Source organism: Ranitomeya imitator, chromosome 7 (genome assembly GCF_032444005.1).
Source record: "Ranitomeya imitator isolate aRanImi1 chromosome 7, aRanImi1.pri, whole genome shotgun sequence".
Lineage (NCBI taxonomy): Eukaryota > Metazoa > Chordata > Amphibia > Anura > Dendrobatidae > Ranitomeya > Ranitomeya imitator.
This window is the reverse complement of record NC_091288.1, coordinates 77,843,832-77,915,920: the sequence shown is the minus strand read 5'-3', so window position 1 is coordinate 77,915,920 and position 72,089 is coordinate 77,843,832.

Genomic DNA, 72,089 nt, shown 5'->3' with positions numbered 1-72,089 from the left:
GCTGCAGTGTGCTGCCTTATTTATTTAACTATATACGAGTTGGCGACTCTAGGTTCAGCACCTGTTCACACTTAGTCTATGTTTGGATGTGCAGGTCAGGTTTTTGAAATGTATTCTCTAGCCTTCTGATCGTGCACTCCGCCTTCTAGCCACAGGTGTTTTAATTACAGCAGGTCCAATACCCCTCCATAGAGAGAGAGAATTTTAGTCTAGGAAGAGGTTTCACATGTACCCATTCAGATGGAGACGTTTATTCTCAGCGAGGTAGGGCAAGCGTAGGACCTGGTATAAGAGAGATGCCGTAAAGTGGCTACCAGGTACACATAAAATTGGCCATTTTCATGCGCTAAACGCTCTCATTTTTCATATTTCTAGTGCAGTAATGCAGTTCAAATTTCGTATTTCAAGTTTGTATGTTCTAGCGCTGCAGTGTGCTGCCTTATTTATTTAACTATATACGAGTTGGCGACTCTAGGTTCAGCACCTGTTGACACTTAGTCTATGTTTGGATGTGCAGGTCAGGTTTTTGAAATGTATTCTCTAGCCTTCTGATCGTGCACTCCGCCTTCTAGCCACAGGTGTTTTAATTACAGCAGGTCCAATACCCCTCCATAGAGAGAGAGAATTTTAGTCTAGGAAGAGGTTTCACATGTACCCATTCAGATGGAGACGTTTATTCTCAGCGAGGTAGGGCAAGCGTAGGACCTGGTATAAGAGAGATGCCGTAAAGTGGCTACCAGGTACACATAAAATTGGCCATTTTTATGCGCTAAACGCTCTCATTTTTCATATTTCTAGTGCAGTAATGCAGTTCAAATTTCGTATTTCAAGTTTGTATGTTCTAGCGCAGCAGTGTGCTGCCTTATTTATTTAACTTAAAAAAGAAAACATCATCAACATACAGTATGTGAGGATGGTGAATACATACCGTAAGGTAAGGGCAAGACACTCCTTTGCGGATATGCATTTTCGCATCCTGGTGTCCTGAAATGTTAGTCCTGGACGTACTGTCTCCAACAAGATGTCAAAGGTTGGTATTGTCATTCGACAGTAAAGATAAAATTTGTCAGGATGTGCCCGAAGAGCTCTATACGGCCCCTGAAAATGTCCTTTACTGACACGTTGTCTCAAAAGTGAATGCACCCACACTCTTCTCCTCATTGGTGGATCCACTATCACGGGTATGACTGGCCAAAGCAATGAGACAACACCCAGTTAAATAACACCCGCTGAGTTGTGGTGAAATGCAGCAACTCGGACATGGTGCCAACATAACAACAATACACAAACAGATGCACACCCACAAAATGGCCAGATGGGAGTGTGCCACCTGTTGCAGAGGCTTTAAATACGGTTGGTGATGATGATTTAAATAAAATTCAGGCCTGAAAACAGTTAAATGTCAATTTTGTAAGGTTGTGAGAAAATAACGCATTACGGATGTCATACGGATTACATACGCATTAGTACATGCGCAAAATACCCTGCCACACCCTGCCTATGGATGACATACAGATGACTATTTTGGAAACATTTCTGCGTATTACGCATGTAAAATATGGACCGTATTTCCCTACGCTGAGTGTGACACCGGCCTTAGAAGAAAACCAAATGTTCACAGTTAGGGCTCCTTCTGACTTGCGAGAAATGCGTCCAAGTCTCACAGGTTAAAACCCGACTCTGGTGTCAGCACTCCAGAGCGGAGCATGCAGCCGCACAGCAATACATGGAGCTGCGTGCTCCGCTCTAGAGTGCCGGCGCCAGAGCAGGATTTTAACCTGCGAGACTCGGACGTATTTCTCGCAAGTGAGAAGGAACCCTTAGGCTGCCGTCACACTAGCAGTATTTGGTCAGTATTTTACATCAGTATTTCTAAACCAAAACCAGGAGTGGAACAATTAGAGGAAAAGTATAATAGAAACATATGCACCACTCCTGCATTTATCACCCACTCCTGGTTTTGGCTTACAAATGCTGATGTAAAATACTGACCAAATACTGCTAGTGTGACAGCAGCCTTACAGTTATGTTCTTTACATGCACTGATGCAACCCCCCCCCCCGCTCCCCCCCCCCCCAGACACACACACACACACACACACACACACATAAACAGTGAAACTCCAGGTTGGTAGGTAGCAAAACACAGAAAATGCCAAAGGCGTGAATACTTTTGTAAACCACTGTACTATTACTACTTAATTATTTATCTACTTACTTCAGTTTTTCTCATTTTGTTTTTTATACTAGGCTTTGCTTTTTTAATTGGCCACAGAGTGAATGTGCTCCACACATTACACTTATTTCAACATGTGTGCTCACTGCTGACCCATTTCTTTTGTTTTACATTTATTGTACGACACATTCTTTATTCAAACATTTAGCATAAAATAAGCATTAACTAAAGGCCATAGTGGAAAAATCCAGAACTGATTATTATAGACTCAAAGAACATTAACATTAAATCCAGGCATCATTTTCAATATGAAAGTATTTGTTACCAGAACAAATATCTTCTAGTGTACTGTATGTCCTGCCTACAAATAGCTGACTACATACAGCTATAGCACTATAGCATCCAATCTGTCATTGCAATATTTTAAACAGAATTAAGTGGGGCATGTATTCTATTCCTATTTTCAATTCCTATGTATTTGCTTCTGGATTAGATCTGTGATCAAATTTAATAAGAGTACATGTGGTTTTATTACCAAGCTGTGCCACTAAGATCATTGATATTGGAAACAGATAATAAAGGGGCACCCAGACTAGCTTGTCTGCCCACGCAACAAATCCCTAGCAGTAAATGATACGTGCAAAACATTACCTTTCAAAAAAGGGAAACAAAGGCTCAGTAGGTTTATAGGACACAGGGATGACTGTAAGAGAAATGACAATCACGATTACACGGGTTATCGGCTCAGATCCTTTACATAGTAACAAAGATGCCTCAAACGCAGACTCCCTAGTGATAGCTCAGACAAGTTGCTGCTCTCCTGTTGTCTGTAGCCCAATTTTGAAGAGCAGGCTGTGTAACTAAGTCTCACCATAGCTGAGAAGGCAAATCTAGTCTGAATCTTCAGTAATATAGTTTACGCTATATGAAAGGTTTAATTCCTGAAAAAATGACTGAGACTATGGGCTGCAAAGACAATATTTGGAAACAACAAAGCAATTGCAGAAGAGCAATGCAAAAATGTCAGGCGCACTCACTAACTTTTTAAAATGCCCATCAGGTGGATTCCATTGAAACAATCAAGAAGTGTTGAATGGCAAGTAGAAAAATGTTTTCATATGCTGCACCCATTTAAATTGGACATGACCTCCAACCAATGTAAGCAGGTGACCGAAGGCAACTCATAGAAGGCATATCATAATATTTTTCCTAATGTTCAAAAGCCATTTTGCTATTCAGCTTAATGAGACCACCTTGACGATGGTTGATGGGCTCACACTATTTGGCCAAATTCTGTGCAAAGCGTCTCTCAAATATTTTTCCTAATGTGCAAAAGCCATTTTGCTATTCATATTTCATGTATTTCATATTAGACATGCTTTGGCACAATAGAGTGCAACCTTTTTTTATATATTGTATATGGAGGTAGCTGCTCCTGGTGTGCACCTATTCACACTAGTTTGGATGTGCCAGTCGTTTTTCTGTCATTTCTATGTTAGCTTACTGACTGAGCAGTCCTCCCTTCACCATGTGGTTTTTAATTACATTTATTCACACTTGGTTCCGGCCAACCCATATGTAGGCTTTGCTGAAAGAGGTGTCCACATTCACCCAAGCATACAGACATTAGCCTTCGGTAAGTGTTCACATTTGGACAGGGAGGTCAGGGACCCATCAGATTAATGAGACCACCTTGACGATGGTTGATGGGCTCACACTATTTGGCCAAATTCTGTGCAAAGCGTCTCTCAAATATTTTTCCTAATGTTCAAAAGCCATTTTGCTATTCATATTTCATGTATTTCATATTAGACATGCTTTGGCACGATAGAGTGCAACCTTTTTTTGTGTATAGTGTATAGAGCCAAAAAGAGCATTCCAAAATTAGATCATAGATTTGGTAGCATGATTATGTGGGGTGTTTTGCCCAGGATCTGGGCAAATGATTATCACTCTATAGGCTTGTGCAATTGGCCAAATTTTCAGTCCAAGTGCGATCGAATAAAAACATCAGACCACACTCGGGCCAATGTTTGTCTATGGGGAATGCAAATATCAGATTTTTTCCTTGGGCAGAGTATGTCTGAAGAATAAATTGCAACATGCTCAATTTGCATCCGATATTCAGATCAAACTAAGATTACTCTCTGATCAAACTCTGATCAGAGTTTGATCAGAGTGTAATTTGCATAATTGTCCCGATTCTCTTGGATGAGAGAATATACACTGGTGTGCACCTTGCCTAAAAATCATGAATTCAACATTGTTCTAGAAATTTCTCCAAAAATAAGAATTTTCATGATCAATGTCCTACAGCTTGAAAGTGATACAACAGTGATTACAATTACCCCTTGTTAGGATTGGCGGAACGCACCGAATATATTTATTAGAAGTTATAGGTGCGTTCGCAACCCGGGATCCACCGTGCAGGAAAAGAATCTGCTGCTAAGTAAGGCGGTGAAGTATATTGGTATAAAGGAACTCTTTTACTTCACAGAATCCGTTAGCAAAGAGAACGCTGTGCCCTGTTTAGCTCACAGGGGAACACAGATACTTAGTAGAGCCGACAGTGGTCATGCAGTCAAATGCAAACACGCAGCTCCTCTCTGGTGGAGTCGGAATTCTAATGGCTATTAGCCAGCCCTGTATGCACACACATGAAACTCCTTTCCGGAGGTGCCAGCATTCTAGGGGCTTATTTCAGCCGGGTCCCTGACTGCACACACATGACCACACTGGCACTGAGCACATATATAGTTTACACTAGCGCATGGCCGTGTGGACCTGCGAATGTTTTATAGTTGCAGCTCTACAGGACCTTCCTGGAGGACCAATGGGAGCTGCTACAGGGCCTGAGCGTGTGACCCTCGACCTCCAATGAGAGTTCCTCCCATGGGCATGCACAGTGTGTGCAAAGCAGGACTTAGTCCCAGAAAAGCCTGCTTGCTGCAGACCAGTAAAGGGTACTGTCACGATATGGTATGAAATATCATAAGTAGTTCTCTTGCTAGCCTGCGTGGGCTAAGCCCCCCTTCTTGGAGTAACAGTTTGTAGCTGCCAATTCCTGGCTTTCCTTCTCAGAGAGTGTGGGGGAGTTTTATTGCCGAATGGAATTTACGACTGGCATTTCCTGTGTAAGCTCTTGTTCAGCTCTACGTGAAGTAGAAACTTCAAGGATCCATGAAAGATTCTATGTTTAGTTTTTGTTAGATATTAGGCAAACGATTTAAGCTAGAAATACGAAAATATATATTCTTAGTCTCACCCGGTGTATCTACGCATCCCGCGAAACACGGGCTTCTAACTCCATCTGGTAAAGACGTAGGGATTTCTCTGTAAATATGTATCCCAGTTAGGACATATTTGATCTCATTAGAATGCTCACGTTAATCCGAGATGAATGATAGGTTGAGTCTGACTCTGTCATGTTTTGTAGCAAAGTTATAGCAAGTAGATAAATTTAAGATTGAAGTACTCAGAATGTAGAGAGAGGAGGGTCTGGATAAGCCAGCCTTTCTGTGATGTCACAGCCTTGAAAGTATAACTGGCTGCACACATCCCCAGCTGGGTCTGCTAGATTTTTTCCTGACTTGTCTTCTCCTGAAGCCAGCAGCATCCCATGGACTGGGATATATGGAAACTGCCCTAGCCTGGTTGCCTGCAATGCTTTTAACATGTGAGTGTTATCTTTTCTCTTTTATTCCCTTTATGTTATAATTACCCATGTACATATTTGCAATTGTCTCATTTATAACATCTTTATAAAATATTTTTGATAAAGCACTGCCTAATTTTTATGGGATATAATATTATATATTAGTCCGTTCTCCTGTTCTAAACCGTACCCTAAGTCTCTTGAAGGGAAAATACGCTACTGTTACTGTTGTGTTGGGTTAGCTTCGGACCCGTTTAATCGAAGCTGGTGGCAGTGATACCGATAGTGTGCAGACTTTTGGGTGATGCTGAAGCGGCTGCGGGGTTAATAATTATTGTTCTTGCCCGAGTGGGAGTAGTTATCGCGTCGCTGCAGCGTGCCCAATAGCCAGTACATAGCAGGCAGCCTTTCTGGCGACTAATTACCCAGGGTGCAGTACCTAATCTGACCTGAGAGTAAGGGGGCGCCAGAGAACTGCAAGTGTTAAGTGGAACTGTAAGTGGGATATACATAAATCCCTGCAGTTTGTGGTATATTGAAAGCAGTGGGATACCTAGAATAAGCCCCTGCTGTAAACTAAGAGGTCAATAGCCTTGTGTGTGTTTTTTCATCACATCGTGGAGTGGAGGGATAACTAAGATAAGCCCCCCTGCACATGTGATAGCCGTCTGTTGGCCTAAAGTCACCTCAATCCGTGACGTAGGGGTGATGGTCACGGTGTGAATCCTGACCCATTGGTGACAGCGGTCAGGGGAATCGTGACAAGTGGTGGCAAGGCGGTGGGATATCTTAGAGCATTAGTGATTTGGTTTGAGCAATCATTCCTCTCACTAAAAACTTGCAGAAAGTTCTTGCGAGGACTCTGCGCAAATAAGTTTGGATAACGAACTCAGTGCTTTTTAGTTGTGAGACAATTGCGTACTGGTAATTATCCCTTCCCTTTCTCTTCGTTTTTCTATCCTATCTTTTATTTGGCAACCATGGCTGCGAAAGGGGAAGCCTGGTACAACCAGCAGAAGAAGGACATTCTTGCTGGGATATGCACGTACCATGGCCTGAACCCCCAGGGTAAGACCAAGACTCAAATGGTCGCTGAACTGGTGCAATTTGAAGCCGACCAAGCCAGGTCACAGAGCCCAGAGGCCGCAGAAGCCAGCACCAGCAAACATGGTGCTGCAGCAGAGGTCCAACCACTGAATGCCGGCCCTGTTAGCAATCTGGGCGAATTGGACCCCCACCTGCAGGCGGCCTTGGAAGAACTCCCCACTGATGACCATGAGGGACGCCTACGGCTGATTCAGCAGTATTGGCAGGAGGCCCGAGCCGAACGAGAGGCCGAGAGAGCCGAGCGCCATGCCCAGCGAGAACATGAACTGGAGATGCTCCGGCAGGGGGGGATGCCCTCCACCGCCCAGAGACGTGAGCCCAGCAGCGCTCAGATACCGAAGCCCCGGCCCGATCACTTCCCTGTTATGGAGAAGGACGGAGACTTGGACACTTTTCTGCGGGCCTTTGAGAAAGCCTGCAGACAGTACCGGCTGCCTACAGATGAATGGGCACGATACCTGACACCAGGGCTGAGAGGTAAAGCTCTGGAGGCATTTGCTGCCCTCCCTCAAGAACAAGATGGTGACTATGAGGCCATCAAGCAGGCTCTGATAGCCAAGTACCAGCTTACACCCGAGGTGTACCGTAGAAAGTTACAGACCCTCCAACGTGGCCCACACGACAGTTACAGTGATGTGGTGCATGGACTGGGGACCCACTTTGACCAGTGGACCCAAGGACTGTCAGTGACCACCTTTGCACAGCTGCGAGGCCTGATGATCAAAGACCAGTTCTTTCATCTTTGCCCAGCTGAGGTGCGACAGTTCGTGATGGACAGAGAACCCAAAGACGTGACGAAAGCAGCGCAGATTGCCGATGCCTATGAGGCCAACCGTAGATCGGAAGTGCGGAAGCCAGTCACCATCAGCTGGAGAGGGGGTAAGCCTGCATCCAACGCCAGTACCCCTGCCAGCCAGCACACTAGAGTTCCTGTCCCCGTAGCCAACAGCACCCGACCTACCACCGAACCTCGCAAGTGTTACCACTGCCATCAGACTGGTCATATCAGTACCTACTGCACAGCCAAGCAGAAGAACACCCCAGCCAAGGCCCCAGGGCCTAATGCAGCAGTTCTTTTGGTGGGTGGTGTGGTTGGGAGGGTGTGTGACAATGTACAGCACGTCACTGTGGGAGGCCATGTTGCTACAGGCCTCAAGGACACCGGGGCTGAACGAACCCTCATCCGACCTGAACTGGCGGCCCCTGAAGAAATCATTCCGGGGAAAACCCTAACTGTCACTGAGATTGGGGGCATCAGCTGTCCCTTACCGATGGCCCGGGTTTTTATTGATTGGGGTGCTGGGAGCGGGGTGAAGGAAGTGGGGCTGTCTGATAATTTGCCCACTGATGTTTTGTTGGGGACTGATTTGGGGAGGTTGGTTGCCCACTACATCACTGATACCCCTCCCCAATCTACTAATAAGGGTAACGTTAACCCTGATGATGATGATGATGGGAGATCGCATGTGTTACCTGACCATGCTTTATCTTGTAATGATGCATCTATTAACCATTTTTTTCCTAGGATTGATGGTGAAAATGTTGTACCTGTGCCAGCTGAACCTGATAATGGTTTTTCTGTGAAGGTTAATGTGTCCATAGGTACAGGCGTGCCCAGCCACGTCGCTCTGCAGAGTGAGACGGCTGAGGAACCCCTAACAGGGGCAAGTGTCGGTGCTACAGGAAATGGGGAGATGCATGGGAACCGTGAGGAAGGTGATGCCATGAAAGTGACCAGTGCCACCGAGGAAGGTAACTGGCCCATAAGTAGCACTGCCCCTGGAGTGTTGGGGGTGGATGGGGAGGTAGAGCCCATAGCAGCGCCGGCTGATGGGTCTATAGAAACCCCCGGGGAGACAGCCTACGTAGCTGCTGTCACCCGCAGTCAGAGTGCCCGGAACGCAGATAACTGTCTGCCTTCCGGACCCTCCTCAGTCATTACTGTGACTGAACCAGAGGTGGACCCAGAGCAGGTCCAAGAGGGTTCCCGTGGGGAAGGGGCCCTGACGTCGCTTTTGGCTTCCCCTAGCCAGGAGTTTCAGGCCGCTCTGCACACAGATGCGAGCCTAGAGAGTTTGAGACAACTTGCCGGGACGCTCTTCTCCGAGACTGATAAGGAGAAGGTGTTCTGGGAACGAGGAAGGTTGTACCGGGAGACAGTACCCGGAGAATCACAAAAGGAGTGGTTGAGGGAAAGACAGCTGGTCGTCCCGCAGCAATTCCGGGGTGAGTTGTTGCGGATTGCCCATGAGATCCCTCTAGCTGGACACTTGGGGATCAGCAAAACTAAGGCCCGGCTGTCTCAACACTTCTATTGGCCTAAGATGGAGACAGATGTGTCAAACTACTGCCGCTCCTGTATCACTTGTCAAAGAGTGGGGAAGGCGGGGCCTGCTCTTAAGGCTCCCTTGATCCCTTTGCCAGTGATAGAGGAGCCTTTCCAGAGGATCGCGGTGGACATTGTGGGACCGCTGGCCGTCCCCAGCAGCTCTGGAAAGCAATACATCCTTACTGTGGTAGACTATGCTACCCGGTACCCAGAGGCAGTAGCTCTGTCGTCAACTAGGGCAGATAAGGTGGCGGATGCCCTGTTGGCCATCTTTTCACGTGTAGGGTTTCCCAGGGAAATGCTTACTGATCAAGGGACCCAATTTATGTCTCGCCTAATGGAGGCTCTCTGTAAGAGAATGCAGGTGAAGCACCTGGTATCGAGTGCGTATCACCCACAGACCAATGGCTTGTGTGAACGCTTCAATGGTACCCTCAAACAGATGCTACGCATGCTGGTTGAGACTCAAGGGCGCGACTGGGAGCGGTACCTCCCACACCTGCTGTTCGCTTACCGAGAGGTTCCGCAGGCCTCGACGGGGTTCTCCCCCTTTGAGCTCCTGTACGGCAGGCGAGTCCGGGGACCCCTGGGGTTGGTAAGAGAGTCCTGGGAAGAGGAGCCGAACCCTTCTGAAGTGTCCATAGTGGAGTATGTCATGCGCTTCCGTGACAAGATGCAGACCTTGACGCAGTTGGTGCATGACAACATGACGCAGGCTCAGACTGATCAGAAGCACTGGTACGACCAGAACGCCCGGGAGCGGACCTACCACGTGGGTCAAAAGGTGTGGGTGCTGGTCCCCGTACCAACGGATAAGCTTCAGGCCGCCTGGGAGGGCCCGTACGTCGTCCACCAACAGCTCAACCCGGTCACTTACGTGGTCACGCTTGACCACGCTCGGGGTAGGCGAAAGGCCTTTCACGTCAACATGATGAAGGCTCATCACGAACGTGAACCTTTCGTCCTACCGGTCTGCAGCTTGCCCGAAGACGGTGAGGAAGACGCCCTCCTGGACTTGCTGGCCCAAGCCAAGGCCAATGGGTCCATCGAGGATGTGGAGGTAAGCGCCTCATTAACTGAACCCCAGCGGGTGCAGTTGCAAACCACACTGAAACCTTTCCGGGTCGTGTTCTCCAACCGACCTGGGAGGACTGAGTTAGCAGTCCACGAGGTGGACACCGGGAATCACGCCCCACTACGGCGAACACCCTATCGAATCTCTGACCAGGTGCAGCAGATTATGCACCAAGAGATTGATGAGATGTTACAGCTGGGGGTGATTCGACGGTCAAAGAGTGCGTGGGCCTCACCTGTAGTTCTCGTGCCAAAGAAGGACCGGACCACCCGGTTCTGCGTGGACTACAGGGGACTCAACGCCATCACAGCCTCTGACGCGCACCCCATGCCGCGCATCGAGGAGCTGCTTGAGAAGTTAGCTGGTGCAAAATACCTGACAATAATGGATTTGAGTAGAGGATACTGGCAGATTCCCCTGAGCCCCGAGGCGCAGGAGAAGTCTGCCTTTATCACGCCCTTCGGACTGTACGAGTCCACGGTCATGCCCTTCAGCATGAAGAATGCCCCTGCCACTTTCCAGCGGATGGTCAACCTCCTTCTTCAGGGACTGGAAACGTACGCCGTGGCGTACTTGGATGACATTGCCATCTTCAGTCCCTCCTGGAAGGAGCACCTGCAGCATCTCGAGGAGGTGCTCAGGCGAATTCACCAAGCAGGACTGACTATCAAGCCGGGAAAGTGCCAGATGGGCATGAGGGAGGTTCACTACCTGGGGCACCGGGTAGGCGGGAACACCCTGAAGCCAGAGCCTGACAAAGTGGGAGTGATCGTGAACTGGCCCACTCCCGTGACCAAGAAACAGGTGATGCCCTTCTTGGGCACTGCAGGGTACTATAGGCGCTTCGTACAGCACTATAGTAGCCTGGCAAAACCTTTGACGGACCTCACCAGGAAGAAGCTACCCCACATCATCAACTGGACAGATGGCTGTGAGGGGGCCTTCCAGGCGTTGAAAACCGCACTGTGCAACGCCCCTGTGTTGAAAGCAGTTGACAGCAGTCGACCGTTCTTGGTGCAGACCGACGCCAGCGAGTTTGGCCTTGGTGCTGTGCTCAGCCAGGTTGACTCGGAGGACCAAGAGCACCCCGTGTTATACCTGAGCCGGAAACTTTTGCCGAGGGAAGTGGCCTACTCCACAATCGAGAAGGAGTGCCAGGCCATAGTCTGGGCCCTGCAGCGCTTGCAGCCCTACGTGTACGGTCACACTTTCACTGTGGTGACCGACCACAACCCTCTGCGCTGGCTAAATGCCATGTGTGGAACCAACGGCAGGTTGCTACGCTGGAGCCTTGCCCTTCAGCAGTTTGACTTCACCATTGAACACAAAACGGGCAGGGAGCATGGGAATGCAGATGGACTCTCCCGCCAGGGTGAACCTACTGAGGTGCCCATGGAGGCATTCCGTAAGGTCCTGCCTCCGTAGCGCACACCAAAAGGGGGAGGTGTCACGATATGGTATGAAATATCATAAGTAGTTCTCTTGCTAGCCTGCGTGTGCTAAGCCCCCCTTCTTGGAGTAACAGTTTGTAGCTGCCAATTCCTGGCTTTCCTTCTCAGAGAGTGTGGGGGAGTTTTATTGCCGAATGGAATTTACGACTGGCATTTCCTGTGTAAGCTCTTGTTCAGCTGTACGTGAAGTAGAAACTTCAAGGATCCATGAAAGATTCTTTGTTTAGTTTTTGTTAGATATTAGGCAAACGATTTAAGCTAGAAATACAAAAATATATATTCTTAGTCTCACCCGGTGTATCTACGCATCCCGCGAAACACGGGCTTCTAACTCCATCTGGTAAAGAAGTAGGGATTTCTCTGTAAATATGTATCCCAGTTAGGACATATTTGATCTCATTAGAATGCTCACGTTAATCCGAGATGAATGATAGGTTGAGTCTGACTCTGTCATGTTTTGTAGCAAAGTTATAGCAAGTAGATAAATTTAAGATTGAAGTACTCAGAATGTAGAGAGAGGAGGGTCCGGATAAGCCAGCCTTTCTGTGATGTCACAGCCTTGAAAGTATAACTGGCTGCACACATCCCCAGCTGGGTCTGCTAGATTTTTTCCTGACTTCTTGTCTTCTCCTGAAGCCAGCAGCATCCCATGGACTGGGATATATGGAAACTGCCCTAGCCTGGTTGCCTGCAATGCTTTTAACATGTGAGTGTTATCTTTTCTCTTTTATTCCCTTTATGTTATAATTACTCATGTACATATTTGCAATTGTCTCATTTATAACATCTTTATAAAATATTTTTGATAAAGCACTGCCTAATTTTTATGGGATATAATATTATATATTAGTCCGTTCTCCTGTTCTAAACCGTACCCTAAGTCTCTTGAAGGGAAAATACGCTACTGTTACTGTTGTGTTGGGTTAGCTTCGGACCCGTTTAATCGAAGCTGGTGGCAGTGATACCGATAGTGTGCAGACTTTTGGGTGATGCTGAAGCGGCTGCGGGGTTAATAATTATTGTTTCTGCCTGAGTGGGAGTAGTTATCGCGTCGCTGCAGCGTGCCCAATAGCCAGTACATAGCAGGCAGCCTTTCTAGCGACTAATTACCCAGGGTGCAGTACCTAATCTGACCTGAGAGTAAGGGGGCGCCAGAGAACTGCAAGTGTTAAGTGGAACTGTAAGTGGGATATACATAAATCCCTGCAGTTTGTGGTATATTGAAAGCAGTGGGATACCTAGAATAAGCCCCTGCTGTAAACTAAGAGGTCAATAGCCTTGTGTGTGTTTTTTCATCACATCGTGGAGTGGAGGGATAACTAAGATAAGCCCCCCTGCACATGTGATAGCCGTCTGTTGGCCTAAAGTCACCTCAATCCGTGACGTAGGGGTGACGGTCACGGTGTGAATCCTGACCCATTGGTGACAGCGGTCAGGGGAATCGTGACAGGTACAATAGCAGGGCCTGAAAAGGCAGCAGTAACCCTTTGCGCAATACCAGACTGAGTGAGACACTGGTACCGATGTCTCCGCTGAGCAGGCTCCACTGCGGCTGATGCAGAATGGGAGACTGCAGCGGACATGGTTCGAGATTCCCCCTGTGCAGCAACGGAAACTCGACTCCTAACATTACCCCCCTCCTAGGGCCCCCCTCCTTGAGCCTCGCAATGCTCAAAAGCTGGAATGAGCAGCGGAGCCCGAATGTGCTCCACAGGTTCCCAGGTTTTGTCCTCTGGACCGTGACCCTTCCAGTCCACCAGATAATATTTCTTGCCACGTTCCACCTTGCACCCCATGATAGCATTCACCTCAAAGTCATCCGTGGATGAACCCGATGTCCTGGCAGATGACTTGGAAAATCGGGACAAATGAATGGGCTTTAAGAGAGAAACATGAAAAGTGTCAGTGATACCAAGGCACGGAGGAATAGCCAAACGGTAGACCACACGGTTGACCTGTTCCAGAACCTTGAAAGGACCAATATAGCGAGGCGCAAACTTAGTGGACTCAACTCGCAGCCTGATGTTATGGGCGGAGAGCCACACTAAGTCACCAGGAGCAAAGGCCGAAGCGGGGCGCTGGTGTGCATCAGCAGAAACCCTCATTCTCTCCTTGGAGGCCCAGATGGCATCCTGTGTGCGGTCCCAAATGTCACGTGCCTCCACCGCCCAGTCTGCCACCCTAGAATCAAAGGATGACACGGGCATGGGCACAGGGACACACGGATGCCGGCCGTAATTAAGGAGAAAAGGAGTCTGCCCAGTGGAATCGGCTATGGTATTGTTCAAGGCAAATTCCGCCCAAGGTAACAAAGATACCCAGTCATCCTTCCTAGCAGAGACAAAATGTCGCAAGTAAGTCACCAGAGTCTGGTTGATCCTCTCTGCCAACCCATTCATCTCGGGATGATATGCAGAGGAGAGATTCAGCTCTATGCTGAGTAAACGGCAGAGCTCTCTCCAAAACCGAGACGCGAACTGGGGATCCTGGTCGCTGACAAGTTTATCAGGCATTCCATGTAAACGGAAAAATATGTTTTATGAACAACACCGCCAAGGCCCGTGCAGAAGGTAACCATGGAAGCGGCACCAAATGCACCATCTTAGAGAAATGATCGGTGACTACCCAGATAACGGTGCAGCTACGAGACTTGGGTAAGCCCACCACGAAGTCCATCCCGACCATCTCCCAGGGCCTGTCTCTCACCGGCAGGGGTAAAGTAGCCCTGCAGGCCATTGCCGAGGAGACCCATTCTGGGCACTGGATGCCGAATATAGTCCCCGACGTCACGGGCCATATGCAGCCACCAGTACGTCCTCGCCAAAAGCTCAGATGTCCTCTTGGTCCCAAAATGTCCACCCACTCTGGACGGGTGAACTCAAGCGAGAACCTCCGGTCGCAAATTTACTGACATGACAGTCTTGCCCAGGGGCATGGACTCTAGCGAAACCGGAGCCACAGTTCTCAGGCTCTCAGAAGGGACAATAAGCCGAGGCTTCTCCTTCTCAGATGACACTGCGGAGCGGGAGAGAGAATCGGCATGAATGTTCTTTTCCCCGGAGAGAAAATGGAGAGTAAAATGGAACCGGGAGAAGAACAGGGACCATCTAGCCTGGCAAGAATTCAGCCGCTGGGCCGTCTGTAGATATACCAAGTTCTTGTGGTATTGAACATTTGGAATGGAAAGCGAGCTCCCTCTAAGAGGTGTCTCCACTCTGAGGACGCCAACTTCATGGCTAGCAACTCCCTGTTCCCGATGGAATAATTCCTCTCTGCCGGTGTGACGGTGTTGGAGAAGAAGAAGCAAGGTTGCTTCCGACCTTGAGCATCCTTTTGGAAAAGGACTGCTCTAGCACCAACGGATGAGGCATCCACCTCCATGATAAATGGCTTATCTACATCGGGGCGATGGAGGATGGGAGCCCTAGCGAAGAGTGACTTAATCAAGAGAAAGGCTTTGGAGACCTCCTCCGACCACAACTTGGGATCTGCTCCCTTCTTGGTGAGGGCAACCAAGGGAGCTACCAAAGTTGAGAAGTGTGGAATGAACTGGCGATAGTAATTATTGAACCCCATAAAGCGCTGCACCGCTTTAAGGGAATGGGGTTCCTGCCAGTCCATCACAGCCTGTAGCTTGGCAGGATCCATAGCCAAACCCTGGGCAGAGATGATATAACCTAGGAAAGGCAAGGACTCCTGCTCAAACACACACTTCTCCAACTTGGCATAGAGGGAGTTTGCCCGTAAATGGTCGAAGACTTTGCGAACATCTCTCCGATGGGAGTCAATATCTGGAGAGTAGATGAGAATATCATCCAGATAGACTATGACTGATGTGGTGAGCATATCCCTGAAGATGTCATTCACAAAGTCTTGGAAAACGGCTGGGACATTACAGAGCTCGAAGGGCATCAAATATTCATAGTGCCCATCCCTGATGTTAAAAGCCGTCTTCCATTCGTCCCCCTCACGTATGCAAATCAGGTTGTAAGCACCCCACACATTGAATTTAGTTAATACCATTGCTCCCCGTAGCCTATCAAAGAGCTCAGATATCAGGGGTAGTGGGTACTTGTTCTTAACGGTGATGGCGTTAAGACCCCTGTAGTCTATGCATGGACGTAATTCTCCACTCTTCTTCTGCACAAAGAAGAACCCAGCCCCTGCAGGTGACACTGACTTCCTAATGAATCCTCTTGCCAGATTCTCTTGGATGTACTGAGACATTGCCTCCATCTCCGGGAGAGATAACGGATAGACTCGACCACGGGGAGGCTCAGCACCAGGCAAGAGGTCAATAGGACAGTCATAGGGGCGGTGAGGCGGAAGCGTCTCCGCAGCCCTTTTGGAGAACACGTCCGCATAAGGCCAATAGTGCTTGGGGAGAGAAGAAAGATCTGCGGGTACTTCTGTTGTAGCAACCTGAATGCACTCCCTCTGACATCTACCCTCACAGGATTTACTCCATCCCAAAATTCTCCCTGAGGACCACTCTATATGAGGAGAATGATAGGTTAGCCATGGTATCCCAAACATGACCTCATCAATTCCCTCAGGAATGAGTAATAGAGAGATAATCTCCTGATGTGATGGAGACACAGAAAGAGTGAAAGGAAGGGTTTGGTGTGTAATCTGTGAGGGTAGTGTCGACCCATTTACCACTCTAACGGTTACTGTTTTCGCGAGCATCACCAGGGGTATTGCATGTCACTGGGCAAAAGCGGATGACATAAAATTACCCTCCGCCCCAGAGTCCACGCATAGCTCTACCATAAGAGAGGATGGGCCTATGGTAATTGTCCCTTTGAAGGACAACTTAGAGGCAAACGTCGCCGTGTCTAGTGTACCTCCTCCAACTGCCACTAGATGCTGACGTTTCCCCGAGCATTGAGGACACCTGGAGGCACGATGTCCTGACTGCTGGCAAACATGACAGTTCCCGATTACATGTGGGATGTTCAGAAGAAATTGTATGACAAACTCAGAGGTCAATTTTTTCCTATTAGCCCTTATAATAAATTAAAAATTTGGGGCTCAAACAACATTTTAGTGGAAGAAATTACATCACTTATGGGGGGTTTCTGCTGTTCTGGCACCTCAGGGCTTTGCCAATGTGATATGGCACCAGCGTCAGACTGGAGCACCTTGGGCCCACCAGAGAAAATCATTCCTGGGGCCCACTATGTAGCTACATAGAAATAAATTCAAGACCATCAATTGTGTGGTAAAACACGCTAATATCAGGGTATAATATAAGGTAATACACACCTTAATTATGTAGCAGGGTTTGGGGGAATATAATGCAGACCCCTCATAGGGTATAATACAGCACCCCACAAAATATAATGCAAAACCCTCATAAGGTATAATGCAGCCTCCCCATAGAATATAATAGAGCACCCTCATATTGCATAATGCAGCCCCCTCATATAGTATAATGCAGCCCCTCCACAGAATATAATGTAGCCCCTCAGAGAATAATGCAAACCTCTCATAAGGCAGCTCCCCATAGAATATAATGTAGCCCCCTCATAATGCAGCGCCTCTCATATAGTATGATGTAGCCCCCTGAGAGAATGCAGCCCCTCCAGAATTATAATGTAGCCCCATCATAGGGTATAATGCAGCCCCCTGAAATGCAGCCCCCCTCCACCACCATCATTGTTCTACCCCTCCACCCCATCATTGTACTCATCACCACCTCCATCATTGCCTTTTTTGACACACCACCTCCATCATTGCCTACTCCCCCACCACCACCATCTTTGTCCTTTTCACCACAGCCGTCATTGTTTTCTCCCCCCACCCCATCATTGCCCATTCCAACACCTCCATCATTGCCACCCCCACCACCATCATCATCATTGTCCTTTCCACCACAGCCATCATTGCCTTCTCCCCCACCACTCCATCATTCCCCATTCCATCACCACCATCATTGCCTCCCCCCACTACCATCATTGCCTTCTCCCCCACGACTCCATTATTGCCTCCCGCACCACCATCATTGCCTCCCCCACCACCAACATCATCATTGCCTCCCCCATTACTATCATCATTGCCTCCCCCACCACCATCATCATTGCCTCCCCCACCACCATCATCATCATTGCCTCCACCACCATCATCATCATCATTGCCTTCCCCCACCACCATCATTATCATTGCATCTATGACCATCATCATTGCCTTCACCATCATCATCATTGCCTCCACCACCATCATCATTGCCTCCACCACCATCATTGCCTTCCCCACCACCATCATAATCATCATTGCCTCCACCACTATCATCATTGCCTCCACCACCATCATCCTTGCCTCTCCCACCATCATCATCATTGCCTTCATCACATCATCATTGCCTCCACCACCACCATCCTTGCCTCCCCCACCACCATCATCATCATCATTGCCACCACCATCATCATTGCCTCCACCACCACCATCATTGCCTCCCCCCACCACCATCTTTGCTTTCTCCCTCACCACCCCATCATTGCCTCCCCACCACCATCATCATCATTGCCTCCCCCACCACCATTATCATCATTGCCTCCCCCACCACCATCATCATCATTGCCAATCTCCAATACACACACAACACCACTGTCACACATACAGCACCACACACAGACAGCACCGCACCACTCTCTCTCACACACACACACACAAAGCACCGCATCACATACACACACAGCCGCACACATGCAGGCAGGCACACACACATTCAGCAGCACCGGCGGGCAGTGTTCACCTCAGCCTGTGGCTAGTGCTGCCTGCAATCACAGTGAAATTAATATTCACCCCTCTCCACGTTCATGGGGGTGTGGGGAAGCATGAATATTATTTTTTTTAGCAGCAGGGACAGGCTCCTGTCTCCAGCTGCTGCTCTATGGCACTGGGAGGGCCTCCTTGACTCAGGGGCCCCATAGAAGATGGATATGCCGCTATTAGAGACACGCCACTGGCTTGGGGCTCCTGGAGCAGTGGGGGGCCCTAGGCTGCTGCTGGCCAATATGTCAAAAGGTGTCAGTGCCTGGGCCCCCCGGAGAATCCTCTGGTTCTCCGTTGGGCCAGTACAACCCTGCATGGCACCCTTAAACCAGTCCAGCAAAATCTGAATTTCATTATGGCGCTTCTTCCCTTCTGAGCTTTGCCTCAAAGGTAGTTTTCGACCACATATATTGTATTGACATTCTCAGCAGAAATTGCACAACAAATTTTTGTGTACATTTTGTCCTGTTTCCAAAATGTGGTCACTTGTGCGGGGTTTCCACTGTTTAGTCACATCATGGGCTCTCCAAATGCGACATGGTGTCTGCTCTCAATTCCAGACAATTTTGCGCTCAAAAAGGCAAATGATGCTCCTTCCCTTCTGAGCTCTGCCGTGCTCCCCAACAGTGGTTTTCCTCCACACATGGGGTATTGGTGTACTCAGGAGAAATTGTAAAACAATTTTTGGTGTCCATTTTCTATCCTTGCTAAAATAAAATATTTGGGGCTGAAAGATGATTTTTGTGGAAAATAATTTTCATGGCTCTACGTTATAAAATTCTGTGAAGCACCAGGGGGTTCAAATTGCTCATCACACATCTAAATAAGTTCCTTGAGGGGTCTAGTTTCCAAAATGGGTAATTTGTCGGCGGTTTCCACTGTTTAGGCACATCAGGGGCTCTCCAGAAGTGACATGGTGTCCAGTGTCCACTCTCGATTCCAGCTAATGTTGCGTTCAAAAAACGGGCAAACAGGCTCCTTCCCTTCTGAACCCTGCCGTGCATCCAAACAGTATTTTCCCCCACATATGGGGTATCAGCATGCCCAGGAGAAATTGCACAACACATTTTGGGGTCCATTTTTTTCTGTTACTCTTGTAAAAATAAAAAAAATTGGGGTCTAAAGTAAATTTGTTATAAAAAAGTTAAATGTTCATTTTTTCCACATTCCAGAAATTCCAGTGAAGCACCCGAAGAGTTAATAAAGTTCTTGAAAATGGTTTTGAGCACCTTGAGAGGTGCAGTTTTTAGAATGGTGTCACTGCTTGGTATTTTCTGTCATATTGACCCCTTAAAGCAGAGGTCCCCAACTCCAGTCCTCAAGGCCCACCAACAGGTCATGTTTTCAGGATTTCCTTTGCATTGCACAGGTGATGCAATTATTACCTGGCAAGACTAAGGAAATCCTGAAAACATGACATGTTGGTGGGCCTTGAGGACTGGAGTTGGGGACCTCTGCCTTAAAGTATCTTCAAATATGATGCGGTCCTTAAAATATGGTTTTGTAAATTTTGTTGGAAAAATGAGAAATCAATAATTAACTTTTAAGCCTTATAACTTCCTAACAAAAAAAATGTTTAAAAAATTGTGCTTATTAAAAGAAAACATGTGAGAAATGTTATTTATTAACTATTCTGTGTGACATAAGTCTTTGATTTAAGGGCATAAAAATTCAAAGTTTTAAATTGTGAAATTTTCATTTTTTTTTTGCCAAATTTCCAATTATTTCACAAATAAATGCAAGTCATATTGAATACATTTTACCACTATCATGAAGGACAATATGTCTCGAAAAAGCAGTCTCACAATCAGTGGGATCCATTAAAGTGTTAGAGTTATTATTACCTCATAAAGTGACAATGGTCAGATTTAAAAAATGAAGCCTGGTCATTAACCTACAAAGTGGCTCTGTCCTTAAGTGGTTAAGTGGCCAATTATTACTTCACTTGGATCTAAGATGACTTTATTTTTCTAGTTCCCAAAAATCTGGCAAAATATGTTTGTACATGTACAATACAAATATGCATCCATTGCAATTAGATAATGAATCTCTCTGAAAACTACTATGGCTCTAATTTCGTAATATGTTTTATTAAAATTTGGAAGCTTCAATATTTTTTTCTTGAGAACCAGAGCACAGATTCCAATACAGCAATGATGCTGATCAATATTGCATACTTTTGCAGGATTCGGCTCTATCGTGTCGGCAGCTGTCAGAAAACATTATCTTCCTGTGGAGAAGATTACAGCATCTCCCACAGCCTGCTCAGGGCATCTGTGTATTTGCAGTGGTCCACAGCTTGCAGTTAGACAGCCTTAGGGGTTATTCCTCTACCTGTGAGGTACAAACGCTGATTAATCAGCTTCTAAATGTTGCTTTCATTTGACAGTGAGGTCATTTCAAATGACAGAACGTGTACATAACTGTGCATTTCCTCTAGTCAACTGGGAAATCTGTAATTTCTGTGGGCTTAATGTGTTTTAACAAGTCTTCAGGGCTTTGGTAAAAATAGTGACTTTATAGGACTAGGAGGACGTGTCTAAAACCCAGTAAAAAACTCAGTTTTCATATCATTTCATAATTTATGATATTTTGAAGTATAATTATTAAAGATTTTATTTAGATAAAATTTTAAATTATTGATTTTCTTTTCTTACAACTCCATTTACAAAAAACTAAAACCGAAACCACTTAAAATGAAACAGAAGCTCCACCTTTGAAACTGCTATGAGAATATACCTTATTTTTTGGACTATAAGACGCATCGGAGCATAAGATGCACCCCAAATGTTGGGGTGGAAAATAACAGAAAAAAGATTTTTATAAGATGGGGGTCCGTCTTATTGTCCAAATTTAAGGTATCTTTCCTGAGAGCTGGTGGAGGTACAGCGGGGTCACAGAAGGCAGGGTCCCTTCCACAGGAAGCTGATGGCGGCAGAAGTGGGGCAGTGCTGCAGTCCCAAGGTGCGATGCTGAGAGTCCAGTGTCAGTGGTGGGTAGAGTTGGAGAAGAGTCCCATCCTCAGGATGCCTGCGGTGGAGAAAAGTGGGGCAATGCTGCAGTCCCGGGGTGGCAGCAGAAATGTGGTGATGCCATGGCCCAGTGTCCATGGTGAGCATAGCCGAGTGCATCACCAATTTCCCTGTGGCCATCTTCCTGAAGCTGTGGGCCACCAGAGGCTTCAGGAAAATGGCCACCGAAGGCCGCGTGTGCACAGACTGAAATCTATGCGGCCATTTTCTTGAAGCTGAGTGCCACTGAGATTTCAATCTGTGCATGTACAGCCTCCCTCAGCCCATGGCTTCAGGAAGATGGCGGCATGGAAATTGGTGATGCACTCTGCTCACTGTGGACATCGGGCCGCTGCGCCGCCACATTTCTGCCACTGGTATCCTGAAGAAGGGACCCAGTTCAGGTGCACGCCGCACCATCCATCGCCGCAGCATCACCACACCTCTGCCGCAACCCCCCGGTAAGCCTGTGTCTGCACTACAAGACGCACCCCCCATTTTCCTCTCAAATCTTTTGGGGGAAAAGTGCGAAAAATGCATAGTAGGAAACAATCTATTTGGAGATTATCCATTTTAATAGTTGCATTGTTTAATAGGGTACAAACTTAGTGGTTGATTCAATCCGACTGACATTTCACACGTCAGTCTTAAAGCACTACTCCAGCGTTTTTTTTCAGCACTGGAGTTGTTGTTCTAATCTAAGGTCTCTGACCATAATTTTATACTCACCAGCCACTTGTATAGATACCTCTCTAGTCCAGCACTGCAATAAAAAAAAAGCTGGAGTGATTTTTTTAATGAAGCAGTGCACTGGAGTATCATGTGCGGCATTAAGAGGCACATCTTTTTTAGCGGCATGTGCTTCCATGTGCCTTGCCAGAAATGCTATTCCCAGCATGGGCTGTTATAAAAAATGCTGGCATTTTTGCTGAATTTTATGAGCGGGCATAATCACTAGAGATGAGTGAACTTGTTCTGAAAGACTTCGCCAATCTCAAATACGGCATGAAAGTTGCACATTCGCATTCGTGTTCGGATTCCCAAGCATTTTTCCTAAAAATTGGCAAAATTCAAACAAAGCTTGGTAAATGATCGAGTTTCCACTAATGCTTTTTTTAGGATTTTGGCTAGGAAAGCGATGCTGTGTGATGAGCCGGGGGGGCGGGGGGGGGGGGCATATTTGATGAGGGGAGAGGGTGGGGAGAGATCAAAGTATCACCGGACTTTCTTTGTTTTTTTTTTATTATCTTAATGTGTAAAGATTCTGGCAGCCAATCAGGGCGTAGAAACCATACACAAAGTCCAGACCCAAGGGCTTCTGTCATTGGCTGCCGAAGTCACATGTCCCTCTCCTTATGAAAAGCAGACATGTTGTTTTTGCACCATTTTGTCAGGGTATCAGAGCAAAGAGGTTGCTTCTGCTCCTTCTGCAAATAGACAGATAGTTAGGTGGTTTATTGTCAGCTAGTTCAGCTAGATGGGATCCTATGTCAAATCGACCTTTCAGCATCTAAATCAATTGTGCTAATAGTGTGGGGCAGGAAGAAATGCACATTTCAGAGTCTACCGTATTGACCGGCATATAAGACGACATTTTAACCCCTGAAAATCTTCTCAAAAGTCGGGGGTCGCCTTATATGCCGAGTACGGCATGTGCGGAGCCCTGAGGCCGCCGCATATGGTACAGGGAGTGTTCCCATTGCGTACCGCGGTGCGCAATGCATCCCTGGGAACGGAAGCTGCCACATGCACCGCTGAGAGCCGGGAGAACTCCGGGGCCATTGGACGGTAAGTTTATCCATATTTTTTATTTTTATTCTTTTTTTACATGAATATGGATCCCAGGGCCTGAAAGAGAGTCTCCTCTCCTCCAGACCCTGGGAAACATCTGGGAACGCTCCCTGCACACGGCGTATAAGATGATACCCGGTGTATAAGATGACCCCCAAAAAGTTGGAGGTCGTCTTATACGCCCAGTCGTCTTATACGCCGAAAAATACGGTAAGTAGTTTCTGCTAATACTGTAGTGCAGGCAGGTGTCCATATTTCAGAATATAAATCATTTGTGCTAATACTGTGGTGCAGGCAGGAGTTCACATTTCAGAATCTATACGGTTTGTGCTAATACTGTGGTGCAGGTGTACGGGATGTGACATTTACTTAATGTGTCTTCTTAAATGTCCTTTATTTATGCAATGTGATACTGCTGCACTATTCAGTGTATTATCACTTTTGTAATATTGGTACTGCTACATTCCATATGTATTAACATTTACATGTTTTGCACTGTTATTGTTGATAGGGAAAGTGAGTTCACTACATATAGTGTTAGGGGGAAGTAGTATCCCAATTTGGCCACTAGATGGGGGCATTATTAGTGGGATACCAAATAGTTAATTGAAGGAGGAGCACGATGGGATAAGTAAGTGAGGTCTTCCCCATTTTAGTTAGTTGGGGCCGGGGCGCCCAAGTGGAACACAGGGCTGCCTAGCCTAGGGCAACACTTTGCCCTGGCAACGTTTGTCAGAAGAGTGGGCACAGCAGTCAGAATCCAGGGAGCCAGAGTACAGTATGAAGCACAGCGATACCAGAGATAGCGGTGCCGTATAAGTGGGACTGCTGTGCTACGAGAAGAAGGCTAAGCAGGATGAGAGCAAGGTATCCAAGATGTGGCAGATTTTTGCATGGGCCGCTATTCTAAGGACCGGGGCGAAACAGCAGAGAATTCCCCCACAAGAAGCAGGAATTCTGGGCATTGAGGACACTGTGGGAAGGGAGGAAATGAACGGTCGCGGGGACAAGCTTAGCGGCAGAGAGGAGAGGGAAACCATTGACAATTGTGAATCACTGTCCCTTGGATAATGCTACGTTAAGTAAAGAAGTTGAAGTTAAAGTTAAGCCGGACTGTGACTCTTTAATTGTGGAATCGTCTGTAAAAAATACGCTCTCGTACCAAGAGATCCCAGATGATGCAGAGAACCAGCACCAAGGTACTCAGAGCAGAAAACATGATTGTGTACTGGGAGAGGGCCAGGAAGCGATACAGGCGTTTCTGTTGGCCATGACAGCAGCCCTGGCCCGGCTCCCTACACAGGCAGGAGTCCACATTTCAGAATCTAAATAGTTTGTGACAATACTGTGGTGCAGGCAGGAGTCCACATTTCAGAATGTAAATCGTTTTTGCTAATAATGTGATGCAGTCAAGAGTCCACATTTCAGAATTTCAATCCTTTCTGATAATAATGTGGTCCAGACACCAAACCACATTTCTGAATCTGAACCTTTTCTGCTAATACTGTAGTCCAGACACACTATCTTAGCAAATAAATACTGACTGTTAATTTAGTGACAGGTGACTGACAGGTCTGGGCCTAGGGTTTTGAAACAGCTGGTTAAAAGAGGCGAAGGGTACATCTAACATTAGTGGGAAAAGCAAGGTCATGGTGGAAGGGGGATAGGCTTGGTGTTCAATGTGTACATGGGTTAGGTGGTAATGTTACTGAAAGCTCTACTGAACAAATACCATCTTGTCCTATCCAAAGACAACTGACAACATCTGTTACAGGAAAAGCTACTTGACTCCCTTTCTTTGGCAGCCGCACAGTGGTATGCCTTGCCGATGAGGACCTTCCCCTCTGAGTCACAATTCTCAAACTGGCCAAATGAGAGGAACCACAGATGTGGGAGTCTGCAGAGCTGTTCACACCTTCTATTCCATGGGCATCAGGGGCCTGCTCCAAAGATTCACAGAATCAAGAGAAAGAAAGCATCTGTACCAGTAGCCCAAAAATTTTTTAGTTGGATCCGGGGTTGTACGAAGTAGAGTCTGATCAGAATCCAGACTCTTGTCAGCAGATGTTAACCACCAGGGGTGGGGGTGATCCTGATGAGTCTCAAATACCTGAGGTGCACGAGGACTGTACAGTGCTGTCAGGGCAGGAAGAGGAGGAGGGTGATGCTCAGGGCAAGGAGTATGAGAACAGAGAGGATGACAATGAGATTTTGGATCCAACTTAGTATGAACCAGTGGCACACAGCTCAGTAGCTCAGCAGTGGGAGTGGAGGAGGAAGATGAGGAGGTTACGTTGTGGCTTGCCACACCGACACGGAGTGATGCAACCATGTCAATCACTGCATCCTCAGCCACAGCTCTGGCTGTGCAGTTCACAGGGGCGGCAAGGGTTGGCTAATTTGGACTTTATTTGGTACCACAAAGGATGACCCAACCTATGTTATCTGACAACTTTGCAAAAAATGACATAGCAGAGGCATAGCTTGCAAAGATTTGACTACTACATTCATGAAATGGCACATGTGCGATCAACATGTGTTAGTTGTTGTGAATTCCGCTCTTGGGCTCCCTCCGGTGGTTGTAAGTGGCACTTTTGTTAGTTCTGCTCTTGGGCTCCCTCTTGTGGTTTCTAGTGGTATGGCTGCTCCTTGGAGTTAGCTGTCTTCAGCTGCCTCCACTTATCGTCCGCTATTTAAGTCTGGCTCTTTCTTCAGCCTGTGCCACTTGTCAATGTTTCCTGGCTGGATTCACATCTCTGCTTGGATTCTCCTGGTTTCCTGACCAGTTCTGCAAAGATAAGTTCTGGCTTTGCTCATTTCAGTCCACATGTTGTGGACTTATTTTTCTGTGCATTCTATATTTGTCCAGCTTGTCAGTATGGATTTTTTTTGTTAGCTGGAAGCTCTGGGAAGCAGATTTACCCTCCACACCTTTAGTCAGGTGTGGAGATTTTGTAAACTCTGTGTGGATTGTTTTGTAGTTTTTATACTGACCGCACAGTATCCTTTCCTGTCCTATCTATCAAGCTAGACTGGCCTCCTATGTTAAAATCTGATTTCATTTCTGCGTATGTTATTTTCCCCTCCTCTCACCGTCAATATTTGTGGGGGGCTATCTTTCCTTTGGGGATTTTCTCTGAGGCAAGATAGGTTTCCTGTTTCCATCTTTAGGGGAAGTTAGATCTTAGGCTGTGCCGAGGGGTCTAGGGAGCGTCAGGCCCCCCCACGGCTATTTTTAGTTGCGCTGCTAGGTTCAGGGTTTGCGGTCAGTACAGATACCACCTCCTTCAGAGCTTGTCTCATGTTGTTCCTAAACCGCCAGATCATAACAGTACAAGTGGCCAAAAATGAATTAAATGTATCTCAAAAGAAGGAAAAGAAAGTTTTGAACCATTTTTTTTTTCTGTGCTTTGGTTTGTCTTTTTTTTTTTCCTCTTGATATCTGGGTGGTTCAGGATATATGTTTTGGCATGGATGTTCAGGGTTTGTTTTCTCGTGTGGATCAACTTGCTGCAAGAGTACAGAGTATCCAGGACTATGTTGTCCAGTCTCTGGCTTTAGAGCCCAGAATTCCTACTCCTGATTTGTTTTTTTGGGGACAGATCCAAGTTTTTGAACTTTAAAAATAACTGCAAATTGTTTTTTGCTTTGAAACCCCGTTCTTGTGATCCCATTCAGCAGGTGAAAATCATCATATCCTTGCTGCGTGGTGACCCTCAAGACTGGGCTTTTTCTCTTGAAACAGGGGATCCGGCATTATTGAATGTAGATGCATTTTTTTCAAGCGCTCAGATTATTGTATGACGAACCTAATTCTGTGGATCATGCAGAAAAAACCCTGTTGGCCTTGTGTCAAGGTCAGGAAGCGGCAGAGTTATACTGCCAGAAATTTAGAAAATGGTCTGTGCTCACTAAATGGAATGAAGAGGCTCTGGCTGCTATTTTCAGAAAAGGTCTTTAAAGATGTTATGGTGGGCTTTCCTACGTCTGCCGGTTTGAGTGAATCTATGTCTCTAGCCATTCAGATTGATCGGCGTCTGCGCGAGCGCAAAGCTGTGCACCATATGGCAGTATCCTCTGAGCATAGTCCTGAACCTATGCAATGTGATAGGATTTTGACTAGAACAGAACGGCAGGAATTCAGACGTCAGAATAGGCTGTGTTTTTACTGTGGTGATTCGGCTCATGTTATCTCTGATTGCCCTAAGCGTACTAAGAGAGTCGCTAGGTCTGTTACAATTAGTACTATACAGCCTAAATTTCTCTTATCTGTGACCCTGATTTGCTCATTGTCATCCTTTTCTGTCATGGCATTTGTGGATTCAGGCGCTGCCCTGAACTTAATGGACTTAGAATTCGCCAGGCGCTGTGGTTTTTCCTTGCAGCCTTTGCAGAGCCCTATTCCTTTGAGGGGCATTGATGCTACACCCTTGGCCAAGGATAAGCCTCAGTACTGGACACAGATGACTATGTACATGGCTCCTGCACATCAGGAAGATTGCCGTTTTCTGGTGTTGCATAACCTGCATGATGTTGTTGTGCTGGGATTTCCATGGTTACAGGAACATAATCCGGTGCTGGATTGGAAAGCTATGTCGGTGACTAGTTGGGGTTGTCGAGGAGTACATAGTGACGTTCCTTTGATGTCAATTTCCTCTTCCCCTCTTCTGAGGTCCCTGAGTTTTTGTCGGATTTCCAGGATGTATTTGATGAGCCCAAGTCCAGTTCCCTTCCTCCACATAGGGACTGTGATTGTACTATTAACTTGATTCATGGTTGTAAGTTCCCTAAGGGCCAACTTTTCAATCTGTCTGTGCCAGAGCATGCCGCCATGCGGAGCTATGTTAAGGAATCTTTGGAGAAAGGGCATATTCGGCCCTCTTCGTCACCATTGGGAGCGGGTTTCTTTTTTGTTGCTAAGAAGGATGGCTCCTTGAGACCCTGTATTGATTATCGTCTTCTTAATAAGATCACGGTCAAATTCCAATACCCCTTGCCTTTGCTTACTGATTTGTTTGCTCAGATTAAGGGGGCTAGTTGGTTTACTAAGATTGACCTCCGAGGGGCATATAATCTTGTTCGTATTAAACAGGGTGATGAATGGAAAACTGCAGTTAATACGCCCGAAGGCCATTTTGAATACCCTGTGATGCCATTTGGGCTCTCTAATGCTCCATCTGTGTTCCAGTCTTTCATGCATGATATTTTCCGCAATTATCTTGATAAATTCATGGTCGTATATTTGGATGATATTTTGATTTTTTCCAATGATTGGGAGTCTCATGTGAAGCGGATCAGGATGATTGGGTGTCTTTTTTGCCGTTGGCCAAGTTTGCCCTTAATAATCGGGCTAGTTCGGCTACTTTGGTTTCACCTTTCTTTTGTAATTTTGGTTTTCATCCTCTTTTTTCTTCTGGGCAGGTTGAGCCTTCTGATTGTCCTGGTGTTAATTCTGTGGTGGACAGGCTGCAGCAGATTTGGACTCATGTGGTGGACAATTTGACGTTGTCTCAGGAAAGGGCTCAACGTTTTGCTAAGTGCCGTCGGCGTGTTGGTCCCCGGCATCGTGTGGGGGATTTGGTTTGGTTGTCTTCTCGTCATGTTCCTATGAAGGTTTCTTCTCCTAAGTTTAAGCCTCGGTTTATTGGTCCTTATAAAATTTCTGAAATTATTAATCCGGTGTCTTTTCGTTTGGCTCTTCCTGCCTCTTTTGCCATTCATGATGTTTTCCATAGATCTTTGTTGCGGAGATATGTGGTACCCGTTGTTCCCTCGGTTGACCCTCCTGCCCCGGTGTTGGTTGAGGGAAAGTTGGAATATGAGGTTAAGAAGATTTTGGATTCTCGTTTTTCGAGGCGGAGGCTTCAGTATCTTGTCAAGTGGAAGGGTTATGGCCAGGAGGATAATTCTTGGGTTGTTGCCTTCGATGTCCATGCTACCGATTTGGTTCGTGCTTTTCACTTGGCTCGTCCTGATCGGCCTGGGGGCTCTGGTGACGGTTCGGTGACCCCTCCTCAAGGGGGGGGGTACTGTTGTGAATTCCGCTCTTGGGCTCCCTCCGGTGGTTGTAAGTGGCACTTTTGTGAGTTCTGCTCTTGGGCTCCCTCTTGTGGTTTCTAGTGGTATGGCTGCTCCTTGGAGTTAGCTGTCTTCAGCTGCCTCCACTTATCGTCCGCTATTTAAGTCTGGCTCTTTCTTCAGCCTGTGCCACTTGTCAATGTTTCCTGGCTGGATTCACATCTCTGCTTGGATTCTCCTGGTTTCCTGACTAGTTCTGCAAAGATAAGTTCTGGCTTTGCTCATTTCAGTCCACATGTTGTGGACTTATTGTTCTGTGCATTCTATATTTGTCCAGCTTGTCAGTATGGATTTTTTTTGTTAGCTGGAAGCTCTGGGAAGCAGATTTACCCTCCACACCTTTAGTCAGGTGTGGAGATTTTGTAAACTCTGTGTGGATTGTTTTGTAGTTTTTATACTGACCGCACAGTATCCTTTCCTGTCCTATCTATCAAGCTAGACTGGCCTCCTATGCTAAAATCTGATTTCATTTCTGCGTATGTTATTTTTCTCTCCTCTCACCATCAATATTTGTGGGGGGCTATATTTCCTTTGGGGATTTTCTCTGAGGCAAGATAGGTTTCCTGTTTCCATCTTTAGGGGAAGTTAGATCTTAGGCTGTGCCGAGGGGTCTAGGGAGCGTCAGGTGCCCCCCCCCCCACGGCTATTTTTAGTTGCGCTCCTAGGTTCTGGGTTTGCGGTCAGTACAGATACCACCTCCTTCAGAGCTTGTCTCATGTTGTTCCTAAACCGCCAGATCATAACAGTTAGTATAAGAATCTCACTGTGCTAAAATGCAGACTGCTGGGCTCGCCAACAACCGCAACTGCTGCTTCTTCCTCCTCCATCACCGTGGCAAGTGATCTCACACAGGTCTCCAACAGCAGAACCTCCACTTGTTTACCCCTACAGTCAGGATAATTTAGAGCCCATCAGCTGTTACAGAAGTGGAGATGCCTGATGTTTTTGTTCCACACAGCACACCACATCTTTCTCAGTCCACCAAAACATCTCTGCCTGCACCTCACTCACAGTCCAGCAGTTTGCTGTGTTCAACCTACTTCACACTTTCTCAGCACAGCAGCCAGCCCTCGGTCTTGCAGTTGTGGTGACATAAAAGAATGTTTCCTCCTACCCATGCCAAAGCTAAGAACTTGAACTCCACCCTCTCCCATCTGTTGGCCAAGGAAGTGCTGCTTTTCCACCTGGCGGATACAGACGTTTTCTGAAAGCTGAGGTCCGTCGCAGTTCCTCGGTACCAGTTGCCCAGTCACCAGTATGTCGCAGATAACATCACCCGCTCCTTGAAAAGATCTGTATCTGCCAAGGTACATTTCAGCACTCACACCTGGACGAGCAAACATGAGCAGGGGTGTTACATCTCGCTGACTAGGCACTGGGTGACTCTGGTAGCTGTGGGAGCAGGCAAGCAAGGGGCTGCTCCACAAGTCTTGGAAACCCCAAAGCTTGCGGAACAAACGTCTCTATCTAACACTTCTTCCACTGTTTGTGCCTCCTCCGCCTTCTCTAGGGCCTCCACCTGTGCACTCAACCTCTCACTTAATGAGATATGTGTTGCAACAGTGCAGAGAGAATGCCCCCTACTACTGGTCAGCCAGGACTCAGCAATCAGGCAGTGATTAAACTAATATGCCTTGGATATCGCAGTAACACAGCTCAAGAGTTGAGGATAGCTATCCAGACCGAGTTTGAGCAATGAATATGTCACAACACAGCTTTCGGGTGACCCAGGACAAAGGTCTCCTTCCCTGTCCCTAACACTAGGGACCTCCATCCTTGCCTTACCACACACACTGTGGATATGTTACAGTGTGTGTGGTAGCAGTGATAAGCCCTGGTGCAGTATGTCCTTTTGCATAGCCAGGGCCAGCGCAATATGGACGTGGTGCAAATCACGCTTGCGGAGAGGGCACAGATGAAGGACCTCTGAACTCTTCTGCACAGTTTTGAAATGGCTGTTAAGATGGTTAGCACTGACAATGCCATCATCAACATCACTATTCTGGTGATCTACTTGCTGGAGCACACTTTGAATAGTTTGCGTGAGAAGGTGGTGATCCCAGAATAAGAGGTTGGAAGCAGAAGACGATGCGGAAGGGATAACAACATCTCTTAGTTCCGGACTGTGGTTGCACAGGTGGGTGCCATGGGAGGGTGAATTACAGTGATCAAAAGGGGGCTCATGGTACCAGACAAACTGTTAGTGAAGGTGCAGGAGCTGCGGAACAAATGGAGGAGGGCAAGTAGGAACAGGTGATGGGCACGCAACAGTCAGGAGTAGGGTTGAGCGAAATGGATTGGACATTTTCAAAAGTCACCGACTTTCGGCAAAGTCGGGTTTCGTGAAACCCTACCCGATCCTAGTGTGGGATCGGCCATAAGGTCGGCGATCTTCGCACCAAAGTCGCGTTTCGTATGACGCTTTCAGTGCCATTTCTCATCCAATGAAGGAGGACGCAGAGTGTGGGCAGCTTGATGACATAGGTCTCGGTCCCCAGCAGGGGGCGCATCACCGTGAATGAAGGTAACTACAGGTCATTGACCTACATTACCTTCATTCGCTGGGGTTTACAGCCACGAGCAGCGCTGCATTAGCAGAGCTCCTGGCTGTAAAATATTTTAACCCCTTCAGATGGATTTACAACGTGGGACGTTACAGATCTACGGAAGGTATGTATATTGTTGGTTTATTATTTTTTATTTGTTACAGAGCGAGGGTCTTCAGCAAGTGGATTGAGTGTACAATAAAATATTACAACAAACGGTGTGCTTATTTCATTAAAATACTTTTTAATATTGTGTGTGTGTGTGTGTTTTTTTACTTTTTCATACAATTGGATTAATAATGGATAGGTGTCATAATTGACGCCTCTCCATTATTAATCTGGCTTAATGTCACCTTACAATAGCAAGGTGGCATTAACCCTTCATTACCCCATATCCCACCGCTACACGGGAATGGGAAGAGAGTGGCCAAGTGCCAGAATAAGCGCATTTTACAGATGTGCCTTTTCTGGGGTGGCTGGGGGCAGGTGTTTTAGCCAGGGGGGGCCAATAACCATGGATCCTCTCCAGGCTATTAATATCTGCCCTCAGTCACTGGCTTTACTACTCTGGCGGAGAAAATTGTGCGGGAGCCCACGCCAATTTTTTCCGCGATTTAACCCTTAAATTTAAGAGCTAGAGCGCCGAAATTTTGCATATACACACTACTAACATTAGTAGTGTGGAATATGCAAAAAAGGGGGATATGACATGGTTTACTGTATGTAAACCATGTCTCATATCATGTCGGGTTTTGGCAGGAGAAATGAAAAGCCGGTAATTGAATTACCGGCTCTTCTGCTATATCGCCCTGAAGGAAATTTAAAAAAAAAACAAAAAACCATAGACTTACATTGGGTTTCGAGTTTCGGCCGATCCCCGACCCCGACTTTTCAATATGATCGGCCGATTTCACTCGACCCGACTTTTGAGAAAGTCGGGTTTCCTGAAACCCGACTCGACCCTGAAAAACTAAAAGTCGCTCAATCCCACTTGCAGGTCCTTTCTCCTTTGAATTTACAAAATGCAGGTGCAACTTTTCCATAACCTAAAGCTATGCATTTACAATAAAGAAGCAATGTAAAATCACTAAAAGAAGAACTGTATATTATGCTTCTGCCATAGTTTATTCAATGCTAATATATTTGCAGCTCTGTACACTAGGTGCAGTCAACCCCATCAACACCTAACACAATAGAGCTTCAAATTTTATTTCTTCAAATTAGACACACACTAGAGCCATTTTTAAGCCAGATAACCTGTTAGTATATTTTGAAAGTGTGGAAGGACACTGGAGTGCCAAGGAGAACCCACACAAAAACAGTCTGTGAAATCAAAATGTTATAAGAAGCCATTCATACAGATGTAACCAAGCTTACTTTAATATAGACTAGCTGAAGAGCCCGGCGTTGCCTGGGCATAGTAAATATCTGTGGTTAGTTATAGCACCTCACTTCTCTTATTTTCCCATCACGCCTCTCATTTTCCCCTTCACATCTCTCATTTTCTCCCTTACACCTCTCATTTTCCCCCTCAATCCTCTTATTTTCCCCCTCACTCCTCTCATTCCCCCCTAACACTTGTCATTTTGACCTCACATCTGTCATTTTCCGATCACTCCACTATTTTCCCTCACTCCTCTCATTTTGCACTCACACCTTTTCATTTTCACCTCACACCTCTCATTTTCTCCTCAGTATATACATGTTTGTCATCTCTTATATATATATATATATATATATATATATATATTATTCACCTGTATGTCATCTCCTGTATATAGTATATACCTGTATGTCATCTCCCCTGTAAATAGTATATACCTGCTGTATGTCATCTCCTGTATATTGTATATACCTATGTGTAATTTCCTCCTGTATATAGTATATACCTGTATGTCATCTCTTCTGTATATACTATATACCTGTATGTCATCTCCTCCTATATATAGTATATACCTGTATGTCATCTCCTGTATATAGTATATATCTGTGTCATCTCCCCTGTATATAGTATATACCTGCTGTATGTCATCTCTTTTATATAGTATATACCTGAATGTCATCTCCTGTATATAGTATGTTAGGAGTCGAGTTTCCTCTGCTGCACAGGGGGAATCTCGATCCGTGTCTGCTGCGGTCTCCCATTCGGTATCGGCCACAGTGGGCTCTGCTCAGCGGAGACGTCGCTCCCAGCGTCTCACTGAGGCTGATTCGGTGCATAGGGTCACTACTGCCTTTTCTGGCTTTCCTATGGTACCCTGCACTGATCTGCGGCGAGCAAGCCTCTCTGGGACTAAGTCCTTATTTACTCACACTGAGCATGCCCAGGGCAGGGTCTCCCATTGGAGGTCGAGGGCCACATGTTCGGTCACATGCTCAGGTACTGCAGTACATTCCATTGGTCCTCCTGGAAGGTCCTGAAAGGGCAAAACATGCTCAGGTACTGCAGCACTTCCCATTGGTCCTCCTGGAAGGTCCTGAAAGGGCAAAAACTTCAGTAGCAGCTTCCTGTGCTGCAACTATATAAACTGCGCATGACCGCACGGCCAAGCGCTAGTATTGTCTTGTAAATATGTGTGTGTGTTGTGAGTGAAAGTCGCTCTTTAAATAACCCTCCCTATTGAATGTCTGTTCGCGGAAGGTGTATGTTTGCTATCTAGCACCCGACTTATCCAACAGCACGTAACACACATCACAGCGTCCAGTTGCTGTGTCCGCCAGTACGGCACCGTGCGCTTCCTCTCCGCTTTCCTTACCCAAGCCTGGGTGGTTAGTGGCGTCCGTCAGTGCGGCACCGCACGCACTCTCGTGCCTTTATTTACTATTTCAATAGTTTCCTGACACACCCAGTTGCGGTGTTGTGCCAGCAGTGGTCTAATCGGACTTCAATCCTAGTTGGGGTTGTGTTCGCTGACTTATTGCTCACGCTCTATGTGCGGTACCGCGGTCCTGTGACGCAACAGGATCGCTTCCTTCATGCAGGGTGAAGTTTACCCTTGTATGTATACTTATAGTACCGCCATATAGTCCGTCTTACTTAGCAGCAGGTACTTTCCTGCACGGTGGATCCCGGGTTGCGAACGCACCAATTCCATTTAATAAACTATATATTTGGTGCGTTCCGCCAACCCTAACAGAATACTAGCGCCAGGATCTGGCTAAGTAATGGCGGATGAACAGCGATTGCAGGGGTACATCCAGCTGCTGGAGGGCCGGTTGGCGTCTCTTGAGCGTGCAACCTCGGCGGTGGATGTTACCGCAATAGCTGTTCAGGCTGCTAGCGTGGCTGCAGCAGCTTTACCCACTGCCACCTCTGTTCCGACCCTATCTCACCTTCCTTTGCCTGAGAGATACTCTGGGGACAGTAAGTCCTGTAGGGGTTTCGTGAGCCAATGTGGTATACACCTCGAGCTCCTGGCTGCACGTTTCCCTACTGAGCGGGCAAAGGTGGGATTCATAATCTCCCTCTTGTCGGACAGAGCGTTGGAGTGGGCTACGCCGCTGTGGGAGCGCAACGATCATGTGGTGCGGAGTGTTCCTCGGTTTCTGGACTCTCTGAAACAGGTCTTTTTAGGACCTCAAGTCACCCATGATACAGCGCTCCAGCTGCTGGCTTTGACTCAGGGTTCAACCATGGTCAGCCATTTTGCTGTTCTCTTCCGGACATTAGCGTCTGAGTTGGAATGGTCAGATAAAACCCTCATTCCCGTATATTGGAGGGGGCTGGCTGACCATGTGAAAGACGCTTTGGCCACTAGGGAGATTCCCGCCACACTGGAGGAGCTCATAGCCATATCTACTCGCATAGACCTTCGTTTTCACGAGCGAAGGTTGGATCGAGCCCAGTGTAGGCAGAGGTTTCGGCTGGCTCCCACCTTCGCCAAACCTTTGGAATCTCCAGTCCAGGCGTCCGAGTCACATGAGGCCTTAGAGGTGACACGAGCGGGATCCAAGTCTCAGTCCGCCCGTGCACATATGGTCCGTCATGTTTACCGGCAGTCAGGACATCTTGCCTCCAAGGGTCCTCAGCGGTCGGGGAAACGTCAGCGTTTAGTGGCAGTTGGAGGAGGTACACTAGACACGGCGATGTTTGCCTCAAAGTTGTCTTTCAAGGGGACAATTACCATAGGCCCATCCACTCTTATGGTCGAGCTATGCGTGGATTCTGGGGCAGAGGGTAATTTTTATGTCTTCCTCTTTTGCCCAGCGTCACGCAATACCCTTGGTGATGCTCGCCAAGCCTGTGACCGTTCGAGTGGTAAATGGGTCAACAACACTACCCTCACAGATTACCCAACAAACCATTCCTTTCACGCTTTCTGTGTCTCCATCACATCAGGAGATAATCTCCCTATTAGTCATTCCTGAGGAAATTGATGAGGTCCTGTTGGGGATACCATGGCTTCGCTACCATTCTCCTCATATTGAGTGGTCCTCTGGGAGAATTTTGGGATGGAGTAAATCCTGCGAGGGTAGATGTCAGAGGGAGTGCGTTCAGGTTGCTACTACACAGGTACCCGCAGATCTTTCCTCTCTCCCCAAGCACTATTGGCCCTATGCAGACGTGTTCTCCAAAAGAGCTGCGGAGACCCTTCCGCCTCACCGCCCCTATGACTGTCCTATTGACCTCTTGCCTGGTGCTGAGCCTCCCCGTGGTCGAGTCTATCCGTTATCTCTCCCGGAGACGGAGGCAATGTCTCAGTACATCCAAGAGAATCTGGCAAGAGGATTCATTAGGAAGTCAGTGTCACCGGCAGGGGCTGGGTTCTTCTACGTACGGAAGAAGACTGGAGACTTACGTCCATGCATAGACTACAGGGGTCTTAACGCCATCACCATTAAGAGCAAGTACCCATTACCCCTGATATCTGAGCTGTTTGATAGGCTACGGGGAGCGAGGGTATTTACGAAGTTAGATCTGCGGGGTGCCTACAACCTGATTTGCATCCGTGAGGGGGATGAATGGAAGACGGCTTTTAACACCAGGGATGGGCACTATGAATATCTGGTGATGCCCTTTGGGCTCTGTAATGCCCCATCCGTTTTCCAAGACTTTGTGAACGACATCTTCCGGGATATGCTCACCACCTCGGTCGTAGTCTATCTGGATGATATTCTCATCTTCTCTCCAGATATTGACTCCCATCGGAGAGATGTTCGCAAAGTCTTCGATCTCTTACGGGCAAACTCCCTCTACGCCAAGTTGGAGAAGTGTGTGTTTGATCAGGAGTCCTTGCCTTTCCTTGGTTATATCATCTCTGCCCAGGGTTTGGCTATGGATCCTGCCAAGCTACAGGCTGTAATGGACTGGCAGGAACCCCATTCTCTTAAAGCGGTGCAGCGCTTTATGGGGTTCATTAATTATTATCGCCAGTTCATTCCACTCTTCTCAACTTTGGTAGCTCCCTTGGTTGCCCTCACCAAGAAGGGAGCAAATCCCAAGTTGTGGTCAGAGGAGGTCTCCAAAGCCTTTCTCTCGATCAAGTCACACTTCGCTAGCGCTCCTATCCTACATTGCCCCGATGTTGATAAGCCATTTATCTTGGAGGTGGATGCCTCATCCGTTGGTGCTGGAGCAGTCCTTTTCCAAAAGGATGCTCAAGGTCGGAAGCATCCTTGCTTCTTCTCCAAGACCTTCACACCAGCGGAGAGGAATTATTCCATCGGGGACAGGGAGTTGCTGGCCATGAAGTTGGCTTTTTCGGAGTGGAGACATCTCTTGGAGGGAGCTCGCTTTCCCTTCCAAGTCTTCACTGACCACAAGAACTTGGTGTATCTGCAAACGGCCCAGCAGCTGAATTCTCGCCAGGCTAGATGGTCCCTGTTCTTCTCCCGGTTCCATTTTACTCTCCATTTCCTCTCCGGGGAGAAGAACGTTTGTGCTGACGCTCTCTCCCGCTCCGTAGTGTCATCGGAGGAGGAGGAGGAGCCTCAGCTTATTGTCCCTTCTGAGAGCCTGAGAACTGTAGCTCCGGGTTCGCTAGAGTCTGTGCCCCCGGGCAAGACTTTCGTACCAGCTAACTTGCGACCGGAGGTTCTCTCTTGGGCTCACTCCTCCAGAGTGGGTGGGCATTTTGGGACCAAGAGGACATCTGAGCTTTTGGCGAGAACATACTGGTGGCCGCATATGGCCCGAGATGTCAGGGACTATATTCAGGCGTGCGTTTCATGCGCCCAGAATTGGTCTCCTCGGCAACGGCCTGCTGGGTTGCTTTACCCTCTACCGGTGGCAGACAGGCCCTGGGAGATGGTCGGGATGGACTTTGTGGTGGGCCTACCCAAGTCACGTGGCTGCTCCATTATTTGGGTTGTCACCGACCATTTCTCTAAAATGGTGCATTTGGTGCAGCTTCCTCGGTTACCCTCAGCACGGGCCTTGGTGGTGTTGTTCATTAAGCACGTTTTCCGATTGCATGGTATGCCTGATAAGATTGTCAGCGATCGGGGTCCCCAGTTCGCGTCTCGGTTTTGGAGAGAGCTCTGCCGTTTACTCAGCATAGAGTTGAACCTCTCCTCTGCATACCATCCCGAGACGAATGGGTTGGTGGAGAGAACCAACCAGACTCTGGTGACATATTTGCGACATTTCGTCTCTGCTAGGCAGGATGACTGGGCATCTTTGCTACCTTGGGCGGAATTTGCCTTGAACAACGCCGTAGCCGATTCCACTGGCCAAACTTCTTTTCTCCTTAATTACGGCCAGCATCCGCGTGTCGCTGTGCCCATGCCTGTGTCATCCACCGATTCTAGGGTGGCAGACTGGGCGGTGGAGGCACGTGACATCTGGGACCGCACACAGGATGCCATCCGGGCCTCCAAGGAGAGAATGAGGGTTTCGGCTGATACACACTGGCGCCCCGCTCCGGTCTTTGCTCCTGGCGACTTAGTGTGGCTCTCCGCCCGTAACATCAGGCTGCGAGTTGAGTCCACTAAGTTTGCTCCTCGCTACATTGGCCCGTTTAAGGTTCTGGAACAGGTCAACCCTGTGGTCTACCGTTTGGCTATTCCTCCACGCCTTGGTATCACCGATACTTTTCACGTTTCCCTCTTAAAGCCCGTTCATTTGTCCCGGTTTTCTGAGTCATCTGCTGGGACATCAGGTTCATCCACGGATGAGTTTGAGGTGAATGCTATTGTGGGGTGCAAGGTGGTACGTGGCAAGAAATTTTATCTGGTGGACTGGAAGGGTCACGGCCCAGAGGATAGAACCTGGGAGCCTGTGGAGCACATTCGGGCTCCGCTGCTTATCGCAGCTTTTGAGCGTAGTGAGGCTCAAGGAGGGGGGGGCCCTAGGAGGGGGGGTAATGTTAGGAGTCGAGTTTCCTCTGCTGCACAGGAGGAATCTCGATCCGTGTCTGCTGCGGTCTCCCATTCGGTATCGGCCGCAGTGGGCTCATTCTCAGCGGAGACGTCGCTCCCAGCGTCTCGCTGAGGCTGATTCGGTACATAGGGTCACTACTGCCTTTTCTGGCTTTCCTATGGTACCCTGCACTGATCTGCGGCGAGCAAGCCTCTCTGGGACTAAGTCCTTATTTACTCACACTGAGCATGCCCAGGGCAGGGTCTCCCATTGGAGGTCGAGGGCCACATGTTCGGTCACATGCTCAGGTACTGCAGTACATTCCATTGGTCCTCCTGGAAGGTCCTGAAAGGGCAAAACATGCTCAGGTACTGCAGCACTTCCCATTGGTCCTCCTGGAAGGTCCTGAAAGGGCAAAAACTTCAGTAGCAGCTTCCTGTGCTGCAACTATATAAACTGCGCATGACCGCACGGCCATGCGCTAGTATTGTCTTGTAAATATGTGTGTGTGTTGTGAGTGAAAGTCGCTCTTTAAATAACCCTCCCTATTGAATGTCTGTTCGCGGAAGGTGTATGTTTGCTATCTAGCGCCCGACTTATCCAACAGCACGTAACACACATCACAGCGTCCAGTTGCTGTGTCCGCCAGTACGGCGCCGTGCGCTTCCTCTGCGCTTTCCTTACCCAAGCCAGGGTGGTTAGTGGCGTCCGTCAGTGCGGCACCGCACGCACTCTCGTGCCTTTATTTACTATTTCAATAGTTTCCTTACACACCCAGTTGCGGTGTTGTGCCAGCAGTGGTCTAATCGGACTTCAATCCTAGTTGGGGTTGTGTTCACTGACTTATTGCTCGCGCTCTATGTGCGGTACCGCGGTCCTGTGACGCAACAGGATCGCTTCCTTCACGCAGGGTGAAGTTTACCCTTGTATGTATACTTATAGTACCGCCATATAGTCCGTCTTACTTAGCAGCAGGTACTTTCCTGCACGGTGGATCCCGGGTTGCGAACGCACCAATTCCATTTAATAAACTATATATTTGGTGCGTTCCGCCAACCCTAACATAGTATATACCTGCGTGTCATCTCCTGTATATAGTATATACCTGCGTGTCATCTCCTGTATATAGTATATACCTGTGTGTCATCTGCTCCTGTATATAGTATATACCTGTGTCATCTCCTCCTGTATATAGTATATATCTGTGTGTCAACTCCTCCTGTATATAGTATATACCAGTGTGTCATCTCCTCCTGTATTAGACCTCGTTCACACGTTATTTGGTCAGTATTTTTACCTCAGTATTTGTAAGCTAAATTGGCAGCGTGATAAATCTTCAGCCAACAGGAAGCCCTCCCCCCCTGGCAGTATATATTAGCTCACACATACACATAATAGACAGGTCATGTGACTGACAGCTGCCGTATTTCCTATATGGTACATTTGTTGCTCTTGTAGTTTGTCTGCTTATTAATCAGATTTTTGTTTTTGAAGGATAATACCAGACTTGTGTGTGTTTTAGGGTGAGTTTCATGTGTCAAGTTGTGTGTGTTGAGTTGCATGTGACGACTTTTGTGAGATGAGTTTTGTGCGGCGACATGCATGTAGTAACTTTTTGTGTGTCGAGTTGCATGTGACAGGTTAGTGTAGCAAGTTGTGTGCAGCAAGTTTTGCGCATGGCGAGTTTTATGTGTGGTGCGTTTTGAGTATGTGCAAGTTTTGTGTGAGGCAACTTTTGCATGTGTTGCAACTTTTTCGGCGTGTGCAAGATTTGCGTGTGGCGAGTTTTCCATGAGGTGAGTTTTGCACGTGTGGCGAGTTTTGCGTGAGCCTAGTTTTGCATGTGGCGAGTTTTGCGCGTGGCGAGTTTTGCGTGGCAACTTTTGTGTTTTGACTTTTATGTGGCGAGGTTGGTGTATGTGTGGTGAAATGTGTTCTGAGGGTGGTATATGTGTTCAAGTATGTGGTAGTGTGTGGCGCATTTTGTGTGTGTGTGTTCATATCCCCGTGTGTGGTGAGTATCCCATGTCGGGGCCCCACCTTAACAACTATACGGTATATACTCTTTGGCGCCATCGATCTCACTCTTTAAGTCCCCCTTGTTCATATCTGGCAGCTGACAATTTGCCTCCAACACTTTTCCTTTCACTTTTTCCCCATTATGTAGATAGGGGCAAAATTGTTTGGTGAATTGGAACGCGCGGGGTTAAAATTTCGCCTCACAACATAGCCTATGACACTCTCGGGGTCCAGACATGTGACTGTGGAAAAGTTTGTGGCTGTAGCTGCGACGGTGCAGATGCCAATCCCGGACATACACACACACACACACACACATTCAGCTTTATATATTAGACTAGCTGAAGAGCCCGGCGTTGCGTGGGCATAGTAAATATCTGTGGTTAGTTATAGCTCCTCACTTCTCTTATTTTCCCATCACGCCTCTCATTTTCCCAATCACATCTTTCATTTTCCCCCTCACATCTCTCATTTTCTCCCTCACACCTCTCATTTTCTCCCTCACTCCTCTCATTCCCCCCTAACCAGGGGCGGATTATCAGAGGGTCAATATGGGCGGTAGCCCAGGGCCCAGTGGTCTGGGGGGGCCCTGGGCTACCGCACAGATTGACCCTCTGATGATCATCTGTGAATGCCGCTGCCGGCATTTATGTGCCCCTGCCGCCCGTAACCGGTGGGCAGAGAGAGGGGGCCCGCATCGGGCCCCTTCTCATCTGCTCACCGGGCCCCTTCCGGCGCTGCGGCGGTTTCCTATTGATGTGCGGGCACGCGCCCGCACGTCAATAGTTAACAACAGCCGCCAGCCAATTGGAGGCTGGCAGCTGATGTCGGCCGCAGGCGCACACGTCGCCGGCGTCTGACGTCATTGTCAGTCGCCGGCGAGTGTGCTCTGTTGGAGGGAGCTCGTCGCTGGAGCGAGGAGAGGTGAGGAGACTTTGTTTTTTTTTTTTTATAACGGTGGACACACTGAGGGCAATGCTGGAGGACACTGGGGCAGATTGCTGGAGGACACTGGGGCAGTTTGCTGGAGGACACTGGGGCAGATTGCTGGAGGACACTGGGGCAGATTGCTGGAGGACACTGGGGCAATGCTGGAGGACACGGGCAATGCTGGAAGACACTGGGGCAATGCTGGAGGAAACTGGGGCAGATTGCTGGAGGACACTGGGGCAATGCTGGAGGACACGGGCAATGCTGGAGGACACTGGGGCAATGCTGGAGGACACTGGGGCAATGCTGGAGGACACTGGGGCAGATGGCTGGAGGACACTGGGGCAGATGGCTGGAGGACACTGGGGCAGATGGCTGGAGGACACTGGGGCAGATGGCTGGAGGATACTGGGGCAGATTGCTGGAGGACACTGGGGCAGATTGCTGGAGGACACTGGGGCAATGCTGGAGGACACTGGGGCAATGCTGGAGGACACTGGGGCAGATTGCTGGAGGACACTGGGGCAGATTGCTGGAGGACACTGGGGCAATGCTGGAGGACACTGGGGCAATGCTGGAGGACACTGGGGCAGATTGCTGGAGGACACTGGGGCAATGCTGGAGGACACTGGGGCAATGCTGGAGGACACTGGGGCAATGCTGGAGGACACTGGGGCAATGCTGGAGGACACTGGGGCAGATGGCTGGAGGACACTGGGGCAGATTGCTGGAGGACACTGGGGCAGATTGCTGGAGGACACTGTGGCAGATTGCTGGAGGACACTGGGGCAATGCTGGAGGACACTGGGGCAGATGGCTGGAGGACACTGGGGCAGATGGCTGGAGGACACTGGGGCAGATTGCTGGAGGACACTGGGGCAGATTGCTGGAGGACACTGGGGCAGATTGCTGGAGGACACTGGGGCAATGCTGGAGGACACTGGGGCAGATGGCTGGAGGACACTGGGGCAGATGGCTGGAGGACACTGGGGCAGATGGCTGGAGGACACTAGGGCAGATGGCTGGAGGACACTGGGGCAGATGGCTGGAGGACACTGGGGCAATGCTGGAGGACACTGGGGCAATGCTGGAGGACACTGGGGCAATGCTGGAGGACACTGGCAGATGGCTGGAGGACACTGGGGCAGATGGCTGCAGGACACTGGGGCAGATGGCTGCAGGACACTGGGGCAGATGGCTGGAGGACACTGGGGCAGATGGCTGGAGGACACTGGGGCAATGCTGGAGGACACTGAGGCAGATTGCTGGAGGACACTGGGGCAATGCTGGAGGACACTGGGGCAGATTGCTGGAGGACACTGGGGCAATGCTGGAGGACACTGGGGCAATGCTGGAGGACTCTGGGGCAGATGGCTGGAGGACACTGGGGCAGATGGCTGGAGAACACTGGGGCAATGCTGGAGGACACTGGGGCAATGCTGGAGGACACTGGGGCAATGCTGGAGGACACTGGGGCAGATTGCTGGAGGACACTGGGGCAGATTGCTGGAGGACACTGGGGCAGATTGCTGGAGGACACTGGGGCAATGCTGGAGGACACTGGGGCAATGCTGGAGGACACTGGGGCAGATTGCTGGAGGACACTGGGGCAGATTGCTGGAGGACACTGGGGCAATGCTGGAGGACACTGGGGCAATGCTGGAGGACACTGGGGCAATGCTGGAGGACACTGGGGCAGATGGCTGGAGGACACTGGGGCAGATTGCTGGAGGACACTGGGGCAGATTGCTGGAGGACACTGTGGCAGATTGCTGGAGGACACTGGGGCAATGCTGGAGGACACTGGGGCAGATGGCTGGAGGACACTGGGGCAGATGGCTGGAGGACACTGGGGCAGATTGCTGGAGGACACTGGGGCAGATTGCTGGAGGACACTGGGGCAGATTGCTGGAGGACACTGGGGCAATGCTGGAGGACACTGGGGCAATGCTGGAGGACACTGGGGCAGATGGCTGGAGGACACTGGGGCAGATGGCTGGAGGACACTGGGGCAGATGGCTGGAGGACACTGGGGCAGATGGCTGGAGGACACTGGGGCAATGCTGGAGGACACTGGGGCAATGCTGGAGGACACTGGCAGATGGCTGGAGGACACTGGGGCAGATGGCTGCAGGACACTGGGGCAGATGGCTGCAGGACACTGGGGCAGATGGCTGGAGGACACTGGGGCAGATGGCTGGAGGACACTGGGGCAATGCTGGAGGACACTGAGGCAGATTGCTGGAGGACACTGGGGCAATGCTGGAGGACACTGGGGCAGATTGCTGGAGGACACTGGGGCAATGCTGGAGGACACTGGGGCAATGCTGGAGGACACTGGGGCAGATGGCTGGAGGACACTGGGGCAGATGGCTGGAGGACACTGGGGCAGATTGCTGGAGGACACTGGGGCAATGCTGGAGGACACTGGGGCAATGCTGGAGGACACTGGGGCAGATGGCTGGAGGACACTGGGGCAGATGGCTGGAGGACACTGGGGCAGACGGCTGGAGGACACTGGGGCAGATGGCTGGAGGACACTGGGGCAGATTGCTGGAGGACACTGGGGCAATGCTGGAGGACACTGAGGCAGATTGCTGGAGACACTGTGGCAATGCTGGAGGACACTGGGGCATATTGCTTGATGACACTGGGGCAGATTGCTGGAGGACACTGGGGCAATGCTGGAGGACACTGGGGCAGATTGCTGGAGGACACTGGGGCAGATGGCTGGAGGACACTGGGGCAGATGGCTGGAGGACACTGGGGCAGATGGCTGGAGGACACAGGGGCAGATGGCTGGAGGACACTGGGGCAGATTGCTGGAGGACACTGGGGCAATGCTGGAGGACACTGAGGCAGATTGCTGGAGACACTGGGGCAATGCTGGAGGACACTGGGGCAGATTGCTGGAGGACACTGGGGCAGATTGCTGGAGGACACTGGGGCAATGCTGGAGGACACTGGGGCAATGCTGGAGGACACTGGGGCAGATGGCTGGAGGACACTGGGGCAGATGGCTGGAGGACACTGGGGCAGATTGCTGGAGGACACTGGGGCAATGCTGGAGGACACTGGGGCAATGCTGGAGGACACTGGGGCAATGCTGGAGGACACTGGGGCAGATTGCTGGAGGACACTGGGGCAGATTGCTGGAGGACACTGGGGCAATGCTGGAGGACACTGGGGCAATGCTGGAGGACACTGGGGCAGATTGCTGGAGGACACTGGGGCAGATGGCTGGAGGACACTGGGGCAGATGGCTGGAGGACACTGGGGCAGATGGCTGGAGGACACAGGGGCAGATGGCTGGAGGACACTGGGGCAGATTGCTGGAGGACACTGGGGCAATGCTGGAGGACACTGAGGCAGATTGCTGGAGACACTGGGGCAATGCTGGAGGACACTGGGGCAGATTGCTGGAGGACACTGGGGCAGATTGCTGGAGGACACTGGGGCAATGCTGGAGGACACTGGGGCAATGCTGGAGGACACTGGGGCAGATGGCTGGAGGACACTGGGGCAGATGGCTGGAGGACACTGGGGCAGATTGCTGGAGGACACTGGGGCAATGCTGGAGGACACTGGGGCAATGCTGGAGGACACTGGGGCAGATGGCTGGGGGACACTGGGGCAGATGGCTGGAGGACACTGGGTCAGATGGCTGGAGGACACTGGGGCAGATTGCTGGAGGACACTGGGGCAGATTGCTGGAGGACACTGGGGCAATGCTGGAGGACACTGGGGCAATGCTGGAGGACACTGGGGCAGATGGCTGGAGGACTCTGGGGCAGATGGCTGGAGGACACTGGGGCAGATGGCTGGAGGACACTGGGGCAGATTGCTGGAGGACACTGGGGCAGATGGCTGGAGGACTCTGGGGCAGATGGCTGGAGGACACTGGGGCAGATGGCTGGAGGACACTGGGGCAGATTGATGGAGGACACTGGGGCAGATTGCTGGAGGACACTGGGGCAATGCTGGAGGACACTGGGGCAATGCTGGAGGACACGGGCAATGCTGGAGGACACTGGCAGATGGCTGGAGGACACTGGGGCAGATGGCTGGAGGACACTGGGGCAATGCTGGAGGACACTGAGGCAGATTGCTGGAGACACTGGGGCAATGCTGGAGGACACTGGGGCAGATTGCTGGATGACACTGGGGAAGATTGCTGTAGAACACTGGGGCAGATTGCTGGAGGACACTGGGGCAATGCTGGAGGACACTGGGGCAATGCTGGAGGACACTGGGGCAGATGGCTGGGGGACACTGGGGCAGATGGCTGGAGGACACTGGGTCAGATGGCTGGAGGACACTGGGGCAGATTGCTGGAGGACACTGGGGCAGATTGCTGGAGGACACTGGGGCAATGCTGGAGGACACTGGGGCAATGCTGGAGGACACTGGGGCAGATGGCTGGAGGACTCTGGGGCAGATGGCTGGAGGACACTGGGGCAGATGGCTGGAGGACACTGGGGCAGATTGCTGGAGGACACTGGGGCAGATGGCTGGAGGACTCTGGGGCAGATGGCTGGAGGACACTGGGGCAGATGGCTGGAGGACACTGGGGCAGATTGCTGGAGGACACTGGGGCAATGCTGGAGGACACTGGGGCAATGCTGGAGGACACTGGGGCAGATGGCTGGGGGACACTGGGGCAGATGGCTGGAGGACACTGGGTCAGATGGCTGGAGGACACTGGGGCAGATTGCTGGAGGACACTGGGGCAGATTGCTGGAGGACACTGGGGCAATGCTGGAGGACACTGGGGCAATGCTGGAGGACACTGGGGCAGATGGCTGGAGGACTCTGGGGCAGATGGCTGGAGGACACTGGGGCAGATGGCTGGAGGACACTGGGGCAGATTGCTGGAGGACACTGGGGCAGATGGCTGGAGGACTCTGGGGCAGATGGCTGGAGGACACTGGGGCAGATGGCTGGAGGACACTGGGGCAGATTGATGGAGGACACTGGGGCAGATTGCTGGAGGACACTGGGGCAATGCTGGAGGACACTGGGGCAATGCTGGAGGACACGGGCAATGCTGGAGGACACTGGCAGATGGCTGGAGGACACTGGGGCAGATGGCTGGAGGACACTGGGGCAATGCTGGAGGACACTGAGGCAGATTGCTGGAGGACACTGGGGCAATGCTGGAGGACACTGGGGCAATGCTGGAGGACACTGGGGCAGATGGCTGGGGGACACTGGGGCAGATGGCTGGAGGACACTGGGTCAGATGGCTGGAGGACACTGGGGCAGATTGCTGGAGGACACTGGGGCAGATTGCTGGAGGACACTGGGGCAATGCTGGAGGACACTGGGGCAATGCTGGAGGACACTGGGGCAGATGGCTGGAGGACTCTGGGGCAGATGGCTGGAGGACACTGGGGCAGATGGCTGGAGGACACTGGGGCAGATTGCTGGAGGACACTGGGGCAGATGGCTGGAGGACTCTGGGGCAGATGGCTGGAGGACACTGGGGCAGATGGCTGGAGGACACTGGGGCAGATTGATGGAGGACACTGGGGCAGATTGCTGGAGGACACTGGGGCAATGCTGGAGGACACTGGGGCAATGCTGGAGGACACGGGCAATGCTGGAGGACACTGGCAGATGGCTGGAGGACACTGGGGCAGATGGCTGGAGGACACTGGGGCAATGCTGGAGGACACGGGCAATGCTGGAGGACACTGGCAGATGGCTGGAGGACACTGGGGCAGATGGCTGCAGGACACTGGGGCAGATGGCTGCAGGACACTGGGGCAGATGGCTGGAGGACACTGGGGCAGATGGCTGGAGGACACTGGGGCAATGCTGGAGGACACTGAGGCAGATTGCTGGAGGACACTGGGGCAATGCTGGAGGACACTGGGGCAGATTGCTGGAGGACACTGGGGCAATGCTGGAGGACACTGGGGCAATGCTGGAGGACTCTGGGGCAGATGGCTGGAGGACACTGGGGCAATGCTGGAGGACACTGGGGCAATGCTGGAGGACACTGGGGCAATGCTGGAGGACACTGGGGCAGATTGCTGGAGGACACTAGGGCAGATTGCTGGAGGACACTGGGGCAGATTGCTGGAGGACACTGGGGCAATGCTGGAGGACACTGGGGCAATGCTGGAGGACACTGGGGCAGATTGCTGGAGGACACTGGGGCAGATTGCTGGAGGACACTGGGGCAATGCTGGAGGACACTGGGGCAATGCTGGAGGACACTGGGGCAATGCTGGAGGACACTGGGGCAGATTGCTGGAGGACACTGGGGCAGATTGCTGGAGGACACTGTGGCAGATTGCTGGAGGACACTGGGGCAATGCTGGAGGACACTGGGGCAAATGGCTGGAGGACACTGGGGCAGATGGCTGGAGGACATTGGGGCAGATGGCTGGAGGACACTGGGGCAGATTGCTGGAGGACACTGGGGCAGATTGCTGGAGGACACTGGGGCAATGCTGGAGGACACTGGGGCAATGCTGGAGGACACTGGGGCAGATGGCTGGAGGACACTGGGGCAGATGGCTGGAGGACACTGGGGCAGATGGCTGGAGGACACTGGGGCAGATGGCTGGAGGACACTGGGGCAATGCTGGAGGACACTGGGGCAATGCTGGAGGACACTGGGGCAATGCTGGAGGACACTGGCAGATGGCTGGAGGACACTGGGGCAGATGGCTGCAGGACACTGGGGCAGATGGCTGCAGGACACTGGGGCAGATGGCTGGAGGACACTGGGGCAGATGGCTGGAGGACACTGGGGCAATGCTGGAGGACACTGAGGCAGATTGCTGGAGGACACTGGGGCAATGCTGGAGGACACTGGGGCAGATTGCTGGAGGACACTGGGGCAATGCTGGAGGACACTGGGGCAATGCTGGAGGACACTGGGGCAGATGGCTGGAGGACACTGGGGCAGATGGCTGGAGGACACTGGGGCAGATTGCTGGAGGACACTGGGGCAATGCTGGAGGACACTGGGGCAATGCTGGAGGACACTGGGGCAGATGGCTGGAGGACACTGGGGCAGATGGCTGGAGGACACTGGGGCAGACGGCTGGAGGACACTGGGGCAGATGGCTGGAGGACACTGGGGCAGATTGCTGGAGGACACTGGGGCAATGCTGGAGGACACTGAGGCAGATTGCTGGAGACACTGGGGCAATGCTTGAGGACACTGGGGCATATTGCTTGATGACACTGGGGCAGATTGCTGGAGGACACTGGGGCAATGCTGGAGGACACTGGGGCAGATTGCTGGAGGACACTGGGGCAGATGGCTGGAGGACACTGGGGCAGATGGCTGGAGGACACTGGGGCAGATGGCTGGAGGACACAGGGGCAGATGGCTGGAGGACACTGGGGCAGATTGCTGGAGGACACTGGGGCAATGCTGGAGGACACTGAGGCAGATTGCTGGAGACACTGGGGCAATGCTGGAGGACACTGGGGCAGATTGCTGGAGGACACTGGGGCAGATTGCTGGAGGACACTGGGGCAATGCTGGAGGACACTGGGGCAATGCTGGAGGACACTGGGGCAGATGGCTGGAGGACACTGGGGCAGATGGCTGGAGGACACTGGGGCAGATGGCTGGAGGACACTGGGGCAATGCTGGAGGACACTGGGGCAATGCTGGAGGACACTGGGGCAGATGGCTGGGGGACACTGGGGCAGATGGCTGGAGGACACTGGATCAGATGGCTGGAGGACACTGGGGCAGATTGCTGGAGGACACTGGGGCAGATTGCTGGAGGACACTGGGGCAATGCTGGAGGACACTGGGGCAATGCTGGAGGACACTGGGGCAGATGTCTGGAGGACTCTGGGGCAGATGGCTGGAGGACACTGGGGCAGATGGCTGGAGGACACTGGGGCAGATTGCTGGAGGACACTGGGGCAGATGGCTGGAGGACTCTGGGGCAGATGGCTGGAGGACACTGGGGCAGATGGCTGGAGGACACTGGGGCAGATTGATGGAGGACACTGGGGCAGATTGCTGGAGGACACTGGGGCAATGCTGGAGGACACTGGGGCAATGCTGGAGGACACGGGCAATGCTGGAGGACACTGGCAGATGGCTGGAGGACACTGGGGCAGATGGCTGGAGGACACTGGGGCAATGCTGGAGGACACTGAGGCAGATTGCTGGAGACACTGGGGCAATGCTGGAGGACACTGGGGCAGATTGCTGGATGACACTGGGGAAGATTGCTGTAGAACACTGGGGCAGATTGCTGGAGGACACTGGGGCAATGCTGGAGGACACTGGGGCAGATTGCTGGAGGACACTGGGGCAATGCTGGAGACACTGGGGGAAATGCTGGACATATTGGGGGAAATGCTGGACATACTGGGGCAGATTGCTGGACACACTGGTGGTAATATTCTGTACACACTGTCTGGGGGCAATGCTGGACGCACTGGGGCAGATTGCTGGACACACTGTCTGGGGGCAATATGCTGGACACACTGGGGTAATATGCTGGACACACTGGGGCAGATTGCTGGACACACTGGGGCAGATTGCTTGACACACTGTCTGGGGGCAATGCTGGACACACTGGGGGCAATATGCTGGAGACACTGGGGCAGATTGCTGGACACTGGGGCAATATGCTGGACATACTGGGGCAGATTGCTGGACACAATGGGGGCAGGACTGGAGGCATGGGCAGAATGTAGACACGGGGCATGATTGGAGACACGGGGCAGAATTAAAGACATGGGGCAGGATTGGATCATGGGGCAGGATGGATACGGTGGAGACATATGGGGCAGGATGTGGAGATCATATGGGGTAGAATGGATACTCATGAGGGCAGGATGCGAGAACATATGGCTGGAGCCAGGAATGAGACACATGGGGCCAGGATGTGGAATATTATTACCATAGGGTCTAATTAAGGGATATTATTACTGTAGTGATGTATTTATTTTATTTTTTGAGTATACTGTTTTAAATGGGGGTCGGTCCTGTTACTGTGCAGAGTGACACTATATCGCCTTTTTTTCTTCATGTGGTGTAATGTAGAAGTTGTGAAAAATTAAGTAATGTGTTCTGCAAGCGGAGCTCGAGATAACTGTGTTATTTCCTGCAGAAACGAGTCCTGGCTGGAAGAAATGATGGCGGTCTGTGCTGGCTGAAAGATGAAGGACTTCACCTAGAGACGTCACTGGTGAGTCAGTGTTACCTATACACTGACACTATACACTGTATACTATATAGAGCTCCTGTGTATAATACCACCAGTGATCTCTGTATTACCTCTACACAGACACTGCATACTAAGTACAGATCTCCTGTGAATACTGGCACTTATGGTGATATTATTGTGTTGTTGTTTTTTACTGATCAGTATTGTAGTATTCAGTTACTATGTGGTGGTAATATGTGGTCTGGAAATGGTGTTGTGGTATTTGTCCCTTGTATGTGATATTTGGTCACCAAGTGGTGGTAATATGTGGTCTTGACATGGTGCGGTGGTATTTGTTCCTTGTATGTGATATTATTCGATCACTGTGGTTGTAATTTGTGGTCTGGTCATGGCGCGGTGGTATTTGTTCCTTGTATGTGATATTATTCGATCACTGTGGTTGTAATTTGTGGTCTGGTCATGGTGCGGTGGTATTTGTTCCTTGTATGTGATATTATTTGATCACTGTGGTTGTAATTTGTGGTCTGGTCATGGTGCGGTGGTATTTGTTCCTTGTATGTGATATTATTGGTCAAAATATACCTAAATTGTATTGCAGATTCTAACAAATATTTAATAGGTTACAGTAGAGTAGGGCCCGGCCATTTTTCTGGAATAATCTGGTTCGGGTATATCATGACCCCCGTCACATGACCCCCGTCACATGACCCCCGTCACATGACCTCCGTCACATGACCCCCGTCACATGACCCCCGTCACATGACCGGGGGGGGCCCACAGTGTCTGAACAGCCCAGGGCCCTGGCTACCCTTAATCCACCCCTGCCCCTAACACTTGTCATTTCAACCTCACATCTGTCATTTTCTGATCACTCCACTATTTTTCCTCACTCCTCTCATTTTGCACTCACACCTTTTCATTTTCACCTCACACCTCTCATTTTCACCTCATCACCTCAGTATATACATGTTTGTCATCTCCCTTATATATAGTGTACTTCTGTATGTCATCTCCTGTATATAGTATATACCTGTATGTCATCTCCCCTGTATATAGTATATACCTGCTGTGTGTCATCTCCCCTATATATAGTATATACCTGAATGTCATCTCCTTCTATATATAGTATATACCTGTATGTCATCTCCTCCTGTATGTAGTATATACCTGTAGGTCATCTGCTCCTGTATATAGTATATACCTGTGTGTCATCTCCTCCTGTATATAGTATATACCTGTATGTCATCTCCTCCTGTATATATATGTACCTGTATGTCATCTCCTCCTGTATATATATGTACCTGTATGTCATCTCCTCCTCTATATAGTATATACCTGTGTGTCATCTCTCCTGTATATAGTATATATCTGTGTGTCATCTCCCCTGTATATAGTATATACCTGTGTGTCATCTCCTCCTGTATTAGACCTCGTTCACACGTTATTTGCTCAGTATTTTTACCTCAGTATTTTTAAGCTAAATTGGCAGCCTGATAAATCCCCAGCCAACAGGAAGCCCTCCCCCTGGCAGTATATATTAGCTCACACATACACATAATAGACAAGTCATGTTACTGACAGCTGCCGTATTTCCTATATGGTACATTTGTTGTAGTTTGTCTGCTTATTAATCAGATTTTTATTTTTGAAGGATAATACCAGACTTGTGTGTGTTTTAGGGCGAGTTTCGTTTGTCAAGTTGTGTGTGTTGAGTTGCGTGTGGCAACATGCATGTAGCGACTTTTGTGAGATGAGTTTTGTGTGGCAACATGCGTGTAGCAACTTTTTGTGTGTCGAGTTGCATGTGACAGGTTAGTGTAGAAAGTTGTGTGCAGCAAGTTTTGCGCATGGCGAGTTTTGCGCGTGTCAAGTTTTATGTGTGGTGCCTTTTGAGTATGTGCAAGTTTTGTGTGAGGCAACTTTTGCATGTGTTGCAACTTTTGTGCATGTGGCAATTTTTCTGGGTGTGCAAGTTTTGCGTGTGGCGAGTTTTCCATGAGGTGAGTTTTGCACTTGTGGCGAGTTTTGCAAGAGCATAGTTTTTGCATGTGGCGAGTTCTGCGCGTGGCGAGTTTTGAGCGGCGACTTTTGTGTTTCGACTTTTATGTGGCGAGGTTGGTATATTTGTGGTGAAATGTGTGCTGAGGGTAATATGTGTTCAAGCACGTGGTAGTGTGTGGCGCATTTTGTGTGTGTGTTCATATCCCCGTGTGTGGTGAGTATCCCATGTCGGGGCCCCACCTTAGCAACTGTACGGTATATACTCTTTGGCGCCATCGCTCTCATTCTTTAAGTCCCCCTTGTTCACATCTGGCAGCTGTCAATTTGCCTCCTACACTTTTCCTTTCATTTTTTTCCCATTATGTAGATAGGGGCAAAATTGTTTGGTGAATTGGAAAGCACGGGGTTAAAATTTCACCTCACAACATAGCCTATGACGCTCTCGGGGTCCAGACGTGTGACTGTGCAAAATTTTGTGGCTGCAGCTGCGACGGTGCAGATGCCAATCCCGGACATACATACATACACACACATACACACACACATTCAGCTTTATATATTAGACTAGATTGTGGCCCGATTCTAACGCATCGGGTATTCTAGAATATGCATGTCCCCGTAGTATATGGACAATGATGATTCCAGAATTCGCGGCACACTGTGCCCATCGCTGATTGGTCGAGGCAACCTTTATGACATCATCATCACCATGGCAACCATTATGACATCTACGTCGATACTGGGCCCGTCGCTGAATCAGAAACGTGAGATGTCTACGTCCTTTATGACATCATCGTCGCTGTGCCCGTTGCTGATTGGTCGAGGCCAATCCTGGCCTCGACCAATCAGAGACGCGGGATATCTACGTCCTTTATGACATCATCGTCGCTGTGCTCATCGCTGATTGGTCGAGGCCTGGCGGCCTCGACCAATCAGAGACGTGGGATTTCTACGTCGATGCTGTGCCCATCGCTGATTGGTCGAGGCCTGGCGACCTCGACCAATCAGAGAGGCAGGATTTCCAGGACAGACAGACAGACAGACAGACAGAAAAACAGACAGACAGACAGAAAGACAGACAGACGGAAAAACCCTTAGACAATTATAAATATAGATACCTGTGTGTCATCTCCTCCTGTATTAGACCTCATTCACACGTTATTTGCTCAGTATTTTTACCTCAGTATTTGTAAGCTAAATTGGCAGCCTGATAAATCCCCAGCCAACAGGAAGCCCTCCCCCTGGCAGTATATATTAGCTCACACATACATATAATAGACAGGTCATGTGACTGACAGCTGCCGTATTTCCTATATGGTACATTTGTTGCTCTTGTAGTTTGTCTGCTTCTTAATCAGATTTTTATTTTTGAAGGATAATACCAGACTTGTGTGTGTTTTAGGGCGAGTTTCGTTTGTCAAGTTGTGTGTGTTGAGTTGCATGTGGCGACATGCATGTAGCGACTTTTGTGAGATGAGTTTTGTGTGGCAACATGCGTGTAGCAACTTTTTGTGTGTCAAGTTGCATGTGACAGGTTAGTGTAGCAAGTTGTGTGCAGCAAGTTTTGCGCATGGCGAGTTTTGCGCATGGCGAGTTTTATGTGTGGTGCCTTTTGAGTATGTGCAAGTTTTGTGTGAGGCAACTTTTGCGTGTGTTGCAACTTTTGTGCATGTGGCAATTTTTCTGCGTGTGCAAGTTTTGCATGTGACGAGTTTTCCATGAGGTGAGTTTTGCACTTGTGGCGAGTTTTGCGTGAGCCTAGTTTTTGCATGTGACGAGTTTTGCGCGTGGTGACTTTTGAGCGGCGACTTTTGTGTTTCGACTTTTATGTGGCGAGGTTGGTGTATGTGTGGTGAAATGTGTCCTGAGGGCGGTATATGTGTTCAAGCACGTGGTAGTTTGTGGCGACTTTTGTGAGATGAGTTTTGTGTGGCAACATGCGTGTAGCAACTTTTTGTGTGTCAAGTTGCATGTGACAGGTTAGTGTAGCAAGTTGTGTGCAGCAAGTTTTGCGCATGACGAGTTTTGCACATGGCGAGTTTTATGTGTGGTGCCTTTTGAGTATGTGCAAGTTTTGTGTGAGGCAACTTTTGCGTGTGTTGCAACTTTTGTGCATGTGGCAATTTTTCTGCGTGTGCAAGTTTTGCATGTGGCGAGTTTTCCATGAGGTGAGTTTTGCACTTGTGGCGAGTTTTGCGTGAGCCTAGTTTTTGCATGTGGCAAGTTTTGCGCGTGGCGAGTTTTGAGCGGCGACTTTTGTGTTTCGACTTTTATGTGGCGAGGTTGGTGTATGTGTGGTGAAATGTGTCCTGAGGGCGGTATATGTGTTCAAGCACGTGGTAGTTTGCGGCGCATTTTGTGTATGTGTTCATATCCCCGTGTGTGGTGAGTATCCCATGTCGGGGCCCCACCTTGGCAACTGTACGGTAAATACTCTTTGGCGCCATCGCTCACATTCTTTAAGTCCCCCTTGTTCACATCTGGCAGCTGTCAATTTGCCTCCAACACTTTTCCTTTCACTTCTCCCCATTATGTAGATAGGGGCAAAATTGTTTGGTGAATTGGAAAGCGCGGTGTTAAAATTTCACCTCACAACATAGCGTATGACGCTCTCGGGGTCCAGACGTGTGTCTCTGCAAAATTTTGTGGCTGTAGCTGCGACGGTGCAGATGCCAATCCCTGACATACATACATACATACTGTACACACACACACACACATTCAGCTTTACATATTAGATAACATAACACTTGGATATTATGGCATAAAAAAATTGTAATTTGACATCTTACATGACATCAGGCAATATTTTGTGCAATATTAGCTTAAAATAACCTTCTGTGACAAGTTATTGTGACGCCCGCAGGTGGCACACATGGTTCCTGGACTTACTGTGCCACAGGACTATGTCCACCTAAGAAGGGGCAAGGCTACCTGGTGTTCACTGAAGCTCCTCATGGTGGAGAGATGCTGGGCTGCAGGTAGCGAGCAGGTACCACCCCATGGCAGTCCTTGGTACTGTAGCTGCTGACCCAAGGGGTCAGATTAGCTGGCACGGACTCAGTCTACATACAGACTGGATTGATCCGGAGACTGGTTTTATCAGTCCAGATACATGAAATAATCAGAGGCATACATACAGACACATGGGTCTCAGATACTCGTACTGACACTGGCCACACACGGACCAGGGGATGACGATTAGACACTGACCACGCTAGGACCAGTGACTTCGGATTCAGGACTGGTCGCACACGGACCAAGGGATGAGGCTCAAGAACTGGCCGCACTAGGACCAGGGACTTTGATTTTTTCTTGAGTTTTGTGAAATGGCCACAGTGTGAACATACTCTTACACAAGCAAAATGAGCATATACTATAGTAAGTGAATAGTTACATTACATGTAAATAACATAGGGTAGTTAGTTACCATTATTTTTATCAAAGAAGTGTAAAAGACTTCTTGAGGTGCTAAAATGATCCAGGTGAAGGAAAGCTTAGTTAATCTTCTGAGTTAAGGGACTATAGTCAGTAGCGATGAGCGAATGTATTCATTACTCAAGATTTCTCGAGCATGCACGGGGGACCTCTGAATACTTTTTAGTGCTCGGAGATTTAGTTTTTCTTGCCGCAGCTGAATGATTTACATCTGTTAACCAGCATAAGTGGGGGTTGCCTGCTTGCTAGGGAATCCCCACATGTACTTATGCTGGCTAGCAGATGTAAATCATTCAGCTGCGACAAGAAAAACTAAATCTCCGAGCACTAAAAAATACTCGGAGGACTCCCGAGCATGTGCTGGAAATCTCGAGTAACGAGTATATTCGCTCATCACTAATAGTCAGTCCTCTGACCCATCCAAACTTGATTTTCCCTGCTCATTAAGTTAGGAGGCTAAATCCTGGTCATTTTTGATAAGTCATTTGATAACCAGAACATACTTGATACATAATACTCCTCAGGAGAGATCTGCACAGCTAAATGTAACTGATATTGAAAAGGATGTGGCTTTTAAGGAAAGGCTTGTTCCGAGGACCACCATGAACTCAAGTCAGATTTGGTTTGGAGCTCTTCTACAGAATTCTTCGATAGATGAATAATTGCAGAGTGACTTATGTGGCTTATGCTCTAAAGAAATAAAATTATAAAAAGGCTTTGTAAGCAATAAGAAAATGCAGTGACACTAATAATGTCAGCCTCAACTATAATTACACTGCAGGATGCTCTGCTGGAGGAGATATTTCACAAAAAAGATTTATTTTTGATCAATGCATAAACATCGAATAAAATGGTATCATTTACAGGTTTCAGAGAGTTGGCTTAGAATATTTTAATTCTCAGTCATAACAAGTAAATGTGATGAGTATACACATGCGAAATATAATCTCTTCATGTAAAATAATTACATCAAGAGAATCTCAACACTATAGAGTCATAAAAAATATACAAGTCAAAGTCTTTATTTGTTGCAATGACTTTTCTAAGTACAAACCTTCACCTAAATACTCTTTCCTGCCTTTAGAATACTAAATACTAATATTTACTAACACTGTATCAAGATCAATCGTTATTGATAATTGCCTGCTTGCCTTTTTATATAAATAGCTTGACACCTCCTTTCCTCTACAGATGCCATCCTCAAATTATTAGATTGTAGTCAATAATGTGAATTTGAACACCAAAAATAACGCAAAGCGCAAATCTTAGAGCAATTTCCATTCTATTCATTTAATAGCAAAATGTAGAAGTAGAGTGCTACACCCTAGTCTCAAACTAAAAATACTTTTCAATACATTTCATTTTGTTTTCTTTTGGCTGCATTGGTCTTGTGACCTGCAAGATGTTGATGTTATGACAGATCATAAACACTGATCCGCGGACAACACTGATTTTGGGGGAATTGCAACGTGAAATCAAGATGATAAGCTAAATTGAACAGGTTACTGTTTTGTCATTTTCTGGATTGTGCATTGAAGCAAGAGAATGTACTGTATTTATCTGTAATTTAATTCTACCTGAATTTTAGAAAGAGACACCCTCAGAGCATTGAAAGAGATATTCAGTTTGCGGAGAATAACTTGTCAATGAATCAAATTTCCTGTGAAAATCCATACTGTCTAGTGAACTAATATTTTGCCAGATTTGCTCATCTCTACTGGTGAACCTTTTTTTATAACTCTGAAACCCAGTCAAAAGCCCATTTCACTAATAGCTGCATTCCTGTGAGAGAAACTTCTGGACCTGCCCACTTAACCTTTTCCTCAAACTGCTTAACCTTTTTTAAATAAAAAACTAAAATCAAAGTAGTACTTTATATGTCCTACTACTACTTGTTGGATGTTGTGTTTAGTGATGGGTGAACCCGTTCATCTTTGGGTACGGCGAGTTCAACCAAACATCTAAAAAAATGTTTGGTTCGGGAACCAGAACGGTAATCATACCCGAACCCTATACAGATGGATTGGGGCCCCAAACATCTGTTGTTTGTAGCGCTATCATCTGCATGGCAGCGTGGCAGACACCGGCACTGATCAGCGGCAAAATCATTACCACCGGTCAGAGGGCTGTAGTTCCCATGCTGTCAGATGACAGAGTGAGCCAGCAGCTGTGATTGGCGGTAAGAAGGTTACTTCCGGTCACACAAGTCAGCTGATAAGGGAGTACTACTCCTATCAGCCTATGCCTGCTGTCACTGATAACAGCGAGAGCAAGCGATGCTGGTGGGAGTATTTATCAGCCAGCGCCTATGATATAAATAAATACATTTAAAAAGAAAGTGACATGGGGTTTCTTCTATTTTTGAAAGCCAGCGCCAGGAAAAACTGACAACTGCGTGTAGCAACCCTCAACTGTCAGCTTTATCATGGTTTTCCCTAAACCCATATCAGATACATTGAATTATTTAAACAATCTCAACTTTATTACACATGTTTTTAGACAAAACATACATGTAATCACTAATCAGCACTCAAAAAAATTCCAAAAATGTAACAAAAAAATCAGCAAATGTACCAAAGAACAAACTTTTTAATTGCAGTGTTTTTACTGCCAAGAAAGCACGTTTTGGTTGAAGAAAAAAGATGCAGCAAAAACTGTATGTGAATGTAGCCTTAGGTGATTTGCCAGGAGACTATAGACACATATTGGAATGACTATAATTTTTTGGGATGTTCCTTTTTTTCTTAAGTGTAGTGTACTTCTTTTGCATTCAGGAAAATGTAAAATGTAAAACTTCAGCTGCCATCTCACTCTAGTTCAGTAACAACCCAACAATTGTTGAAGCGTAAGAATCAGGATAAAATGTAGATTAATATTATATCCTTTATCTTCCATGTTGAATATAGTATTTAATAGATCCCATTCAAATAAAAAAATACATATTTTAATGTGAAAAAGCATCTTAACCCCTTTACCCCCAAGGGTGGTTTGCACGACAACGACCAGGCCAATTTTTACAATTCTGACCACTGTCCCTTTATGAGATTATAACTCCGAAACGCTTCTACGGATCCTGGTGATTCTGACATTGTTTTCTCGTGACATATTGTACTTCATGATAGTGGTAAAATTTCTTTGATAGTACCTGCGTTTATTTGTGAAAAAAACGGAAATTTGGCGAAAATTTTAAAAATTTCGCAATTTTCAAACTTTGAATTTTTATGCAATTAAATCACAGAGATATGTCACACAAAATACTTAATAAGTAACATTTCTCACATGTCTCCTTTACATCAGCATAATTTTGGAACCAATTTTTTTTTTTGTTAGGGAGTTATAAGGGTTAAAAGTTGACCAGCAATTTCTCATTTTTACAACACCATTTTTTTTTAGGGACCACGTCTCATTTGAAGTCATTTTGAGGGGTCTATATGATAGAAAATACCCAAGTGTGACACCATTCTAAAAATTGCACCCCTCAAGGTGCTCAAAACCACATTCAAGAAGTTTATTAACCCTTCAGGTGTTTAATAGGAATTTTTGGAATGTTTAAATAAAAATGAACATTTAACTTTTTTACACAAAAAATTTACTTCAGCTCCAATTTGTTTTATTTTACCAAGGGTAACAGGAGAAAATGGACCCCAAAAGTTGTTGTCCAATTTGTCCTGAGTACGCTGATACCCCATATGTGGCAGTAAACCACTGTTTGGGCGCATGGGAGAGCTCGGAAGGGAAGGAGCACCGTTTGACTTTTCAATGCAAAATTGACAGGAATTGAGATGGGACGCCATGTTGCGTTTGGAGAGCCACTGATGTGCCTAAACATTGAAACCCCCCACAAGTGACACCATTTTGGAAAGTAGACCCCCTAAGGAACTTATCTGGATGTGTGGTGAGCACTTTGACCCACCAAGTGCTTCACAGAAGTTTATAATGCAGAACCGTAAAAATAAAAAATCATATTTTTTCACAAAAATTATATTTTTGCCCCCAATTTTTTATTTTTCCAAGGGTAAGAGAAGAAATTGGACCTCAAAAGTTGTTGTCCAATTTGTCCTGAGTACGCTGATACCCCATATGTGGCAGTAAACCACTGTTTGGGCGCATGGGAGAGTTCGGAAGGGAAGGAGCGCCGTTTGACTTTTCAATGCAAAATTGACAGAAATTGAGATGGGACGCCATGTTGCGTTTGGAGAGCCACTGATGTGCCTAAACATTGAAACCCCCCACAAGTGACACCATTTTGGAAAGTAGACCCCCTAAGGAACTTATCTGGATGTGTGGTGAGCACTTTGACCCACCAAGGGCTTCACAGAAGTTTATAATGCAGAGCCATAAAAATAAAACAAAATTTTTTTCCCACAAAAATTATATTTTAGCCCCCAGTTTTGTATTTTCCCTAGGGTAACAGGAGAAATTGGACCCCAAAAGTTGTTGTCCAATTTGTCCTGAGTACGCGGATACCCCATATGTGGGGGGGAACCACCGTTTGGGCGCATGGGAGGGCTCGGAAGGGAAGGAGCGCCATTTGGAATGCAGACTTAGATGGAATGGTCTGCAGGCGTCACATTGCGTTTGCAGAGCCCCTAATGTACCTAAACAGTAGAAACCCCCCACAGGTGACACCATTTTGGAAAGTAGACCCCCTAAGGAACTCATCTTGATGTGCTGTGAGAGCTTTGAACCCCCAAGTATTTCACTACAGTTTATAACGCAGAGCCGTGCAAATAAAAAATATTTTTTTTTCCACAAAAATTATATTTTAGCCCCCAGTTTTGTATTTTTCCAAGGTTAGCAGGAGAAATTGGACCCTACATGTTGTTGTCCAATTTGTCCTGAGTACGCTGATACCCGATATGTGGGGGGGAACCACCGTTTGGGCGCATGGGAGGGCTCGGAAGGGAAGGAGCATCATTTGGAATGCAGACTTAGATGGATTGGTCTGCAGGCGTCACATTGCGTTTGCAGAGCCCCTAATGTACCTAAACAGTAGAAACCCCCCACAAGTGACCCCATATTGGAAACTAGACCCCTCAATGAACTTATCTAGATGTGTTGTGAGAACTTTGAACCCCCAAGTGTTTCACTACAGTTTATAACGCAGAGCCGTGAAAATAAAAAATCTTTTTGTTTTCCCACAAAAATTATTTTTTAGCCCCCAGTTTTGTATTTTCCCAAGGGTAACAGGAGAAATTGGTCCACAAAAGTTGTTGTCCAATTTGTCCTGAGTACGCTGATACCCCATATGTGAGGGTAAACCCCTGTTTGGGCACACAGGAGAGCTCGGAAGGGAATGAGCACTGTTTTACTTTTTCAACGCAGAATTTCCTGGAATTGAGATCGGACGCCATGTCGTGTTTGGAGAGCCCCTGATGTGCCGAAACAGTGGAAACCCCCCAATTATAACTGAAACCCTAATCTAAACACACCCCTAACCCTAATTCCAACGGTAACCCTAACCACACCTCTAACCCTGACACACCCCTAACCCTAATCCCAACCCTATTCCCAACTGTAAATGTAATCTAAACCCTAACCCTAATTTTAGCCCCAACCCTAACTGTAGCCCCAACCCTAACCCTAGCCCTAACCCTAGCCCTAGCCCTAACCCTAGCCCTAGCCCTAGCCCTAACCCTAACCCTAGCCCTAACCCTAGCCCTAACCCTAGCCCTAACCCTAACCCTAGCCCTAACCCTAGCCCTAACCCTAGCCCTAACTCTAGCCCTAACCCTAACCCTAGCCCTAACCCTAGCCCTAGCCCTAACCCTAGCCCTAACCCTAGCCCTAACCCTAGCCCTAACCCTAACCCTAGCCCTAGCCCTAACCCTAGCCCTAACCCTAGCCCTAGCCCTAACCCTAGCCCTAATGGGAAAATGGAAATAAATACATTTTTTTTTATTTTTCCCTAACTAAGGGGGTGATGAAGGGGGGTTTGATTTACTTTTATAGCGGGTTTTTTAGCGGATTTTTATGATTGGCAGCCGTCACACACTGAAAGACCCTTTTTATTGCAAAAAATATTTTTTGCAATACCACATTTTGAGAGCTATAATTTTTCCATATTTTGGTCCACAGAGTCATGTGAGGTCTTGTTTTTTGCGGGACGAGTTGACGTTTTTATTGAAAACATTTTCGGGCACGTGACATTTTTTGATCGCTTTTTATTCCGATTTTTGTGAGGAAGAATGACCAAAAACCAGCTATTCATGAATTTCTATTGGGGGAGGCGTTTATACCGTTCCGCGTTTGGTAAAATTGATAAATCAGTTTTATTCTTCGGGTCAGTACGATTACAGCGACACCTCATTTATATCATTTTTTTATGGTTTGGCGCTTTTATACGATAAAAACTATTTTACAGAAAAAATAATTATTTTTGCATCGCTTTATTCTCAGGACTATAACTTTTTTATTTTTTCGCTGATGATGCTGTGTGGCGGCTCGTTTTTTGCGGGACAAGATGACGCTTTCAGCGGTACCATGGATATTTATATCTGTCCTTTTGATCGCGTGTTATTCCACTTTTTGTTTGGCGGTATGATAATAAAGCGTTGTTTTTTGCCTCGTTTTTTTTTTTTTTTCTTACGGTGTTTACTGAAGGGGTTAACTAGTGGGACAGTTTTATAGGTCGGGTCGTTACGGACGCGGCGATACTAAATATGTGTACTTTTATTGGTTTTTTTTTTATTTAGATGAAGAAATGTATTTATGGGAATAATATTTTTTTTTTTTTTCATTATTTTGGAATATTTTTTTTTATTTTCTTTTTACACATTTGGAAAATTTTTTTTTTACTTTTTTACTTTGTCCCAGGGGGGGACATCACAGATCAGTGATCTGACAGTTTGCACAGCACTCTGTCAGATCACTGATCTGACATGCAGCGCTGCAGGCTTCACAGTGCCTGCTCTGAGCAGGCTCTGTGAAGCCACCTCCCTCCCTGCAGGACCCGGATCCGCGGCCATCTTGGATCCGGGGCTGGAGGGAGCAGGGAGGGAGGTGAGACCCTCGCAGCAATGCGATCACATCGCGTTGCTCCGGGGGTCTCAGGGAAGCCCGCAGGGAGCCCCTCCCTGCGCGGTGCTTCCCTGCACCGCCGGCACATCGCGATCATCTTTGATCGCGGTGTGCCAGGGGTTAATGTGCCGGGGCCGGATGTCAGCTGCGATAAGCAGCTGACACCCGGCCGCGATCGGCCGCGCTCCCCCCGTGAGCGCGGCCGATCGGCTATGACGTACTATCCCGTCCAGGGTCAGATAAGCCCAGGGTACCTCGACGGGATAGTACGTCTAAGGTCACAGAGGGGTTAATACCCAAAGACTGCTGATTTCCTCCACCCTGTCACTCTCAATCAGTCGTCAGCTCCCTCTCACCATTATGTGTTTGTGTACAATGTTTAGAATACATTATGCTGTATCTTATTATCCTATTATCCAGGGTTATTATAGCACTCAATAAATGTCTTGTCAGCACATGTGGTAATCATTTTTTGCAGCATCAACTCCAGACTGGAGCTTGAAGACGGTGTGGGAAGAAAAAGCAACTGTGCACATACACTTTATGTATATTAAAGAGTTGGTTTCTGATAGGAACACTGACCTCAGCTAACTTAGGCCTCCTTCACACGTCAGTGTGTCCGCTACATGTGGTGACAACTTTCATACGTACCATAGACATTTACACATGTATACCCACTAAAATATTTGTTTACCAAAAAATGGCCAAACTTAAATAATTACTCCATCACATCAAATATGAAATGTTACCCAAAACAAGAAAGTGAATCCAAGAGCAAGATTTCATTAAATATAATCACTTTTATTAATAGAAAATTCAAAAAGGGAATAATCATTAAAAATACGTACAAAGACTAGTAACAGGGATAGTGACACCTAAGGGCCACGTGTGGCATGGTTGTAATACAAATGAAAAAGGTAAAAATCCCTCCAGTGGTAAAAGCCCAGTACAAAGGAAAATAACAAAGAGATGTAGGCACATTTATGATGCTGGACAATGGCTTGCATATGTATGCAAGTGCAGAGGAATAGGTAGATGGATGAAAAAAATACAATGGAATATGTGAGTCCAATCAATATAGTAAAATATATGGAGCCACCGCCATTATAACCACATTACATGCAGACCTGTTTGCCACAGACTAGAATCTCTAACACCAGGGTAAGTATACCAAGGGGGATAATAATTAAATAATAGTATCAGTACCAACCTATAAGCCAAACGTGGAAGAGGCCCCGACGCGCGTTTCGTTATCAGTGCTTCTCAAAAATTCCCACGCTCAAGTTGATATGAGTTTATGCATGGGGCGCCTGCTTTCCATTCATTCCCCAGTTTTTACAGGCGGGAGCACAGCTGCAATAGCAGGCTCCTGGATGTAAAATTATTTAACCCCTTCTGATGGATTTACAGTGTGGGACATGACTGTACTGGCGGAGAGGTATGGGATATTAGATAAAAACTAAATATAAAAGCGGCTAGGGGCGCTGCATATAATGTGTATTAATAATAGTGGTGGTATCTTAATAATAGTGGTATTCCTGCTGCGAATATATGGACACAACTACCTGAATTGTCCAATGTAAAGTGCAAAAAACATCAAATGTCATATATGTATTTCTATATCCGCGCTGGAAATGCCACAGAAAAATATATATATTTCTTTCAAAATGAAATATTATCCTGACTAAGATAAGCGATGACTTAATTAGGCACTGATGTAACATTAAAAATAAGATAAAAATGGTTACCGGATGATGGCAAGCAATTTCCTCCTGGTCCGGGTTCTCGAATGTGTGCCCGATAATGAAGGAATCTTGTGCAATTTTAAAGGTAAGTATGTGAGGGGAGGGTGTAAAAAAGCCTGTCCCGGCCGGTGACAGACACCCTCTGCCTCACGAACGTAGTTACCTAATCTTCAGCGCTGAGCAGCGCTTCCACGCGCTGATTGCCGGCGAGGTGCAGGAAGTTTGCAGGACCTCGCGTGACGTCACTCGCACGTGATGCTTCACGTGAGCGGCTACGGAAATCGCACTTTCCCAAAAAGATTCTTGTCCTATAGAGCCCTGGTGGTGTTCTTCAAAGTGTTTAGATAGTGGATGACCCGCAAATTTTTTATTGATGTTGCGTAAATGTTCCGCTATGCGTATGCTCATGGGAAGGATGGTACGCCCTATATACAATTTTCCGCACGGGCATTTTATGCCATAGATCACTCCTCGAGTTGAACAAGTTACATATAAGGTATGGGATATTGTTGTTTTTTTTTTTTTTTTGCTTTTTAACAGAAGACATGGGTCATCATGTGGATTTAGCGTATAATAAACATATTACAACACCCTGTGTATTTATTTCATTAAAATACTTTATTCACAATGTGTGTGCGTATTATTAACCCTTTATTTATAAAGGATTAATAATGGAGAGGTGTCTTATTGACACCTCTCCATTATTAATCAGGCTTAATGTCACCTTACATTAGCAAGGTGACATTAATCCTTTATTACCCCATATCCCACCAATACATGGGATTGGGAAGAGAGAGGCTAAGTGCCAGAATAGGCACATCTTACAGATATGCCTTTTCTGTGGTGTCTGGTGGCAGATGTTTTTAGCCAAGGAGGGGGCAATAACCAAGGTACCTCTCTAGGCTTTTAATATCTGCCCTCAGTCATTGGCTTTCCCACTCTGGTGGAGAAAATTGCACGGGCGCCCACGCCAGTTTTTTCCGTAATTTAACCCTTTATTTTAACAGCTAGAGCCCCCAAATTTTGCACACACAACCTATTAACATTATTAGTGAGGAATATGCAAAAAAAAGGGATATGAAATGGTTTACTGTATGTAAACCATGTCTCATATCCTGTCGGGTTTGATAAGGAGATAGCAAAAGCCGGCAATTGAATTACCGGCTTTTATGCTATCTAGCGCTGTATGAAATATAAATATATATATATATATATGTCTCACTGACATATATATATATATATATATATATATATATATAGACTGTATATATGTTTTCACGAATATTTTAGCCCATGGATCCATTTTAGGTCCATTTTGCAAGGTTGCGAGAAAAAAACGCAGTACGTATGCCATACGGATTACATATGGAGGATGATACGCTGCCACACCCTGCCTACGGATGACATACGGATCACTGTTTTAGGATCATTTCTGCATATTACGCCTGTAAAAAACGGACCATATTTCTCTACGCTGAGTGTGACCCCGGCCATAGAGATATATATAGGTGTAGATAGCAAGATAGACATTTGTGAGGTATATAATCAATGTTCTGCATGTGTATTTTACTGTATTTGTATTGTGCTAATAAATAACTGAAAGGAAAACTATGAGTGAGGTAGTTGGCGGAGGAGTTGGTTTTCTCATGTCAGATACCTGCTCCTTCACCCCAATCCCACTGCCACCCTCTGTTACCCTCCCTTCCTTTGAGGTGCACTCCATATGCATCTACTCCCCCTCCAACCTCCAACTGGCTGTCATCTACCGCCCCCCAGGGCCAGTCACCACCTTCATGACCACTTCACCACCTGGCTACTTCATTTCCTTTTCGCGGACATCCCTACTATCATCATGTGCGACTTCAACATCCCCATTGACACTTCCCTCTCAGCTGCCACTAAACTTCTATCTTTCACTTCCTCCTTCGGCCTCACTCAATGGTCTTCTGCAGCCACCCACAAAGATGGCCACACACTGGACCTCATCTTCACCCACCTCTGTTCCCTATCTAACCTCTCTATCTCACCTCTTCCTCTCACTGACCACAACCTTCTCACATTCTCTTCCCTCTCCACTCCATGTCTACAATACCGACCCCACAACTTTCACACCCTCGCAGAAATCTTAAACACCTTGACCTACACTCATTCTCTGAATCCCTCCTCCCTCTCACAGATATAAGTTCCTTACACAATGCGGATGACGCTGCCGCTATATATAACACCACAATAGCTGTAGCTTTGGAATCTGCTGCCCCACTTAAACATACCAAAGCTTGCAAAATCAACAGACAGCCCTGGCACACCAGCCTGACCAAAGAACTGAGGCGAGCTTCCAGGGCTGCTGAGCGCAGATGGAAAAGATCCCACTCCAACGAGCACTTCATCGCATTCAAACATTCCTTCACTTCTTTCAAGACCACACTCGCCACAGCTAAACAAACCTACTTCTCATCTCTCATATCCTCCCTGTCTCACAACCCTAAACAGTTATTCAACACTTTCAATTCCCTCCTCCGTCCCCCAGCACCTCCTCCCTCCCCACTCATCTCAACTGAAGACTTTGACTCATTTTTCAAGCAGAAGATTGATAACATCAGAGACAGTTTTGGTCAACAACCCCCAGAGCCCTTCCTCCTGACTTCCCAGCCCTCCACCTCCAAAACCAACTTCTCCACCATTACAGAAGATCGACTCTTCACTCTACTCTCAAGATCACATCTCACCACCTGTGCACTTGACCCGATCCCATCACACTTCATCCCAAACCTCTCCAAAGTCTTCATCCAAACCCTAACCTATTACCAACAACTGGTGTTTTCCACTCAAGCTTTAAACATGCCTCCATCACACCTATCCTCAAAAAGCCCTCTCTTGACCCATCCTCTGTATCTAGCTATTGCCCTATATCACTTCTCCCCTATGCCTCCAAGCTACTGGGGCAACACGTCTACCTTGAACTGTCTTCCCATCTCTCTTCTTGCTCCCTCTTCGACCGCTTACAATCTGGCTTCCGGTCACAACACTCCACTGAAACTGCCCTAACTAAGGTCACCAATGACCTCTTAACCGCCAAGAGCAAGCGACACTACTCTGTCCTCCACCTCCTGGACCTGTCAGCTGCCTTTGACACAGTGGACCATTCCCTATTATTACAGACCCTCTCATCCCTTGGCATCACAGACTTGGCCCTATCCTGGATCTCATCATACCTAACAGACCAGACATTCAGCGTCTCCCACTCACACACCACCTCCTCACCTCGCCCCCTATCTGTCGGAGTCCCACAAGGTTCAGTCCTAGTGCCCCTGCTCTTCTTCATTTACACACACCTTTGGCCTGGGACAGCTGATAGAATCTCATGGCTTTCAGTATCATCTCTATTCTGATGACACACAGATCTACATCTCTGGACCAGATATCACCTCCCTACCAGCCAGAATCCCTCAATGTTTGTCCACTATTTCATCCTCCTTCTCCGCTAGATTTCTGAAACTTAACATGGACAGAATTCATCATCTTTCCCCCATCTCACGTGACTCCCCCAATGAACCTATCCATTACAGTAAATGGCTGCCCACTCTCCCCAGTCCCAAAAGCTTGCTGCCTTGGGATAATCGTTGATGCTGATCTCTCCTTCAAACCACATATCCAAGCCCTTTCCACTTCCTGCTGACTTCAACTCAAAAATATTTCACGAATCCGTTCATTCCTCAACCAAGAATCTGCAAAAACCCTAGTCCATGCCCTCATCATCTCTCGCCTTGACTACTGCAACCTCCTGCTCTGTGGCCTCCCCTCTAACTCTCTCGCACCCCTCCAATCTATTCTAAATTCTGCTGCCCGACTAATCCACCTGTCCCCCCGCTATTCCCCAGCTTCTCCACTCTGTCATTCCCTTCACTGGCTCCCCATTGCCCAGAGACTCCAGTACAAAACCCTAACCATGACGTACAAAGCCATCCACAACCTGTCTCCTCCATACATCCGTGACCTCGTCTCCCGGTACTTACCTACACGCAACCTCCGGTCCTCACAAGACCTCCTTCTCTACTCCCCTCTTATCTCCTCTTCCCACAATCATATACAAGATTTCTCTCGCGTATCACCCCTACTCTGGAACCCTCTACCACAACACATCAAACTCTCGCCTACCATCGAAACCTTCAAAAAGAGCCTGAAGATCCACCTCTTCCGACAAGCCTATAACCTGCAGTATAAACGTCAAAAAAGAGCCAGATATATGGTAGGGAAATAATAGACTGTGTAACATATTATCCCCATAAAAATATAATTTTATTTAAATATCAATAAAAATACCTATTCCCAGTGAAACAAAAAACACTAAAAAAGAAGAATCTAATAGTGCACCTAGCCTAGCGCATTAGCCCTACGCTTGTCTGCTCTCCCTTCCTGACAGTGGAGGTTGGCACCCTGATAGAAATTTTTGGCGCCCCCACTCCACGGCGGCTCTCACCTGCTCACCCTATTAAGTAACTAACAAACTATAGGTGGGAAAACAATGAGCATATAAAAGAAATGAAAGAAAGCGTAAGGTAAGGAAACTAAAGTGCACAAAAAATATATCAACCCCCAAATAGAAATCCCGTATATGATAATAAATATGCTGAAAAAATGAGCAAAAATATAAGCCTATAGCTATATGCTCAAAGCGCTTAAGCTCAATTACTATTGCAAACCAGGTTTAAATAGAGCTGCATGCATAATTGTCGGGATAATAATACCAGGGGGGATATAATAACAAATAGGCTGGTTCAATACACAATAAGGCTGTGCATGGCAGCAAATCCCAAATAACCCTAAACGGTATTCAGTGTAAGTACATCTTCAAACATTCAGTGATGTTAGGCAGTCCAGCATAACAGCCAACATCCATAGTCCATCAGAATATGACACTGCACAAAGGCCGATAACAATAGAATGCACTCTGTTGAAAGCTGGTAAACAAAAAATTAATAGCTGACAACAGCAGATGAATACCAATAAATAACAATGGCTGCTTTGACTCATGCACAGTCTAGTAGACAAAGATAAATTGTTCTAAGGACAGCAAGGGAGGGTGTTAACCCCAAAAAGACCACTTAGCTGCCAGCCAATCGTCACGACCCGTTTCCCCGTCACATGGTTCCTCAGGAGGCATAGATGTCGAACCAGTAGCCACAGATGCAGGTGCCCTGATGCCTGGGCAGACCCACACCATATAACCTGCAGTAACCACCAATCGACCAAACCTCTGCATGACCAGCTCTACCCTCGCCTACTGTATTCTCACCCATCCCTTGTAGATTGTGAGCCTTCGCGGGCAGGGTCCTCTCTCCTCCAGTACCAGTTATAACTTTTAAGATTATTGTACTTGTTTTTATTATGTATACCCCTCCTTACATGTAAAGCGCCATGGAATAAATGGCACTATAACAATAAATAATAATAATAATGAGTGGTCCCCACTATTTTTGATAACCAGCCCAGGTAAAGCAGATAGCTGTGAGCTGATATTTTCAGGCTGGGAAGGTGCATGGATATTGCGTTATTTACAGCCTAAAAATTCCAACCCGTAGCCGCTGGTTATCAAAATTAGGGGGGACTCCAGGTCTTTTTTTCATTTATTTATTTATTAGCCAAATTCATATGCAGTATTAATGATTAATAATTATCCATTTAATCTAGCTCATCATACCACACAAAAAGGTAATACATAACATTTCCCTCATGTCTGCATAACATCAATACCATCTACTGTATAATTGTCTAAGGGTCACTTCTGTCTGTCTGTCTGTCCTTCTGTCACGGTTATTCATTCGCTGATTGGTCTCGCCAGCTGCCTGTCATGGCTAACGCGACCAATCAGTGATGGGCACAGTCCGGAAGAAAATGGTCGCTCCTTACTCCCCGCAGTCAGTGCCAGTTGCCCGCATACTCCCCTCTGGTCACCGCTAACACAGGGTTAATGCTGGCGGTAACGGACCGCGTTATGCCGCGGGTAACGCACTCCGTTACCGCCGCTATTAACCCTGTGTGTCCCCAACCTTTTACTATTGATGCTGCCTATGCAAAAACAAAAAACCTGCTATACTCACCCTCCATCTTTCGCTGCAGTCTCCGGTGGCAAAAATGGTATGGCAGAAGGACCTGCCATGACGTCATGGTCATGTGACCGCGACGTCATCACAGGCCCTGCGCGCCTGCGCGACAAGGATCTGCCAAGACGTCACGGTCATGTGACCGCGATGTCATCACAGGCCCTGTGCGCCTGCACTAGAAAGACCTGCCATGACGTCACGGTGATGTGACCACGACGTCATCACAGGTCCTGAGCTGTGATACCAACCCTGGGACCGCAAGCTGCCGTGAACTACAACGGGCCTTCGGAAAGGTGAGCATATATTTTTTTTTTATTTTTTCACCTGTGACAAACCTGGCTGGGCAATATACTACGTGACTGGCCAATATGCTACGTGG